General features: G+C 39.6%; 1 long non-coding RNA gene across 1 annotated transcript; it reads right to left on the bottom strand.

The window, feature by feature from the left end:
• Positions 1-27,498: 27,498 nt before the first annotated feature.
• Positions 27,499-44,622, bottom strand: LOC134288452 (uncharacterized). Its single transcript, XR_009997963.1, has 2 exons — positions 28,146-44,622; positions 27,499-28,068 (listed from the first exon to the last, which is right to left on the bottom strand). It is a non-coding gene; the product is annotated as an uncharacterized LOC134288452 (long non-coding RNA).
• Positions 44,623-72,089: the final 27,467 nt, after the last annotated feature.

Below are 72,089 nucleotides of genomic sequence, written 5' to 3'. Positions count from 1 at the left end.
AAAAGTTTTTCACTAACTAAATCACTATTAATCACTGATTAAATGAAGTAAAAGCGTTGTTACCGTCAATAATATCATTGTCGTACATTATTTCCAAACATAAGGAAGTTTCATGTTTAAGACAAATAATGGATCCGAACCCTAAGAGAGATAGAGCTCTTGGCGCGAACCATTTTGACATTTGTTTATTTACATTTTGTATGGCGCACAACCCGGCGCATGGGCTGTCGGCGCACAAGTTGTTGGCCAGTATGTGGATTTCAGAAAAGATTCGCAATAACAACTCATGAGAAAACTGTCAAGTTCGATTCAACTATAAGTTAGGATAAAAAGCGAAGACGAACTTATTTCAGAAGTCGTTTCAGTGTCCAGTCCAGTCCTTATGGTAAAAATGTCAAAGATAAATCGCATTTAGTTCGGTTGTTGTACAAGGCAATTTCACATGAGAGAAGAAGAGAAAGAATAGTGTTAAACTCATCCACTGATTTACGGTAATCTGGCCTGCGTCTTTCCGGGTTGACCTACATTCGTATTCCTCTCATCGCACTCTACATACCTAGCCCACCATATCTCTTGGATATGCAGTCCTTAGGACACCTGGTTTACCACTTTATTTAAACATTTTATTGACTTTAAATAGATGTTTCAACTTATTCACTTTTTTCTCTTTCATTTCCTTTGCAACAAAAATGTCACGGACATCAACAAAACAAAGCACGGAAAAATCATAAATTGAATAAAAAATTAAAAATGCACGGAAAAAGATTGTTTCGGAATAGTGAATGGTTCAAACGTGTGGAGTTTTGGAATTTCTCTGGGAAGGAATCACCCCTCACGTGCAGCACACACAACTTACCCAGGCTGACGTTGGTTCGCAAGTGGCAAAGTGAACGCGGTTGGGCGACGCCTGGAGTTGTTGCTGCGCAAGCGGGGATGCTAACATTGTCTGCTTGACAGTTCGCATCACATTCAAATGCGCTATATCGCCTGCTGTGATCATTCTCTTTATCACAGCTTTATTCAGTACATCTTATATCTCACATCCTTCTTCTACTCTGAAGAAGTTTTACACATTCTTAACATAAAATTGAATTTCCGTATCTCAATTGTGAGTATTTACTAACAACCATTCAACATAATTAACTGTTACATTACATCGTCACATACGTTGCAGCTGCCGCCATGGCTGCCAAATACAGTTTTCATTGTGAGGTACCATTCTGACTATGCTGCCGTTACTTTGTTTTCCAAAAAGATCGAACATTTTAGTACTTAATTGTAGGAATGGTGTTTTCTGACGAGCAATGGTAGCTTGCACAGTGACGTCATCATTATCTCTCTCTCTCTCTTTTCCTCTCGTTCGGGGTCGCTCGATACAGCCGTCCTTGCTCTCAAAATAGTTTTGAGGGCAATGCTTAAAAATCATATGTGATTTTGTTGAAGTTTTGTTTGTAATGCAAGGTTGTATACTTGTAATATTTAAGAAAATTACCGCTTTGGTACTGGGTGGTTCTGAAAAAAATCTTGCTCTTTGAGTCTTTATTCAATCTTATACCCGAATTTATCCCATTGCTCCGTCGTTTAAATTCGAGATATCTGATAAAATACATTATATATAATTTATAGATCTATCTATAGATAAAGAGAATGAAGCATTGTCATTCATTGAAACACTAGCCACAGAAAACAAACTGCATCAACATAATCCTTCTTTTGGCTAGCCGACATTGACGGCACCTTTTGATAATTATTCGATCCCACATTGGCACGAATCAAAACTACGGGATTTTCCTAATATATTTTTATTTTGCGTACATTGCTAAGATTTATCGACCACGACAAACAACACGATGTAAGCTTCAGATCCGACATTTGCACGAAAGAAAACAACTCGATCTTGCTAACCAAGCTTTTCGTCAGCGGACATTGCCGGGACTGTCCCTCCACGGCAAGCAACATGCTGTAAGCTTCCGATCCGACATTTGCGCGAAGCAAAACAACGGGATCTTTCTAATCTAGCTTTCCGTCAGCGGACATTGCCGGGATTCTTCCTCCACGACAAACAACATGCTGTAAGCTTCCGATCCTACATTTGCACGATGCAAAACAGGATCTTTCTAACCTAGCTTTTCGTCAGCGGACATTGTCGGGACTGTCCCTCTACGGCAATCAACATGCTGTAAGCTTCCGATCCGACATTTGCCCGATGCAAAACAACGGGATCTTTCTAACCTAGCTTTCCGTCAGCGGACATTGCCGGGATTCTTCCTCCACGACAAACAACATGCTGTAACCTTCCGATCCGACATTTGCACGATGCAAAACAACAGGATTTTTTTAACCTAGCTTTTCGTCAGCGGACATTGTCGGGATTCTCCCTCCACGGCAAACAACATGCTGTAAGCTTCCGATCCGACATTTGCACGATGCAATACAACGGGATCTTTCTAACCTAGCTTTTCGTCAGCGGACATTGCCGGGATTCTCCCTCCACGGCAAACAACATGCTGTAAGCTTCCGATCCGACATTTGCCCGATGCAAAACAACAGGATCTTTCTAACCTTGCTTTTCGGCAGCGGACATTGCCGGAGGTTTTTCCCCCACGGCAAACAACACGCTGTAAAGTGCCCCACACAATGCATACGTTTGCGTGTGCGTGACAGTAGTTTGACACATTTCCCATGGGAAAACTGTCAAAAAAACGCAAACCTCGACGGAACGGACGCTATGTGTTCCAGGCTTAAGCATTCGATCCGACATTTGCACGATGCAAAACAACAGGATCTTTCTAACCTTGCTTTTCGGCAGCGAACATTGCCGGAGGTTTTTCCCCCACGGCAAACAACACGCTGTAAGCATTCGATCCGACATTTGCACGATGCAAAACAACAGGATCTTTCTAACCAAGCTTTTCGGCAGCGGACATTGCCGGAGGTTTTTCCCCCACGGCAAACAACACGCTGTAAGCATTCGATCCGACATTTGCACGATGCAAAACAACAGGATCTTTTTAACCTTGCTTTTCGGCAGCGGACATTGCCGGAGGTTTCCCCCCACGGCAAACAACACGCTGTAAGCATTCGATCCGACATTTGCACGATGCAAAACAACAGGATCTTTCTAACCTTGCTTTTCGGCAGCGGACATTGCCGGAGGTTTTTTCCCCACGGCAAACAACACGCTGTAAGCATTCGATCCGACATTTGCACGATGTAAAACAACAGGATCTTTCTAACCAAGCTTTTCGGCAGCGGACATTGCCGGAGGGTTTCCCCCACGACAAACAACACGCTGTAAGCACAAAATAACAGAATCACTATAGCTTTTCCTTACCAGTTACTGCCGCTGGTTTATTTTTCTCGTGTTTTATTTCTTCCTCGATAATTGTCCAAGCACAAAAATCATCCGGAAGCATCCGGAGCCCACGATGAAGATCACACCACATTTTTCACTTTTTTGTGTTGTCGTAATTTGCTCACTTTCGCATGCAAATTGAAGAGTGATTCCTCCCAGCAAAACAATAAATTGGTTCGATTTTTTTTCGTAATTGAACGAAAAACTGGCAGGAATTCGCCAATGTGGAGTTTTTGGAATTTCTCTGGGAAGGAATCACCCCTCACGTGCAGCACACACAACTTACCCAGGCTGACGTTGGTTCGCAAGTGGCAAGAGTGAACGCGGTTGGGCGACGCCTGGAGTTGTTGCTGCGCAAGCGGGGATGCTAACATTGTCTGCTTGACAGTTCGCATCACATTCAAATGCGCTATATCGCCTGCTGTGATCATTCTCTTTATCACAGCTTTATTCAGTACATCTTATATCTCACAAAACGTAAGAAAAACAGTATAATATACTGTTACATAAAGATCGGATGTAAATGTATAATAGCTACCAATGTGCAAAGCTTTTAGTGAACCATTCCATTACAATACACTATATTCTAGCTGGTACACTGTATGGTACAGGAATGGTTTTCACCAAATACCCTATGGTTAGTTTTTATCCGGGATATTCAAGCCCACGTATCAGTATTTCTAACAATTCATTTACAATAAAATGTATGGTTTTGTAAAAATATATATATGGAGAAAAATATTTTTTTATATTGTTACGATACTTAACAACCCGTATAGTATATTGTAAAAATCTTATTTACAATTCACTGTATGGTGTCTACATTACATCTTATTGTTTTTATATTTTTTTATTTCTACAATGGTGTTTATTGTAACAATATGGTTCTAAATAGCACTGTTACAATACAACATTCGGTTTTTCTACTGTATTTTTTATTCGGGATGAGAGATGAAATGAGAGATGAGATGAGAGATGATATGAGAGATGAGATGAGAGATGTGATGAAAGAAGAGATGAAAGAAGAGATGAGAGATGAGTTTTTTTTTCAGATAAAATCAGGTTTAGGAAAAATTCCAGTTGAAAAGAAATGTTAAAACACAGAGAAACAGACGTCACACTCTCATTGCTTCCCATCGATCACCTTTTTAACGGTTAATTCAAATATTCAGTAGTAGGTCGATCTACCAGTCGCGGCGCTGGTATCGTTTTTGCTCCTGTTTGACATTTGCTCACTACCGCCATCTAGTGGCGGCCCGGCCAAACACACTACGTCTAGCATTGGGCGATTGCGTTTTTGTGACGATGTTTCTTAATGAAATTTGTTCTAAGTGTTACGTCTGTTTCTCTGTGGTTAAAATATATCTTCACTCACTTCCATAGTTGCGAGAATTTCATTTGGTCTTCGAATGGAAAGATAAGGGTAAAAACACTAGACTTCATCCCCCACCCCCAAATTCTACTCTAATCACTTCATACATAAAAAATGTAATTTGTACAAAGGGGACGAAGACTAGAGCAATGGCAAAGTCTGGTGCTTTGACCCTATCAATTGGGTTGTTTAGTGAATTAAATATTGCCATTTTGTTTAGCCTAATCGAAAGAGCTCATTTTTCTGAGTATAAGGTGATTTTATTGCGTTCCAATTATTTTGTTTTGATGGTTAAATAAACAAAACAGTTTTAATTTCCGTGGATAGAATGACAGTTCAATCGATAAAGTGACAGTTCGCCCCGAACAAAAAATTTTCCCCATACAAACTTTAAATGCATTTTAAAAATAGTTTCCGGGCACCAAAAATGATGAAATTTTGGATTTCGACTAATTTTTGGACGGAGATTCCGATTATGCAATAATCTGGATACCCCTACACTGAGAAAAAAATCTATATTAGGTTTATGTGTAAGCGATATAGATTTTTGCAATAAACCCTTCCTAATACTTTTTATGTGTAGACGTTATGAAAACGGTATAGGTGTTGCCCATATATTTTGAAAGTTGCTTTTGTTACATATCATTAAAACTGTTGATCGAAACAAAGAGAAGTTCATATAAGCAATAAAATAAATTACCAATATGTTTCAAGGAAGGTATTATTGCTTTTAATAAATTATGATGCATAAATATCAAAAAATGAGAATATGGCGCTGAATACTGTCGAATGCTTGTTTTTTGGCATGAAAAAGAGCAAAAGCATAAATCATGATTGAATATTCATATTGAACGTGAGCTATACTGCCTATGATCGCATAATTGTCCCATATGAATAGGAAACCCAGCAAAGATGGGACTGATATGCGATCATAGGTAGTATATGCATTCACATCAATATGAACATACAATCATGATTGGTGTCGTTGACCTTAGATACAAATATATACACAGCGGATTTCCTTTCATACATTTTTATTATTTTGAATGGGACAATAAAACAAAAATTTTCATAGAAGTAGCTCTTGCGTTTTATAAGTAAATGGATGAGAAATCAGTTTTCTTTCGAAACAGTTGTTTGTTGTTCACATTGTAGATCATAATTGGCGGACCGTCAACATCGTCTATACTAAACATCTTGAATGTATCTGTTACATCTTCCACTGTATACGATAAAAAATGTTCATCAAACTCTCCTACGATCCATTTTTTCCCTACAATAAACACTTCTTTCGTTGCTGTTACTAGCAAATCTACTACTTCATACAATTCAATTGACTCTAGATCCGATTTGGTTATAAACGTTTCAACTTTGAACTCACATCCTTTTATATTGACGCTATGAGCACTTTTGATTTCTTGGTTTGCTTCAATAGGTAACGGTAGTGGTAAATATTTAAAATAAAAATTCGATGGCAGATTACAACTTTGGAAATTTCCGTCCGTACATCCTTTTAAGAACGATTCATTATGTAGGTCATTAGCAAACTGCAACGCTGCTTTCACACACAACGTGAGGCAGACATTTCTTCTAGAAGACATTATATGTGCGTATTCCTTGAAACCTTTATGTTTCGCTTCGTTTCTAAAGTTCATCATGTTGACGACCGGTCCACTAGCTTTTATGACTGAGCCATAATGGCATACAAAGTGGTGCTTTGGTTTAAGGTTTCCTCCAAAAAGATCTTGATACATGGTGTGATGCTTTTTACACAATTCGTTCAGTTCATCTATATCTTCAGGGGAAAATGAGCGACGCAACATCTTTTCAGTAAGCTTCACTAAAATTTTACAATATTGCCAGACAACATCATCTTTTGGTACAAAAGGCCCCATTATTAACATGAAATAATGCAAAAAAGCTTTCATCTCACTAGACGTTGTCCTAATGACTACAGAACGTTCCTTTTTGCTTGCCAAGAAAGTGTCAGTAATGTCCGGCATTCGTTTCAACGATGAGTCTAGCGCTAATTTACTAAATACATTTTTGGCTACATTGAATGCTTTTAGAGACACAAACTGCTTTTTATAAATGCAGTAATTGAGAATTGCAGTTAGGCCAAAAGAGCAAACAGCGCTACTAAAAAAGTCGTGCATCGGATCTACACATAAATTTTCAACAGCATGAAAGCAAGGTAACAAATTGAAAACAGTTGCGTCTTTCAAACCCGTTTCAGATGGTCTTTTTGATTCAACATCTAAGTTGTAATCAGGGACGTTTCGAACATACTCGTGATATTCTACGGTATCATGTTGACACTGCTCGCGGCCTCTTTTACAAAAACGGCAATAGAAATTTGAATTGAAAAACGAAAACTGTAATAACTGGTGGATTCCGAGGTTGTCACCCTGTAACAGCACCGTAACAAACCTCACCTTCACACATCTTCCGCTAATGTTCATTATGATACCTCTCTCTTCTATATCCTTGAATACCTCAACTATGTACTTGAACAACATGTTGAACCCCTGTTCAGCCAGATCTACCTTTTTCACCATGGCTGCTACAAAAATGTTGCACAGCTTCGATTTAAACTCTTCAGGAAAAACCGGAACGGAATAGTAAACGCCACATACAACATGCTTTTTGTTGTGAGAGCTGAGGTTGTCATTTACTTCAAACTCGTCCGCGTACAAGGATATTGGAATTAGGATGTCATTTGAATATTTTTTCTGAATTTCTCTCCATTTACTACCGTTTACAACACTTGTAATAAAATCAGACTGTTGATGCTTTTCAATTTGTTCTAACGTAGTTTTAAGGACATTTGGACTACTAAACAATGTCTTAAGTTGAAATTCGATATTTAACATGACCAAATGGCTTTTCTCTTGAACGACAGTATCTGTCTCAGGGTGGGTGTTGACAGTATTATTTTCGACTGTGACAATTTGCGGAATGCGGAATATATTTTTTTCTTGTAAATAATTAAAAAACTTATACTCCGTATCAATCGAACTAAATGGATTTTTCAACTTTTCTAAATAACTTTCGAATTCGAACTTAACCTGGGGGTATTTGATATGATCTGAGGTAACATTTTGATTATCTCGTCAACAATTTTGGAATTGAGTTTGATAGCCTCTTTTTGGATGTATACAACGTCACTGCGCGAAATATTTGTTTCGCTATGTAACCGTAAAGTAAAATCCACAGCGGAGTTCTGGAATGTGTGGATATTTCGGTCGTAGGTGCCATCACACAACGAAAAATCCGGCGCAGTTGAAACGGAAGCACTCTGTTCATCAATATTGCTTTTTTCACTGAAAATTTTCCTTGCTTCGCTGAACAACATGACGTTTTCTTCCAGCGAAGGCTTACGCGATACAGAAAATCGCTGAATTTCACACTAACATTGCAGAAAATCTGTCAACAATAACTCAATACACATGCATTTCCAGCGAAAAGATCTATTTGCTTGACAACAATCCACTCCCATGACTACCGGGCGGCCGCCGTCAAATATCAGGATTGCCAACTGTCCGGCGACTGCTGTCAGTTTTCTTTGTCGCCGAATCTGGCGCTGGGTCTTCGGCGCGGAAACCCAAAGGTGGGAATAAAATTTTGGGGTTTGCGCGCAATATCATCCTGGTTTTTTTCGAATACGTCACTGGTTTTGTCTTGGTTTCTGTTATCTTGTTCATATCGCTTTGATTTAGATGATTGTTCTACGTGTCCTAATAGGTGTCGCTTAAAAACATACCAGCTCGACAGCTTTTGAGCACATTTGCTGAAAGTGCATTCATATCTATACACTCTAGGGATTCTGTGCACATGCGTTAGATGGTCCAAGTACAAATAAGCACATGAAAACGTAACCGAACATTCTGGAATCATGCAAGCAAACATTCTCAATCGGATGCCAGATACCGCTTCAGATCAATGATTGCCTCGTATTGCTCTGGGATTGAAATCTCGTACAGAACTGAGCAAATAAAGTTCCACACGAGACGAGAGATTCGCGAGAATTTAAGGCCAAACACGCTATTGTACTTGACAAGTAAGTCGATAGCATTCGCCGCAGAGTCTATCCGGTAAATTGTTCCGTCACAGTGCACCTCAAAACCACCGGTCAGTACACGCTAAGGTCAGTTTACCCAAATATGAGTAAAGTTTACTCATAATCGCCGAAAAGTGCACATTCGCATTTTATGGATAAAGTGGCTTTACTCATAAATAAGTAAGGCAACTTTACCCATAAATGGGTTGACAATTTTTACTCATATATGGGTAAATTTTCCCTGTTAATATTTTAAATAATTTCGAAAAGTTTTGATTAGCTCTGAAGAGTTAATAAAAATTATAATAAATGCCCAAACAATAATATTCATCCTAATTGAATTTTATTAAATTAATATATTTAACAATTTTCTTGTAGAAAAGCTAACTTTGTCGAAAAAAAATATCTCCGTATAGAGCACCCGGCGGTTCCAGATGTCCTCGGATGATCTGTTGACACACGACACTTCTTCTTAAGTTTCCAAAGTATCTGACTGTTGGAACTATCGCGAACGTTGGCGTACTTCTGCTTCTGTGCCATGATTCCACCCTCCCGGCCGGAAGAGTTGTTAGCGCAACTCACACTTGACAATCGAAAATTCGCCACACACGGGAAAACGCTGATTCCGGCCGTCGGGCTTTTATCCCGGAAAACTTTCCTAAGACGCTGGATCTCATCATCCGGATTACTTTCCTACGGATTCCTCGATGTAAATCCGCTTAAATTTAGGTGACGCGGCTGCTCACTGCGGTTAACTGGACAGGACGACTTCAATATTGTACTTGTTATGAAATGAAAATGCTAAAGATATTATTTTTCATCCAAATATGGGTAAGAGACAATTACCCATATTTGAGTAATGTCGCTTAGCTTTTATTATGAGTAATGTTTACCTATATTTATCGGTATAATTTACGCATATTATGAGTTTTGTATGCAAAACCCAAATATGGGTAGATCAACTACCTATTTATGGGTAAACTGACCTTAGCGTGTACTTCGATGTTTTCTCCTCTGGCCACGAGTCGTGCAATCGAAGAAATTCCGTAGCTTGCGCAAGTCGCATTCAACTCCCTTACTCTTTCAGCTGCTTGTTCGTCCGTTTGCGCAAATGAAATTATCTCCTCCTGTGCGAATAAGATCGATGGTTTGAAAGCTCTTGTCACTTTTGTTGGCCTTAGGCAGTTGTTCAGGAGTAGAAGCACAGCACAGATTTGTTGGCCTAAAATAATATATGTAGTAATTATAGTTTATTTCAAAATACTGAACATGCGACAACTTACATTCATTGACGTTCGGCCGTTTGAGAAGCTGTAACGCAGATTTGGAGGGCTCCTCTTTGTAGGGTTTATCGAGGTACTGGATAAGCTTCGGTAGTACACGCTAACCTGAAACTACCCATCGACTGGGTCGATTCGACCCGGATTTTTTTGTTGTTAGCAGTTGTCAAAATCCGGGTAACCCGAAAACCCAGATTCGCTGAATTTGGGTAAAGATCTGGGTAATTGGCACTTTGTCACTTTTCGGCTTGAGAATATGGCGGCGGTCAGGAGAACGCTGGAAGCTATGAATGTTTTCGCGAAAAATATGCCGATAAATGACGGGAAAACAGTGGAATTATTCCGGGGAACTGTTTTCCAGTGAATAGCACGTGGCAACTGAGAGCTTTTTAATAAAAATCTAATTTGGAAATAAATTAACAAAATCAAGGCCCCGGAGGAGCTGGGTATCGTTTACCCAGATTTTGCCACCAACATCGGTAACCCAGATTTGAGTAAAGGGGCCTTTACTCAGTTTAGAGTAACTGCAGTTTTGCTCAGTCTGGGTCGCTTTGACATCAATCTGGGTAACTGAGGGTTAGCATGTACCAAAGATTTTCAAGTAATTTAATATATTTGCATGTACGATCTTCCACTTTTTCCAACCGTTTTTGTTGCCAATTTTTAGTAGCTCGAAATCAATGCTTATCTGGAAATAATAAATATTAAGTATTATAGTTGGACACCTCCAATGGAAGGACTAAAACCGACTAGAAAACCGACCTACAAAATTACAACAGAATGAGAATAATATCAATATCAACACTGTTGTCGTTTCGTAAAATAGACTATATAAATATTGCGCATTTACTTTTCAAGTGAAGTTTGTTGAAAGTCCATAAATACAAAGAAGTGTGTCATTGTACATATCAAAATCATCCCGATGTCTTCGGACCACAGTGCAGTGCTGAGATTCATCAGTCTTCAGAAATCGAAGAAATAGAACGCTCAAGACACTAACTCGATTTCAGGAAATTCCGCACTTTCATTCACGTTTCCGCACTTTACTAACTGCGCAGTCCAGTAATGAACGCAATGCACAATAAGCCCATAGCGTTGTGCCGACGCGACGTCGCGACGCCTCGTGAATTTTGCTTTCAGTTCTTCCAAAACAAAAAAAAGTTGCGTCTGTCATTAGATGTTTAATCGAAACCAAAACTTGTTCCGAATTAATTAGTTTGTTGTAGGTGAATAATTTGATTGATTTATGGTAAAAGAGAAAGAAACAATATAATTAAATGTGTAGGTATGTCCATTTTTTGATCAGGATACTACAACCGATGCGAGCGTTGGAAAACGTTAAATTGAAGGACTGCTTAGGACACAACAATCTGCGTTTGGGGCTGTGCAGCTTCCATCGGCTCCGGGTATGGAATGGAGGTCGCCAAACATCAGCAGACGGCATCAGCAGAAGCTACGATGAATTGAGGATTACCAGGTAAACCGGAAGGGCCTCAGGCTGGTGCTGCAGGTGGGTTATTCGCGGTAACTCCATTAGCAACTTTTGCCGGTGGCAACACCATTTGGAGCACCAGCGAAGCATCCTCAGTGATTTATGGTTCGAACAGACTACCACGTCTCAGCCGAGCACAGGACTATTCGGGAACACCACAGAATGTCCACAGTCTACGGCGCCGTCGCTCGGATCGCAACATGCGACGGAATTCGGAACTGCAATGTTCAATTTGGTCTGACAACACCGGATTTTGCAGAAAAAGATTTCAGTTAACTGCCGAAGTGCAGAGAAGCAGGATTTTTCCCTGGGAAGACGTTTTGCCAAGAAGAAGACAAGAAGCCAAGCAAGAAGCTCAGATAGCCGAAGCCGTAATTACGCTGGTATTGAACAAGACCATGCTGATAGCAAGGTAGATAGTGACGGATTCGATTCTCGGTCGGCCCGCAGTTTTCAGAATTGAAAATTATTTTGACTTCCTTGGGCATACAGTGTCTTTGCCACACAATATTCACATGCAAATTGGTAATTGCAGAGGAAGCACTCAGAGGACACACATTTAAGCAGTCTTCGTTCCACGTGGGACGCTACAGCAAGAAAACGACGCCATTACATAGTGTTAATAAATGATTCAAAAATTAATTACGTTTTTTTTTAAATTAATTATTTCGAAATGGCTTTTTAAAAACAAATGGTAATAGATAGCGAACAAATCACTCTAATACCCCGCCCTAGAGCTCGCACTAGAGTATACAACATGGAGTTCAATTGAACCTAGATCAAATAGTTTGTTGATGAATAAATTCAAACGATTAATGGTTTGATAATTGATTTTTTTTTTAGATTTTGATTATTAAATTGAATTTGCACAGGATTAAGAGTAATGATTAAGTTATTGCGCCCGGATTGTTCCGCCGTTGATGCTACCGCAACCTCGATGGCCTCAAACAGGTTTGTTATGTTTATGGTGTCATTGCCGGGGTCATATATGACCCTATATGACCCCTCCGTCCTCAAAACGTTAAATGAAAATATATAGGTCGTTAATTTTATTATAAATCCCCGTATAAATCAGTGTTAGATAAATACGAACGAGTCAAAGTCCAGATGCATTCTGAATATGATTTTTGATTACATATTTCAATTATTAATAATGGATAAAAATATGATCAATTATCAACGATCTGTGTTCGTCACACTTTGCTATCCCCTCTCCGCTCCCCTTCGATAAAATTATGACTCATATGACTAATATGGATTTTACTCACTAGTTGAGGTCCACATTCATCGTTGTAGTGACGATATTCATTGAAGAGTCTAGGCCTGGCGTCCGGTTTCAAAAGAAAAGGTTTTCTTATCGGAAATGAAGTCCTCCACTTATCAAGTGTTGTTGACCACGGCCTGATATTTTGTTCGAGCCATGCTAATGCTTCTTCAGCCGCGTCGTCTTTAAGAGTGGTCGTCGGATTATCCTTATTGAGGCTCTTGTTAAGATGGTCTTCCTCCTTCCACTTGCGCTTTGCTGCTTTTTGCTTCGAATTGGCAATACGGTTATAGAGTTTGCCACCTGGATTTTTCTTCGAGCCTCCTCGAGGGATGAAATAAGTTTCCTGGCGGAAAAAATAAAGATGTGTGAATTAGCAAATGAGACATAAAAACATTAACGTACTAACGAAATACCTTACACTCCCCTTTGAAGAATGATGTAACAGAGTTTACGTATTCTCCAAGAATACTCTCGGTTGTCTCGGCTCCCCTGCTGCAGTGATAATCCGCCATTATCGCAACGAGATCTTTCTGGCTGTCTTTGGACAAAGGACCTTGAGCTGCTCTTTCAAGGATAAGTTTACCGGTGACAGTAGACTCAAGTAAACGTGAGAGCGTCGTTGGAGTGAAGTGTTTTGAACACGATGCGCAGTCCTCCGGGTTCTTTTTATACGCTATTTCTGCCTTTTCCGCTGTTGTTACGGGAACAGCTCTCGACGCAGCTACAGGTAAAGCGATGACGGAAGACGAGTCAGAAGTCTGCTGACCGGAAATTGTAGGAGCCAATCCGGAAACTTGTACGTCGTTCGTGCCGATAGCAGTTTTCGCTAAATCGTTAGTAGCAACTTTCACTATAAGGGCTGATGTGTTTGTCGTGTCGCTGGTAGGCTTTAACGAACCGGTCGATGGCCCGATCGCAGCAACTTCCGCTACAGGATTTACACTGTCTGATGCTGGATTAGTGCATGCTTGTGGATGTTGATTTTTCAGCTCGCTTTGTTCATTTTCTGGAATGTGTTCGATAGAGTTTTTTTGCCCCAGGTTTTGCTGTTCATCTATTTCATTCGGCTGGTTTTCTGTTGGTTGATCTGACTGGTCTGACGCGTTCGGTTCTGCTTCTCCCGGCGAAACAATCTGATCTTGTGAATCAAGCCAGACCTCATCCACTTCAACTTGCGCGAATTTGATAATGTTGTAGCCCTGCATAAAATTTTTGTTAATGCAATTAACAAACATGAATTATTCACATAACCTACGTGTTCCTGCCGCCAGAAAACTATTCGGCGAAATATTTCGTCGATATTCCATTCATGTCCTGACGAGCTCCGGGTCTCATGAAGTGCGTCAATCAATTCGTCTTTGGATATGTTTATCAAGTTAAACAAATCCAAGTTTCGATCTGTAAATATGAAACATATGTGGTAATGATATTTAAATAATGAATTTAGTAGATTTTTACCTTCAAAAATTACTAATAAATCTGCTGGAAGGTGTAATTCCTCCAGCACGATAGACTCAAAACTTCTTTCTGACGCCATATTGATTTTCAACTTACGCTCTTCACGCTGGTTCCTGGCGGCTCCGAGAATAGGGTTATTTTCCGCTCGAATCAAATATATGTGTGGCGTGTTATGGTTTTTTACCATAACGCCTGACACATACTTTTGAAAATGGAACTATGATACAATTGATTAGGGATGCTCTTTAAGATAATCTGAATAGTTATAAATTGAATGAAGCTCAAATGAAAGTTATAATTTGCTGGTTTGAACTGTTGTATGTGTGATTGAACATATAAAAAAATATTGGTTTTTTTGCAGTGTAAAGAACCCAATTCTTTAATTTCGAGATATTTGATCGTAAGAACTACTTCATTTTTTACCATATATTTTGTAACTCAGTACCCGCATAGAAATTTACCATTCTTCAAACTAGACAAACCATTTCACGAACGCATTGAAAATGGTAACCTATTAGGGAGCGTCCATAAATTACGTCACGCAAAAATTGTCCATTTTCAACCCCCCCCCCCCCCCCCCCCCCTTATGTCACACTTTTTGTATGAGACCTCTGGAATTTTTGTATGGGTTGTCACACTTCACTCAACCCCCCCTCCCCCCTAAAAGCGTGACGTAATTTATGGACGTTCCCTTACGACTATGGTTCCGAAATGTTCTTCAGATTACGGTAACACCATAGGTGGAAGCCAAGCATTGTTTTAATATTATCCACTATGGTTCATAAGAAGTATGATAATGTATCCGTTTTGAACACATCTGGGTCTACCATATCGGAATATATTTGTACTGCATCAGCTGTGGTACACCGTTTCGGCTGGAAATTACTGTCAGCCATCTTTGCACTCGCGTAAACAAAAAAGTTTTGTTGTATGTACTCCAAGTTTTCTTGTGTAAATATTATTCCAATAACTTTTGTTGCTGCAAAGTGTCCTCCAAAGTATATTGATGGTAAGTAATACAGAAGATTTTTGGAAAAACGTTATTTTATTGCATTTTTTCTGCTTCAGATGCAAATTGGATGAACATGAAGACGTGCTGCGGCGTTTTTGTCTTGCACTTCATTCAATCATGTCGTCAAATAACGACCAGTGGCACCAGTAGCAGGAACATGCAGCCGTCGTAGCGCTAATAATCGGAAAAGATACGAGATGCGGTCAGGAGCTCGGTCAGAGACGAATACTCCTGCAGTTACGCCAGGTATTCATAAATGCATCTGCATCGGTTCCCGTGATCGCGAAGAGGCTTCCGCCAATGGTGTTTAGTGAAAATCCTGGTGAAAATATACATGAGCTGTTGCAACTGTAATTGTTCTGTACTGTTTTGTAATAAATGGTTACAAAATTTATTGACAAACGCGTTTGAATTTACAAATATTTATTAAAAAAAAAAAGAATCTTTAACCATAGTACGTACTGTTTTTTGCCGTTGTCGATGTTATAGTAATATTTTTTCCCAACCATAGTATCAACTTTCCAGATGTAGATTGGTCAACTATATTGAGTACGTTATCGTTACGGTTCACGTCTGAAATTTGTATGCAGAAAATCTGATTTTGAAACGGTAAACATACTTAACGACCCGTTGTCCGTATGGTCGGGTCTTCAAAAACATCACCCATTACGGTCAGAACATTACCCAGCTATGGTCGGCTTACGGTCGAGTATACCATTTTGATTATGGTAGAGGATGGACCATAAACCATATCCGGTGCTGTTCAGGTATGGTTTGGATCTATGCGGGTAGTGCCTTGCATATCGAGTTGTGGGAGTTGAAACCAAGGTTGAAACAGAGATGTTCAATGTTCATGCTCAATGTGGTCCGACGAGTGTTAGTGCCCATTTCCTTGGTATAACGCTTTCATAGTTTTCAATCCTGTCGAATATCGATATCAGAAGTTCTGATTTGTTAGAGCACCTTTAACGGTGCGCTTCTATACCCCGTTTGGCAGCCCTCCATCATTGCAGCAAACTTTACCGGTCGCTGCTGGATGCGCTCGCAAAATAGTAGCGCTATGGGTGGGTGACCAAATATAGTAGCGGGACAGTTGCGCTGCTAAAAATTATATGGGAATATGACAGCCCTCCCGATACGAATCAAGGTGACTGATTTGATTGCTACCGGTGTGGAAAAGGGTGGTTAAGTCAAAATGGTAGCGCTGCGCGGGTTGCTCGAATAGTAGCCGCCGTTAATGTTGCTCTTAATTGCAGAAATATTACCGTATTACCAGCGGCGTCATGGTCGCGATTTTTTCCGCAGTCAAGTTCGCAGATTGTGAACAATCCTCGGTACCCAATTACATAATTAATTTTTTGCCCTTTATTGTCGGATCGGTGCAACACGCTAAATATATATCAAAGTCCGATCGCAGCTCACTTTGGAAGCTGCGAACTTTACCGATAAAGTACCCAAATGCAAGTGAAAGAATGTCGAAATGTTTTACACATTAAAAAATGAAATTTATGCGCATATACATCGTTGAGTTACCTTTTCTTTTAATTGGGTTTTTAAATTAAGAAAAATGTATCGATTTTTTGATTTTATACGAAAGAGCACCTTTTTCTGAGCCACTATGATTTTTTTCAGATTTTTAGAACTTTATTTTGGTAGGGTGACAATGGGTATTATCGGCAGGTTTGTTCTCTTCGTCATGGGGGGTTTTTGTCAGCCAAATTGCCTGAAACTTGGCCAAATAATTCAGCTTAGTTGGGAAGGATTTGAGACCAACTCTTAGTTCAATTGGTTTCAAAAAAACCCCTAAGACGAAGAGAACAAAACGGCCGATCACCTTTTGACAGCTGGGTAACTGTTTGACAGCTGGGTAACTGTTTGAAGGGTGATTCGACAAATCGCTCCCATACAAACTTCAAATTGATTATTAAATACAGTGTATCAAACAATTGTCCGTACAGCAAATTTTTGGTCAACATAATTTTTCATTCAAATGTTTATAACTTTTTTATACGTCAAAAAAAAAACGCTGAAATTTTGACCAATCATAAACCATATATTGCAGCTCCATTGGTAAAATTTTGAGCGAGATCGAATAAGTTTTCTGAAAATTATCGAACTTTTAGTAAAACTTTTAGGATTTTTGAACACATTTTTAAAACATTATATCTCAATATGTAGTCGATGAAACTTTTTCAATCTTTTTTGTGTTACAGCTTATACCTAAGGCTTTCATATGCAGCTTCGTTTGAGGTTTTATATTCACTACAAAAAATATGAATAATTTGCTTATGCAGTTGACGGTATTTAAAAAATCACCATATTTTTAACATATAATCTGCCAAACGTTTTCTACCAATAAAAGTGCATTAACTGAACGAAAAATGCATAGGACCTACTCTTCATATGTTGTTTAGTAGGTCCTGTATAAACATATTACATTAAGTGAGTTTAAAAAAGTTGAAAACACTTGGCACTTTTATTGATCAAAATATAATAAATTTCCAAATAATACTCTGAATATATACAGATTTTTCATATCTTTTGTAGTGAATATAAAACCTCAAACGAAGCTGCATATGAAAGCCTTAGGTATAAGCTGTAACACAAAAAAGATCGAAAAAGTTTCATCGACTACATATTGAGATATAATGTTTTAAAAATGTGTTCAAAAATCCTAAAAGTTTTACTAAAAGTTCTATAACATTCAGAAAACTTATTCGATCTCGCTCAAAATTTTACCAATGGAGCTGCAATATATGGTTTATGATTGGTCAAAATTTCAGCGTTTTTGATTGACGTATAAAAAAGTTAAAAACATTTGAATGAAAAATTATTTTGACCAAAAATTTGCTGTACGGACAATTGTTTGATACACTGTAGGTTCCCGGGCTCCAAAAATCATGAAAATTTGGATTTCGGCTCAGTTTCGCATGCAGATTCAGAATATCGAATTATCACAACACCGCTAAAGAAGCCAATTAATAACACTAATGTTCATAATAAACAAAAAATGAAACAGTAGAGTACAATTTGTGCAAATAAAATTTCTAATTTCCTTGCTGAACAATATTTCCGTGAAAATTGTCCTTTTTAGATTGGTGTGTAATGCGTCCAGTTATCCTGTTTGTTTACGATTTGAGGACGTAACTATTTGCCTTGACGGAGGCTCTCTGAGAGAATTGGGTTTTTAAATTATGAAAAATGTATTGATTTTTTGGTTTTATACAGAAGAGCACCTTTTTCTGAGTCACTGTGATTTTTTTCAGATTTTTAGAACTTTGTTTTGGTACCTTAAATCAATTCCAAAAAAAATTTTTGAAATCACCTTTTGACAGCTGGGCAACTGTTTGACAGCTCCGCCCAGTACAAACTGCGACGAGGGGTGATTCGACAAATCGCTCCCATACAAACTTCAAATTGATTTTTAAATAGGTTCCCGGACACGAAAATTCATGAAAACTTGGATTTCGGCTCAGTTTGACATGCAGATTCTGAATAGCGGATTATCTCAACACCGTTAAAGAAGCCAATTGCGCTGTGCGTGAAAACAATATTTTTTAGCATGGGAAAGGATAGGAGCTGCATTTTTATATGCTTCTAAAATATTTTAGTGACTTCAGATTGAAAAAAGTGTTAATGTTTTGAAATATACTTTCAATTAGCTACACTATAACTGGTTTTAGACAAAAAGTTTTTAAATCACAATGTTATGTCTATAATATAGCGTATCAAAATCTCATTCGATAACATTAAGAACGTTTTTTTCTTAAAAAAATTTCTATAAAGAATTATAAGCATTTGAAAATGCAGCTCCTATCCTTTCCTATGTTAAAAAAAAATGTTTTCACGCACAGCGCAATTCTCTCAGAGAGCCTCCGTCAAGGCGAATGACGACGCCACCGTCAGTCCATTGTTCTAGCTTTGACATTAGATTCTCATGAGATAACTTCGCAACTCTTAAGCAAGCCGCGACTTCGATTTGGTGGTGCGAAGATAATAAATTTTATTCATCATAATGTATGCCGCACTCATGCACCCGTATAACGCATTTATGATTCGAAATAATAAATTCATAAGCATATCTGGAAGCAAGAATGCTTAAAAAGTGAATGAAATCAGATGAAATCAACGAAACGCTTGACAACAAAAAAAATTATCGTTGTTGCCATGATCGCGCGGTGCCGTTCATCCGCGAAACATTCGAAATCTGATCATGATCACTACACACTCAATCTGGGATTGTCTGTTCGGTAATTTATTTTACGGTTTTTGGACCGTAAAATGCGAAAAATACTGACTTTTCAGCATTTTTATTCAATATCACTGATGTTCAGCAATATTATTTGACACTTTACTGAACACAGTAATTATTTGTACTGATATTACCGAAAAATTGAAGATTTACTCAACAGAATCAAAAGTCAGTAAAAAGGAAGTACCGACTTTTCAGTAATGGCTTACTTTTTACTGAGCTTTCGTTAAAACAATAAAAACATCATTCGCCCATGTGCCCAGCTGTCAAAAATAGAAAAAAAACGCAAATGAAACTCGGAACATCAGATCTCGAACCCGACGCCATCTTTCCAGAATGCAGAATGATTTTACAATTGAAATTCATTCACTCTTGCCGTAAGTATTCGAAACTCCTAGACAAAACTAGAAACGGTCTTCGACAAATTGTTTACTTATGTAGCAGCATAGCTGGACCGGACAACTCTGCTGGGGCATGGTTTGCGAAACGGATTCACTTAGCTCAAACACAGCACCAGCAGGATTTTCCAGTAAAGGGTCTTTCTAGGAGCCGAAAAGTCGATCTAGTTCTGCCGGATCTTTTGGGAACGGTACATAGCATTATGGGTTTTCATACCTTTCAAGAGCAAGGATGATTGAATTAGAATTTATCGAAAATGAGGAAATTATAGCTAAAAGAAACTTATTTTGGAAAAAAAAAAGATTACCGAAAAGTCAGTAAAAGTTGGATCAACTATTACTGACTAAATCAGTTTTTATTTGACAGCTCGAAAGCTTCGTAGTTTACCGAGTTTTCGGTACTTGCAAATTATTACTGACTTAACTCTGCTGTTCAAAAACTCAGTAAAATTTTACCGACTTCGGTAATCAAATCTGAGTGTGTATAGATTTCCATCCTTGAATGCTCTTCGTGATATCCTTTCCTACCTTTAGTCAAGCCTTTTGTCACCACCTTTTTCGACTTCCATGCCGGACCCCTTCGTTGAAAAAAGCCTTTTGTTGTTCTAATAAAATAACGACGACGCTGACGCGACGATCGACTTTTGTTTGCATCAGTCAACAAAAGCCTTTTTTCTGGTAGCGTCGCGTTCTCTCTCACACACCGGGAGAGACGCCACGAACCGACGACGACGACGACGACGACGACGCTGAAGACGCTAAAGAATGGTAACGCTTGATTTGCATCACACATGATTGTGATCATAGCTCTAGTTAAAATTTAAATAAAAATCATTTTTCAGGGAACATTCATGTTCACTCTCCGCCACCTATGCCAAACCTTTTTTGTATAAAAGCTCTGATATTTTTGTATGGGTCGTCCCACTTTGTTGGATCCCCCTCCCCCCTTAAAACTTGACGTAATATATGGACGGTATATATATATATATATATATATATATATATATTGTAGTATAGGTATAAATCCTTGTTAGTTGTTTGAGTTGTTTGAGCTACAAACGCAAAATATGATTCTTTTTTTTTAATTACCTATTATCGCACACAAATTACCTAAATTAACGCATGAAAAAGCTTGAGCGTGAGACGTTTTTGCGTCCACTCCACCGACGTCGTCGTCGTCGCGTCGTCAAAGTCATCATCAGGCTGCTTGTTCTTTCTTCCAGCCAGTCAGTTACCGTCCATCGTTCGGTGCGCGAGCAACGGGATTTGGTGTAATTTCGGTCGCGTCTCCTGAAGTAGTAGCTCTACTTTTATTTTGTTTTATTACCTCTCCTCCATTGACAGCGAATTCCAGAGTGTTTGTGTGATTTTTGTCTCATTAATTGCAACCGAAGAAAGGTGAATCCGAAGTCAAGTGAATGGTCTGCGGTTTACTAATAGGGTGAAGATTCCAACGAGTCGTTCGGTTTCAAAAAACGTTGGAAGTTTAGTTGAAAAGTCGCTGGAAGAAAAAAAAATTGCAAACGTGGTTGACACATTCAACAGCATCTTCATCCGCCCTCGTCGTCGTCCGTCGTCACCCCCGCTCATTCATTCAGTTCTGGATAGGTGATAGCTCGGAGAAGAAACGAATGGGGCAGTGATGATTAATTTCATTAGGCGGAAATAAGTGCGATTGAGGAGCGAAACACTGTCACTATTGACCGAGCAGAAGGATAGCAAATGCCACGGCCGCAATAATGTTCTTCCGCGGGGGCCTCAGCTTCCGGCGCAACCTCTACTCGAAGCTGGTCCTGTTGCTGATTTTGGGGTTGTTTGTGTTGTTCTACTTCAAAAATTTGAATGGCAGTGATGGTGGCAACGCGAATAGCATTCCCATTGCCAACGGGCTGGTGGGATCGTTGAATCGGGGAAATTTTCTGATCGTGGGTGGCACCGATGGGCAGGACAAGATCTACGAGCAACTGGTACTGGCTGACCTTCGGAAGCAGGAGAAAGGTCTCGGGGATAGCGGCAAGGGGGTGGATTTGAAGGGGGAAGCGAAGGAGATTGGCGAGAAGCAACTGGCCACGATTGCGCTGAATGAGGAACTCAGCGAGCACTTGAGCTATAATCGGACTCCGCCGGACGAACGACATCCGGCGTGCAAGAGGAAAACGTACGACCTCAACAATCTTCCCTCCACCAGCGTCATCATCATCTTCTACAACGAACCGTACTCGGTGCTGGTCCGGACGGTTCACAGCGTGCTGAATACGGCCGATGGACGGCTCTTGAAGGAGATCATCCTGGTGGATGACGGAAGCACCAACGAGGAGCTGAAGGGGAAGCTCGATTACTACGTCCGGACCCGGCTGCCTTCGAAGGTGAAGGTCTTACGCCAGCGAAACAGGTTAGTTCTCTTCTTTCATTTAATCTTCTTATTACCATATACGCGAGCTTGTCCTATAGATGTCGTGGGGGCGAACTGTTGGCATAATATTAAACATGGTTACGTTGTAAGCAGCTATTCAAAAGGCTCGGGAGATCGAAGCACGACAAACAAGAAAAGTAATGACTGGTTCAATTGTTCTCGGGCGTACTTACTCGGCATGACACGTCGCATACCGTCAACCTGGTTTAGCTTAGCTGGGCAAGTCGATGCGCGCACGACGGCAACGAAAAGGAGAAGAAATTCTTTCCCGTTGATCGGCGTGGCGCTGTAGTGGTTCCCAATTGATTGAAGGTGGTGAGCTTCTCTGTGCGGCGTCATACAGCAAGTATTACATACTGGAATTTGTATGAACCTTTCTGAGGTTTATTTTTAATTCTGCTGCTTCTCTGAAATTACTTGAGGATCTCGTACGAAGCTCCCACGAAAAGTCTTACAAGATTTTTTCCACTAACATTTCTTTAAAAATTCCTTCTGGGATTCCTCCTAAAACTTTTTCCGAGGATTGCTTCAAGTTTATGTAGGATTTCATCACGAATTTCTTCAAGAATTCTTCAAAGAGTTGCTTCTTCCAGCATTCTTTTAGGAAATTCCTCTGAAATTCGTCCCAAAGTCCTCAATTTCCTCCTGGGATTCCTGCAGGAGTTTCTTTTGAAGTTAATCAATAACATCGTACTTGGATTACTATAACGATGTTCTGATGGATTCAAGCTAACGTTACTTGTAGCTCGTCCAGGATTTCCAGCTGGATATCCTCCAAGAGTTCCTTCTGTGAATCCTTCATGGATTTGCATCTAGGAATTCTCTCGGAGTTCAGTCTTGGAAATTTCTGGGAATCCCCAGAAATTCTTTCCGAAAACCCTCAAGGAGTTCCTTTTAGGAATGTTCCAGAATTTCTTTACAGGAATTCTCCAGGAGCTGATTGTTGAAATCCCCCAGGAGTTTTTTTAGGCATTCCTGCAAGAGTTCCTTGTGAGAGTGTTTTCTTCTAGGAAAATTGAGTACCTTCTGGGAACCCTCCACGAGTTTCTACTATGAACATTGCAGGAATTTCTTCTGGAAATCCTTCATCACATTATAATTATTATTCTATAGTTCATTTTGAGTTCCTTCATGAATTTCTCCACGCTTTCTTTTCGGGATTTCGCCAGGACCTTCTGAAGGATTCCTTCAGGATTTCCTTGAGGCATCCGTGGAAGAATACTTGAACAAAATTTTCTTGGAGGAATTATGGCAGAAATTCCTAGAAGATTTTCTGGAGAAATCCCTCGAGGGATTCCTGGAGCAATCCCTGAATGAATTCGTGGAGGTATTTCTGGACCTAAAGACTTTTTTGGAGGAATTCCCTAAGTAATTTCTGAGGATTCCTGGAGGAAAGTCTGGAGCAACTCTTCGAGAAATTTCTGAAGGAATTTTTGAGGAATTTCTGGAGAAATTCACAAATGAATTCCTGGAGCGGAGGAATTCCTGGAGGAATCCCTAGAGGAAATCTTGAAGAAATTCTGGAAGAAATTCCTATACGATTTTCAGGAGGAATTCCTGAAGAAAGCCCTATATGAATTCCTAGATGAATCCTTGAAGGAATTCCTGGAAGTATCATAGGAGGAATTCCTAAAGAAAATTTTTGAATAATTTTTGAATGAATTTCTCGAGGAATTCCTGGAGGATTTTTTGTGTATTTTCTGAAAAAATTAAAGGATGAATCCCTGGAGGAATTCCTAAAGAAATTCCTGGAGGAATCCATTTCTAGAGGAAATCTGGCAGTGGATTTTCTAGCGGAATCCCTAAAGGAATTCCTGGAGGTATATCTGGAGGAACTCCTGAAGCAATATGTGGAGGAATTTTTGGATGAATTTTTGAGGTTTCCAATGTTTCCTGGAGAAATATCTGGAGGAACTCCTCGAAGAATTTCTGAAGGAACTCCTGGAGAAATTTCTGGAGGATGTTTTGAGGGATTCCTGAAGACATTCAGGGATGAATCCCTGGAGGCATTCCTGGAGAAATTCTTGGAGGTATCCATGGCGGAATCCCTGGAGGAATTTCTTGAGGTATTCCGGGAGAAATTCCTTTACAAATTTCTAAATTCTGGAAAAATCTCTAGAAGAATTCGTGGCTGAAATTCCTAGAGGATTTTCTGGAGAAATATCTGGAGAAATCCTGGAACAAATATCTGAAGGGGTTCCTGGCCTTTACATATTTCTTCCGGGATTTCTCCAAGAGTTCCTTCTGAAATTTCTACGGATGTTCACTCTGGAACTCTCTCAAATAGTTGTCATAGAAATTCTTTAGATTATCTTATTTGGTAATTCTTCATGAATTTTCAATGGAATTCATTATGGAATTACTCCCAGGAATTCCATATAACCTTCTTCCGTTAGTTCCGTATAAAATTTCTACAAAATTTTCATGATGAATTTCTCCAAAAAAAAAACTCGAGGAATTGGTCCAGCAGTTCCTCCAGTTGCTTCCTTTTTTCTTCTTTAATTCTTTCTAGGAATCCCAGAAAAAATTAAACACATTTGAACGGGGACTGGAGGAATCCCAGAATAAACTCCAATAGGAATTCCTGAAGGAGCTGAAAGTTCTGAAAGTGTTCATAGAATAAACTCGAAAAAATAATCCTGGATAATTCCCGAGAATCCTGCAGGATCCCCAGTAGGAGATCAGAAAAGAACTCCAGTAGGAACTCCTAGGGAATTCTTGTGTAGAATTGCTGGAGAAGTCCTGAAAGAATCCAAAAAGATACTCTGAGAGTTATCACGGATGCAATTTCTGTAATAATCACGGAAGTTTTCCTAGTTGAAATTCCCGGAGAGAAGTCAGAATGAACTCCAGGTGGAACCTCAGAAGAAAACCCGGGAGCAAACTTTGGAGGAATTCCTCTAAATGCCACAAATTCCTTTTCAAGATCATCATTAATCCCACTATGAGCCCAACCGGAACCATATACCAGATTTTGTCCTACAACTTCATTTAAAACCAGAACATGATCATTTGGGCCTTCTGGGTCTTGGTCTGCGCCGTCACATTCTTAAGCCTTCAGTACACGCTTTGCCAAGTATGCAAACTTTTTCGCACGCATCAACCAACAGCAAAGCATACGCTTGACATTTCCGATGTTTTGTCAATGTTGGGACTAGCACGTCCCAATTAGTAATGAATTGGATGATTCTGGATGCAACCATGATTACTGAGCTTAATGAAATCGCGGAAGTAACTCAGCTGATGATAGTTACAACCTCGTACAAACTTCTTTACTCGTGCACATTTTCTCGGACGAAACAGAAAATCGATCTAAACCGTCATATTCTACATCTAATATATTCAGCGCTAGAGCGCTACTACCACCTACTCATACTAAACGATCGAAAAATCCGATCGTTTAGTATGAGTAGGTGGTACTAACACTTTTACGATGTAAATATTAGAGTAAGAATATGGCGTCCTTGGTGATAATTGTGAGAAAAACATTAATCTACAACTTTGCCAAACACAACATTTCAATATTAGGTTTCTGAACTGAGTTATGGACAAATGAGTCAAACGATTGCCAGGTGATCGAAAACATCCTTGGATGAGATTCTTCCGGAGGTTTATTTAGAAATTCTTCAGAAGTTCCATCTGGGATTCTTCCAGGAGTTTATCCTCAGATTCCTAAAGAAGTTACGTCTGGAATTTCTTCAAGAGCTCTTGCCAGGACTTCTCCAGGAAGTACTCCCGAGATTTTCCCAGAGATTTTTTTCTGGGATCTCTTGAGAAATAACATCTACTAAACTCTCTAGAAATTAATTCCGAAATTCAAAACGTGATGGGAGCGCAACTGGACTACTGTCTTGTTCTGCAAGATCCTGCGTGGAATTGGATTTCTTAGGGAAGATACTGTACGTCACATGATATTCAGTGTACTTACCTGGAGGTCTGCGCTCCCTCTCGCTACGCCTAACCACATTTGATTGCGGGTCCTCAAATTGCGGAGGGAGCGCAAGTGATGTACCAGCCTCGGTTTCAGCTGGATCCACTCTACGTTCCACAACGGTCGTGTTGAATTCCTCAGTTACCGCTTCATTATCATCAACTTCACTTTCGCTGTCTTCACCTCAGGCTCCGGAATAGACTCATCAATATTTGTTGCTTCTTCAGTCACTATCTCAATTGTCGATGATGCTTCATTAACTTTCGGATATTCTTGCCGCTCAACAGTTTCACTGATGAAAATCACATCCCGGCTCACAAAAATCTTGCCTTTGTGTTGTATAGCCTGTAGCCGTTTCCGTTATTGCCATATCTGATGAAAATACACGCTTCTGATTTTGGGTCCCACTTCCTGCGCTTGACCTTAGATACGAATGAAATCGCTTCAGATCCAAATACTCTCAAGTGGGATAAATCCGGGCTTTTCCCATAGAATGCCTCCTCCGGTGTAATCCGTAATCCTTTTATTGGTGATCGATTAGTAATGTAAACTGCAGTTCCAACCGCCTCCGCCCAAAATCGCTTTCCCAGATTCGCATTGAATTCATGGTTGATTCCACACATTTTTAGGTACTTTTGAAATTCCACGCTTGTGAACTCTGTACCATTATCGCTTCTGAACCGCTTTATCTTCTTACCAGTCTGTGTTTCGACATTTGCTTTAAAATTCTTGAACGCCCACAGAACTTGATTCTTGGACCGTAAAAAATACATGAATGTTTTTCTGCTGCACGCAAAAAAATCCGTTCAGATATACGTGCACTCCCAGTCACGGCAACGGGAACAAACGAGAACTATGCATAGCAACGATAACAACAATAAGAAATGTACACCGTGAACTAGATTTCACGTTCTCTAGAACGCCCATATTGAAAGCTGGAACTAGTTCCAGTTCACGGTGTATATTTGCTTGTTCTCATATTTGCGTTTGTTTGTTCACGATTATCAGAACGGTTTTCTGAGCGTATGATGTCATCGATAAATGTTAAGGAATATTTGCTGCCACCGATAGAAGTTGTCTCCATTGGACCGCACAAATCAGAATGTATTAGCTCCAACACTTCCGTTTGTAACATCTCCCAAACCATGGGAGATCGAAGAGGTGGGGAATCATCACGGAGGATACGGGCAATAACAGAACACATCTGGTTAGGCCGATAGTCACGAAACAACTCAACAATATATTATTTATTCAGATCGTTCGCTGGCTTACTCTATACATATACATATGCAGTAGGTACTCAGTAGTATCTCATTCGGAGCACGTCCACCTGATACTACAACTCCTTCACCCATTAGAATTCGAATGCACCGTATAACATTTTTATTTCTGAAGCCTACTATTTGTAGGTAGTATTATATGAATTATAAAATACAACATGCAGATTATTCTCCTGAGTTATTATACAATTATACAATACATTGGAAAATATATTATAATTCACAGCGTCAATCTATTAAAGAGAAAAACTGTTGAGGGAACAACTTATTAAATAATCACTTATGCCACTATTATTATATGGTTCAACTTCGTTTATTTTTTTCCGGGCTATCACTGAAGCACTTCTTTCCTTGCGACCGACTGCTTTCTCCATCCTTCCCTTCTTTTGATGAAATTACTGCTTCATCCATGCCAAGCAAAGTTAGCTATTTTCCTCTCGAAAAAATCAACGAAATAGTCATCGGCAAGCTTCACAACAACTTAAAGTGCAATCGTATCTAAAAAACAGCATAGCACTAAAACAACAGATCCAAGCTTGACACAAACTCTTGCATCAAACAAAGCATATACATACAATGAATAAACATGTCTAGTATAGAGATGTGCTGGCCATTGTCTGTTTTTCAGCCATCTTGCACCATTGTCCTCCTGATTCGTGTAACCGTTGTCGCCAAATCATTTCAATAGTGACGGTAGCAAAAATTGCGCCTCGAAACATACGGTGATAAAACAGAGATTCATGAAAAAGTAGTCACATACAGGGGATAGACAAAATGATCGGGACAGGCAAAATTTTCACTTTTCAAAAAATGTTCAACTAGCTGTAACTTTTCGAAAAGTGCATCAAATATTCTCAATTTTTTACTGTAAGTTCTTCAACTAATTGTGTATCAGTGGACAGAATTTGGAAAAGATCGGACAATTTTTCACGAAGTTATTAAGATTTTTGAAAAAGGTAAAATTATCCGATAGCCAACTTTGAGCTGTTATATCTCCGGATCCAATGAACCGAATGCAATGAAATTTTGACCATTTATGTCTTATATAATGAGCTATGAAAAACCATTGACTTAACTTAATATTCTTAACACGGAAGAAAATTATAACGATTAGATTATTTTTCTAATAAAACACCAAATTATCCAAAACATCAACATCGTTTCAAAATTCAAGATGCAAATTATAGTTCATTTAGTTTCCCTCTAATTGACTTATATATAAATGCGTTTTGAAGGAAAGTAACAATATAGCCGCCAATAAGTTGAAAAAGTAATGGGATGCATGTTAAAAATAGACCAATTTACTAAAAAATCGCGAAAAAAATAAAATCACTATAACTTTTTCACTTGTTAAAAAATTCAAGTTAAGTCAAATGTTTTTCAGAGTTCATTATATAAGTCGTGAATTGCCAAAATTTCATTGCAATCGGTTCATTGAATCCGGAGATATAACAGCTCAAAGTTGGCTATCGGATAATTTTATCTTTTTCAAAAATCTTTATAACTTCGTGAAGAATTGTCCGATCTTTTCCAAATTTTGTCCACTGATACACAACTAGTTGAAGAACTTACAGTAAAAAATTGAGAATATTTGATGCACTTTTCCAAAAGTTACAGCTAGTTGAACATTTTTTGAATAGTGAAAATTTTGCCTGTCCCGATCATTTTGTCTATCCCCTGTATAAAAACTACCCACGCAAAAAGGATTTTATCCAAGGGCGCATTAAAACATGAAAATCTCTGAATGAAAGATGAATGCTACTCATCATCACCAAATAACAATTGGCTATTGTTTTGGTTATGAAAAATGTCACAAAGGACAAAAAAACATAAAAACACAAAACAAATCATAGCCAAATAAAGCAAAATGCCACATCGAGGTTCACAAATTTATCACACTACACGATTATGCACGCAAAACAAAACACTTTTCATACGAATCATAAAAATCTTCATCCTCGTACGCCACTGTAACATCTCCCAAACCATGGGAGATCGAAGAGGTGGGGAATCATCACGGAGGATACGGGCAATAACAGAACACATCTGGTTAGGCCGATAGTCACTAGAAATCCTCTACATAGAGATGAGCGGAAGTTACATACGTCGATTCGGCAACACTGTTTGTTTTGTTTACAACAGCTGCCAACACTTGCTACAAAGCTAGATGTTCAAACTTTGTGCGTGACTTCGTTGTGGTTCAAGTTGCTTTGTTTACATTTTCTAACTATGGTAGAATTTTTTTCCCAAAATTTTGTTGAAATAGCGGAGCAATCAAAGAAATCTGAAATTCATTGCAAAAGTGTTACGCTAATCATATCGGCAGAAGTGAAGCAAGAAGCAGCAATGGAAGTTTTTTCGACAAGTTCAGCAACAAAAGTGTCGTCATAAGCATGAGCTTTTGAAAGCAGAATTGCTAAATTTTTATCTTTTACTAAACATACATATGCCGCCAATTTCTCGATATTAAAAATAAATAATTTTTCTTTATTTAGTTCCGATTGCAATACCGTTCAAACGACGCATTCCTACGAACGATAAGCATGTTCATTTGGCTCACACTTTGACAGTTCTCTCTGCACGATTGGCTCACAATGGCCGCCTCCGCAGATCTCTATAATGTAGGATTACTAATAGTCACGAAACAACTCAACAATATATTATTTATTCAGATCGTTCGCTGGCTTACTCTATACATATACATATGCAGTAGGTACTCAGTAGTATCTCATTCGGAGCACGTCCACCTGATACTACACCGTTGACCTTGGTCCCTTGGATTTAAATGGTAACCTCTGGTGCTTACCTTCGATGCACGGCACACATGGTTTAGTCTTCGTCATTGCAAAATCAGCGCCCGTTGCCATGGTCCGCAACAACGCCATGCTTCTGTAGTTCATATGCCCCAATCGTCGATGCCATAATTCCGTCATATCCGGCAGCACATGCAGTTTGATTGCTGGTCAACTTCAGTTGATAGAGGCCATTTTTCTGGAATCCTACAGCAACCATCTATCCGGATTGAACATTGTAGACTTCACATGCATCGCTCGTAAAGATAACTCGATGGCCTTTCTTACAAATTTGACTTATGGACAGTAGATTTATGGAAAGCTCTGGAACACAGAGAGCATTAGACAACTGAGCAAGAAATACCTTCAACGTCAGCTTCTAGCTTCACATCTCCAACGGCAACTACTGGGACTTCGGCATCGTTTGCAACAGTTACGGTTTGTGATGTCTTCCTACGGTTCTCCAAAACAGGCAGGTCACGGTACATGTGAGTTGTCGCTCCAGAATCGAATATCCACTGCTCGCTGTTGGTTGATGACGTTGTAACACTGAATGCCGTATTCTTCGAGAACTTCAGCCGCGAAAACTTCTGTCGATTATTTTCCGATCCGCCAACCGTTTGCTGGCATTCTGACGCGAAATGTCCGAGCCGCTTACACTAGAAGCACTGCACGCTCGATTTGTGCTTCGATGACTTCTTCTGATGACTGATAAACGCTCCATCGGAACTAGATGTCTTCGGATCACTTGCAACTTTGACGTCTTGAAGTATTTTTGACTTCACTGTATCCGCCGTAATCTTCGTGCCACAAGCCTCCAGACCCATTATCATGGGCTCGTAATTCTCTGGAAGGCCCATAAGCAGCAGACTGGCCAGCCATGTATCATCCACTTTGAAGCCAACCTCCGCTAGCTTATGACTTGTGGACATTATTTCATTTACGTATTCTTCCACAGATCTGCACTCGACCAGACGAATACCTGTTAGCTTCCGCAGCAGACCCATGCGGCGGGTCATCCCGCTGTCCTGGAATGCATTCTTGAGGTTCATCCAGGCTTCCTGTGCTGTTTTAGCTTCTTGAACTAAGTTATAGTTGATTGGATCAATACTAAGTCATATTGTGACAAGGGCTCTCAACGAAACTTCTTGATTCACGGCTGCACCTTCGGCTACATCCACGGCACTCCAGCTCCCTTCTCTTATCAGCACCATCTTCATAGCGAACGACCAGGAACTATAATTCTCTCTTCCGTGAAGCCTCTCTCCAATCGGCAAAGATACGCTGCTCGAATTGATCCTTGGTCCGTTATTCGCCGGAACTCCTCTGGAACCATCTCCACCTTCACGACTCATGATTGGTAAATGTTCCGAGTTCACGAAACAAAATTTTCACTTATGTTGACTTTCCCGAGTAACGGTTGTTAAGGCTGGGCCAATAACCTCTTAGCACAGTGAAATGAACGTCTACTCAGTTACGGGTTTGAACAACTAATGACTTATTTATTAACAACATAATTCAAGGCTTTACTTCGTGCCAACAGATACACTGTACAGCAAGACCATGCTGACGATGACGGATTCGATTCCCGGTGGGTCCAGGAACTTTTCATTGCGGAAAGATCTTCGACTTTCTTAGATATAGAGTCTTTTCGTGCCTGTCTCACATACAAAATGGTCATTGGCTGAGCAAGCTCTGAGTGTTTATAACTGTGAGAGTGCCCATAGAACACTAAGCTGAGGAGCAGGCTTTGTTCCAGTGCAATGGGGACGTTACGCCAAGAAGAAGAAGAAGAAGAGCATTCAATTTTCGTAATTGATCAAAAGTTTCAATGCTTCTCCAATACACATAAGAACAGATCAACATGATCAGAACCGAATGACAACGTTCGGGAACCACTGCGCCGGAGCGACAAACTATCTTCACATCGGGCGCGAGAATATGTAGAACTACCACCACCCAACCAATCAAGCAAGCTCCACCGGCCGGGCGTCCCCCCTTATAAACAGCGCTACTTTCCTGCAACGTGTCCGATTTTTTTTTTTCAGTTTTGTTGTCATCTCTGTGTGGTGTTTGTAGGCTTTTTTGGTCTTCCCACAAGCTCACTCACCGGCCGCGGCGTTGTACCGGTCATCGTCATCGCTGTCGCACTTCTTTTTCTGGATGGATGCGTGTCGTTGTGCCGCCGCTGCGCTGGGCGCTGGACATTGTTCCGTCCGACCATTCCGTTCTCGCGGTCTTCGTCATTATCGTGGTTTTTGATATTTACACCTATCGTCGTACGATTCGCGTGTATGTTTATTATACCTAGGCCGACCGAAAATCAACCGGTGTAGACTGGTTGCCGGAAAGAATGGATAGGATTGTGTGCCGTAAAGACCAATGATAGTATCAATGACAGTTTAAATCTGAAGTGGCTTCCCGGTAGCTTATCGCTTATCTTCTTTGAGCTTGAATTGTCGTAATATATCTACGTAATAGCAGTATTATTATCCCTTTATCAGTCGCTTATCAGTACTTCAGCAGGTGACATTTATCATAAATTTTGTACTTGTCGATTCTTACGTGATTTTATATGCCTGGAAAATTTAAAGGTAGGGCTGGATGACGATTGTAGGGTTGCAAGAATTGCAACGTCACAGATTTCACGAAAATCGCGATTAGAAAACGAATGTCGTAGATTCCTTGGAAAACCCACTAAACATCAAATCTATATACACACACAGTCATTCCATAAAATATCGATATACAGGGGATAGACAAAATGATCGGGACAGGCAAAATGTTCACTTCTCAAAAAATGTTCAACTAGCTGTAACATTTTGAGAAGTGCATCAAATATTCACAGATAAAAATAATTGGATTTACACGTCATGTAAACTTCATTTTAGTCATGTAAACTTAATTTTATGATGGTTTACATGATATATCATGTAAATTTGTGTTATAGGGTATATGTACCATTCCTTGGCCTAATTTGCAAGCCGCCTTGGCAATTTTGACCATAACTCATGATTTAATAGCACTAGAAATACTATGTTGAGGTTGACCCTATTCCACACTCTAGGTAAATGCATATTTCACCAATTGGAAGTAAACTAAAGTAAATATTCAAGAATTCACTTAATTAAGTTGAAAAGATTCGATGCGATGGTATGCAACGTTGGTCTATGGTACAAAAATTGGCCTATTAGTGGATACAACGTTGGCCTATTGCTTTCCATGCACTAGAACCACTAATTATCTCATTTTTTTTTTCAATATTTCTGCTGAAGTTCTCTCTGTTCACCAATCTTACCCTTAAATTACATTTTCGGAGCCAAATTTTCAAAAAACTATAAATAAAGCACTTAAACTAAAGTTCTTTCTTAATTTAGTAATGAAAACAACGCAACCCTATTATTGTGTTATATTTTTTACAGTCACAGCTCACAAAATCTTTCTTACTGTTCGTTCTTTCTGGTTCTTACGCAAGAAATGTTGTTTACGTCTTTTTTATCGGTGTTTTTGACGTCACTTTACGGGTGGGCCAAGATTTGGGTATATAGTAAAAAAAATGTCCTCAATATTCGGCCCACATTCAATTTGTAAAATAGTTATTATTCGTTGAAAACAAATACACAAGTTCAAAATAGCGTCTTTGGCTGTCACATCAAATGTTCAGTTATTGAAAAGTCATTTCGAAATGTTCCAGAATCATGCCATTTATGATAATGTGTATAGACTGTCCACTAAGCCGAGGAATCATGGCGTCTGCAAAGGCTAAACAAAGTGACATTTTCATTTAATTTTAATGTTCCAACGTGCTAAAATTGAAACGAAATGTTACAGTTGTTTGGCGATATCCAGTTATGCGTGTTTGTTTGAGTTTTTGGTTTACGTTGAGATAGGCCGAACGAGGGGACTATGCCAACGAAGCATCCCGATACCCTATTACATGTAAAAACTCAGAGCCATGCTGAATTACACGACATGTAATGGAAGTTTACATGATATTTTATGACTTTTACATGATATGTCATGTAAACTTCTGTGATATCCCACGCTCCAATCATGTGCATTGTATGTCACCGAAATTAACACTCGTTTTTCGATCTGTGTTCTCAAATTTTAACTGTAAGTTGATCGACTAGTTGTGAATTAGTGGTCATAATTTGAAATCGTTCGGGCTATTCTGCCAGACAAGGATGGAAGAAAATCACTTCTAGTGACAAATGATACAGGATACGAACAATCCAAGATTGCCTTTGCTCTTGCAGTAGCATGATGCCGACACCTTCGCCCCGTGCTTGTATCATGGGATCACAGGCAATCCAAGCATCTGATGCACTCTTTATCATGGGATCACACGTTATCGGATTATGTTACAAGTCGCGATAAATTTTATTCATCATGATTTGAACTTGGATTTAAACCACTTATGAACCAATAAACAGAACTCATGATTAAAAACAATACATTCATTGGCATATCTTGATATTAGAGCAACAAGAATGCACAAAAAGTGAATAATTTTCGGTATTTATCATTTCTTCTGCATGATAACGATCGCATCATGGCCGCACATGCCTCGCGATTCAATTTTCGCGGAGCGTGATTTGTTATAATGCTTGACGACAAGGTTCTATCGTTGTTGCTATGATCGCGCGATGCGCTTCAACCGCGACACATTCGGGATCTTATCATGATCACTAGATTTCCATCCTTGCTGCCAGAAGTTATAAAGATTTTAGAAAAAGGTAGTTATTCGATAGCCAACTTTGAACTGTTATACCTCCGGATTCAATAAACCGAATGCAATGAAATTTTGAACATTTGAGGGGCCCAGAATCAAAGGGGTGTAAGTGACCATTTTGTCGATTTTGAGTTGAGCATATCATAAAATTCTACAGATTTCAAGCTTTCAGGAACTTTTTAAAGATTGTTTCTACGATGATTGGGAAAATTACAATAAATCAGAGAAAATTGGGTTCATTTTTAAGTTTCATACATTTTGTATGGAATGAAAAATTGGTCAAAAACATTAAACCTCATTTACTCGAAAGTGGGTTTTTGTCACTTACACCCCTTTGCTTCTAACCCCCTCATTTATGATTTATATAATGGGCTCTGAAAAACGTTTGACCTTCAAAGAAAGGGAAAATTCCCGGAGCAACTCTCGGAGGAACATATGAAAAAAAAAAAATCCGGAGAAATTATCGAAGGAACTTCTGGAAAATTCCCGGAGAAACTCTCGGAGGAATTTATGGATGATTCTACGCAGCAACTCCTAGAAGAATTGCTAAAGGAACCAAAGGAATTCCTGGAGTTATTTCCGAAAGAACTAACGGAGCAATTCCCAGAAGAACTCCTGAAGCAATTCACGGAGAACCTGTTGGAGCAATTCCCGGAGGAAATCCTAGAGCAATTTCTGGAGGAACTCCTAGTGATTCCTGCAACTAACGGAAGCACTCCTGGAACAAATCTCGCATGAACTCCTGGAGTTGTTCTCGTATAATCTCCTGTAGCAATTCCCAGAGGAACTTCTGGAGTAACCCACGGAGGAACTCCTAAAGATAATCCTGGAGGAATTCCTGAAAATACTCCTTAAAAAATTGTTGAGAAAGTTCTTGGAGGAATTTCTGGAGGAAAATATAGAAGAACTCCTTGACGAAAGCCAGAAGAACTCCCAGAGGAGCTCCTGGAAAAAGTTTCGGAAAAACACCTGAGGAAATTTCCGGTGAAACTCCAGAAGGAATTTTCGAAGTACCCCTTGAAAGAATTTCCGGTGCAACTCCTGGAGGAATTCTCGCAGGAATTCCTAGAAAAAATGCTGGGGGAATGCAAGGAGGAATTCCCAGAAGGGCTTCCGGAGGAATTCATAGAGAATAAGGAACTGCAGGAAGAATTTGCGGAGGAACTCCTGGAGTAATAGCCGGAGGACCTTCCGGTAGCATTGCCGGCGGAAATACTGGGGGAAATTTCCCGACAAAACTCTTGGCGCAGTTTTCGGAGAAACACCTGGAGTAATTCCCAGAGGAACTCCTGGATCTACTCACTGAGCAACTCCTGAAATAAATTCCGGAGCAATTCCTAAAGCGATTCCGGGAGGAACTCCTAGAGCAGTGATCCTGATTGTATTGCAACATCTGGACCGATTTGTGAAATATTCAACACGTTATTCTTGAGTATTTCGGGAGTAGAACCACTTCCGTAACAAATATTGTAAGGAATTCTACGGCAACATAGAGAACTAGACGTCACGTGCGGCCCGCGGGCCGCACTTTGGTGACCACGATCTTAGAGCAATTCCAGGACGAACTCCTGGAGCAATTTTCGGAAAAAACGGTGGAGTTCCTGGAGAAATTTGGAGGAATTGTTGAAGCACTCCTGAAATATTGCCGGGGGAATTCTTGCAGGAGTTCCTAGAAGAATTGCTGGAGGAATTCCTGCAGGAATTCCCAGAAGGGCTCCCGAAGGAACTCACAGAGAAACTCCTGAAGCAACTCTTGAAGCAATTTTCGGAAGAAGTCCTAAGGAAATTTCCGAAGGAAATGCTGAAAGAATTTTCGGAAGAAATACTGGAGGAATTTCCTAGAAACTCGTAGAGGAACTCCCAGAGAAACTTCTGAATGATTTTCCAACGAAACCTCTTGAAGGGATTCCTGAAAGAATCCCTGCAGGGATTCCCGGAGAAGCTACTTGAGCAATTTCCGGAGGAACTCACCAAGGATTTTACATAGGGACTATTGAAGAAATTTCCGAAGGAACTGATGGAGAAATTCTCAGAGGAACTCCTGGAGCAGCTCTCGGAGGCACTCCTGGAGCAACACTCCGAAGAACTCCAGGAGTCATTCCCGGAAAAACTCCTGGAGTAATTCCCGAAGGAACTCCTGTAGCAATTCCTGGAGGAACTCCTGGAGTAATTCCCAGAGGACCTGGAGTAATTCCCGGAAAAAACTCCTGGAGTAATTCCCAGAGGAACTCCTGGAGCAATTTCCGGACGAACTCCTGGAGGTATTTCCGAAGGAACTCCTGGAACAATTCCCAGATGAACTTCTGTTGCAGCTCACGGAGGAACTTCTGCAGCAATTCTCGGACGAACTCTTGGAGGGATTCCCGGAGGAACTCCTGGAGGATTTCTCCAGAGAATTCTTTAAGAAACTTCTGGGGAATTTCCGAAGGAACTTCCTTGACGGATCTCCTAGAAGAATTCTCAACAAACTTCTAGGATTGTGAATTTAACTAATCTCCGAGGACAAATACCGGTGGAACTGAACATAATTTGGTCTATTTTTGGGGTTCCAAATTTTTAGAACTGTTATAAATTTGGACCAAAAAATGGACCACCGCTGAAAACGACCTGATGGACTAGTTTATACTATTGGATAGTGTGGCATAGTGGCATAGTGTTTTTCATCAAATTTTAAAGTGTTGCATAATGGTGCACATTATGCAACAGAAAAGTGTTGTATAATGAAGCTTATTATGTAAAACTTTGTAATGTCCCAGAATGATACCAGATAGCAAGTAAGTGACGTTCTCCATTTGTCCCTAGTTGATTCTTTAGATGTTTCACTTATTTGATCTCATTCAAACTTTTTTTTTTTCATTCAGCAAGACCAGAATGTCTGGATCGATTTACGGTCATTCTCCTGCCTTTGCAGCATATTCTTCTTCCCAACTATGACTTGGCCTGCCTCGCTTCAACTTAGTGTTCTTTGAGCATTTCCACAGTTATTAATTGAAGGGCATTCTTTGCCTGCCATTGCATGAATTTGTATATTGTGAGGCAAGCACAATGATACACTATGCGCAGGAAGTCGAGAAAATTTTCCCGACTGGAACGGGAATCGAACCCTCTGTCTCCGGATTGACGATCCATAGCCTTAACCACTAGACTAACTGGAGACCCCACTATGGAAAATACCCATACCCACATGAAGTAATCCTCGCAGAAATCCCAAAAAAAATATCTGGAGAAATTCCTGAAAGAATCTCCTGAAGAATTCTTGAAAAAATCTCAAGAAGGATCTCTGAGTGAATCTTGGTGGAATCTCTGAAGGAACCTCAGGGAAAATTTAGGAAGGAATCCTGAAAGGGTTCCTGGAGATATCATCTCGGAAAGATTTCCCAAAAGAATTTCGAATGAAATCCGGAAGCAAGCCCGGAAGAAATCCCTGAAGGAATCCCGGGAGAAACCCAGGACAGAAATCCCTTAAAGAATGTAGGAGTAATCTATGCATGAATCACAAAAGAATCCCATTAAATTTCCTGGAGGAATCTCTGGAAGAATCACGAGAGAGATTTCTGAAACAATCCTAGAGGAATCCCTGAAGGAACCCCAGGAGAAATACCTGATAGGGTGCATTGCTAGAGTTTCTGGAGGATTCCCAATCGGAATTAGTGTTGGAATTCTTGGAATCCCTGGAGGAATCCCCGAAGGAATCTCAGAAGCAATACCCAACAAACAATTATGCTGTAGAAGAGTGGAAGAAATCACTCTTAAGCCAACTTTGGCTTAAGAAGCCATAAAGGGTTTTTCTCGGGAGAAATCAATGAACGAATCTCAGAAGCAATCCCACAAGGGCCGGAAACAATCCTGAAATGTATATCAGAAGGAATCTACAAAGAAATCTTAGGCAAAATCAATGAAGAAATCCCGGAAGGAATTCCTGAAGACAGTCCTGAAGAATCAAAATCCCGGAGTCCCAGAAAGAATCCTAGAGGAAGTGAACCCGGGAGGAATCATTGTAAAAATCCCGAAAGCAGTCCTTGGTGGGATCCGGAAAATATCCTTGAACGAATTTCGGAAGAATTTCCTGTAGAAATCCCCAAATAAATCCCGGGAGGAATTCCGGAAAGAATTTATGGAGGAATCCTTATAGAAAACTCGGGCAGGATTCATGAAGGAATCGCGGCGAGAATTCTGAGAGGATTCCCGGTGGTTCTCGCTAAATGAAATTCCGGAAAAATCCTTTTAAGAATTTCAGGAGAAATTAATAAAGAAATCGCGGGGGAATCTCTGGAGGAATCCAGGCAAGACTTCTTGATGGAATCTGTGAAGGAATCCTTGAGTAACACCCAGGAGAAATTTCTAAACCCCTAAGAAACCAATGCACAGTGGTCCACGAACCAGATTTACGAGGAAAGATGCATTCAACGCCATCAAATGAGTTTTTAGGCAAATAGGGGTTTCCACGAAGTTGTCCCTAATAATAAGGCACTCTTTAAAATATGCATGAAAATCAGGGTGGTCCATATTTTCAAAGAAGTTGGTAACCATACTTTTTTATTTGCAAGAATAACTGTATACATTCTTCGGGAAAGTTGTAGATCTATCAATTTTGAGCAAGTTTGCTGAAGACACATTTTATGTAGCTTTGAAATTTACCGATCTAGAGGTATTTTTCTGAATAAGCTTAGGGTGGTTCAAGAAAAACCGGTTTTCTGGCGTTAACTATTTCAGTTTCAATTTTTATCAAAATCGCCCAAGAAACACTTGTAGAGCATTTGAAGACGCGTCGTTTCGTGCACTGAGATGGTCGTTATCTCTTTTGGTTCAAAAGTTACAGGCGTTTTTCCTTAAAAGTCATAGTTTTCTAAAAAGGGTTTATGATGGGTTGGGGCAAACAAATAAAAATATCTTTTGCAAGCATTCAAAAGAACAAATGTTGTTATAAGACATATCAAAAAAATTAGAGGAGTGTTATATTTGTAACTCAAGTGAAAAATACTTGAAAAGTGCCTATTGTTTCTAGAAAATCATTGATATCTTTTGAACGGATTGACGTAGCAACATTCTTAGCGCACGAAAATGCGCGTTTTTGGAAGCTCTAAAAGTGGTTCTTAGGCGACTTTGACGAGAAATTTGAAACAAAAAAGATAAAGCAATAAAACGATTTGTTCTAGCGTCACCCTATGAAAACTATAGGAAAATGCTCCAAATTTGGTGAAGTTTAACCCTCGAGCGATCGCGCTGTTGTATTTTGTACAACACGTTGAAAAAATCTCGCTTTTTGTACTCAGCATTAGCGTGATGCTGACGCAGGTAGTCAACCGCGCGAGTTACGGAAGGTTAAGAATCATTTTTAGAGCTTTAAAAAACGCACATTTTCGTGCGCTGAGAATGTTGCTACGTCAATCCGTTCAAAAGATATCAATGATTTTCTAGAAACAATAGGCACTTTTCAAGTATTTTTCACTTGAGTTACAAATATAACACTCCTCAAATTTTTTGATATGTCTTATAACAACATTTGTTCTTTTGAATGCGGGCAAAAGATATTTTTTTGTTTGCCCAACCCGTCATAAAACGTTTTTAAAAAACTATGATTTTTCAAGAAAAATGCCTGTAACTTTTGAACCAAAAGAAATAACGACCATCTCAGCGCACGAAACGACGCGTCTTCAAATGGTGTGTTTCCTGGGCGACTTTGATGAAAAATCGAAACTGAAAAAGTTAACGCCAAAAAACCGGTTTTTCTTGAACCACCCTAGCCTATTCAGAAAAATACCTCTGGATCGGTCAATTTTAAAGGTACATAAAAAGTGTCTTCAGCCAACTTGCTCAAAACTGATAGATCTACAATATCCCGAAGAATTTTCATGTATATTGAAAAGAGGGCCTTAATTTCAGGAACAACTTTGTAGAAGACCATATTAATCTAGAAAATCATTTGAAGGCGCTGAATGCATCTTTCCTCGTAAATCTGTTTCGTGGACCACTGTGCAATGTAGGAATTCCTTTAAAAAGCCAAGAAGAATCCCCAAAAGGATCATTCAATGAATCTCCGTAGGAATACCTGTGTGAATGTAGGAATTAATACCGAGAAAATCCCTAAAGGAATCTCGGGATAAAACCCAGGAAGCATCCACGGAGAATTCCTGATGGAATCTCAAGAATAATCCGTAAAAATACCGTAAGGAATCTAGAAAGAATTTTCTAAAGGAATTAAATGAGAAATCACTGTAAAAATTCCGGGAGACATCATATATGGAATCCCGGGAAGAATTCCTGATGGATTTGCCGGAAAATATTTCTGAAGAAATCCTGAAAATATTCTCCCTAAAGGAAGGAAAAAAAGAAATCAATGGAAGAATTCTAAGAGAAATTCCTAACGGATTTCCAGAAAAAAAAACCGGAGGAATCCTTGTCAGAATTCCTGAAGGAATCCCGGGAGAAATTACCGGAAATAATCTCAAAAAGAATCCCCTGAAAATGTCGGTAAAGTGTGAAAGATTCTCAAGCAAAATCAATAAACAAATCCCTGAAGAAATCCTTGACGGAAACCTAGAAGACGTTGAAAATCATGAGAAATCAATGGAGCAATCCCGTGTGAATACTTAGAAGAGTACTTGAAGAAATCTCAGGAAGAATACTGAGAGGAATTCTATGACAACTCAAAAGCAGTTTTCTCGCCCAAAACTGAAAATTTTGCTATATGGGTTATCCACTCCACACCAATTTCCAAGCAGAAACTTTCAGAACCCCATAAGAAAGCGTTTAAGGTCACCCAATTTGAAACATGTACCGCACGAACTCTACCAAATTCCCAGAAAAAAAAATCCCTCCAATAAAAGCAACGTTTATATTCCCAATAGAGGTCCATCCATATACCTACCGACCACAACCGGGCGCAAAGTTCCACAGGCGGGCGTGAACCGAGAAAAACGGATCGCATTAGCTAATTTTGATGAATCATTAACCATATTTACACCACCTCATTACGCGGCGTAATCCATTGTAGTGCTGGCTGGCTGGCTGACTGGCCTGGGCTAGCCTTCCCTCACGAATTATTGTCCGTTCCGTTTGGGGCCGCTGCACACTGTTGCGGATGGCCCAAAAACGTGATCGAAATTGTTTTGATCATGAAAACATGATTTTTGATCTTTGGTGTCTTCGGCAAAGTTTTTCTATAAAATAAGCCCTAATTTATGGAAACATCAGTTTTGTGATCAATCCCCCTAAAAGTGAGAAACGATTTCTATCTTTTTTATTTGTAAACTAAAAAAATATGTTTGTTCAGAGAAGTTGTAGACAATTTTACTAGAAACAACTTTGCTGAACATACAAAATTTCTATCTTTTGATTTGTATGTACATTTGAGGCGTTTTTTATGAAGCACCCCTAAAAATCAGTTTTTTGCTTATAGCTTTTTCTACGCATTTTTCACAATTTCCAAATGTTCTAGCAAATGTTTTGCCTTATCAAAACGCGTAACTTTTGCGAAGAAAGTATATATCTATCTCTCATATTTATCATGTTATTGGAAATTTCACTTAAAAAAATGCTTATGTTTGACATACCCATTTGTTAACTTTCGCACGTTTTCGCAGGCCAGCATTTTCACATTTGAAAATATGGAACGAGTTTTATCCGTTGCAAATATAGCCAGTTTTAGCCTGATTTCGCCTGTATATTAAAATTCACATACTAGAAATGACTATTATTATAAAATGTATCATTGTAAAACGATCAACATATCAAAAAATGTACTCAGTGCTTTTCTTACACGATTTTCCCTCATGAACACGCAAAAACGTTTTCACAGAATCACTTGGAACAGCATCAGATGACTTTCCCACACAATTTAAGTTTTTTTTTCAGATAAACAGTGGCTCTCAAAAGAGTACGATAAGTCTCTTCCACATAATAAACGATATTGTGCTCTTGCCAATGCTCATAAAATGTTTCGTGTTCATGTACACTTTGCGAAAATGTTAAATTTCAGAAGGTTCAAATAACAGCAACTAATGTTTTGATTAAAATTGATTTTTAATTTGTTAACTTGAAAAATATAACTTATCTGTTAATATTAACACATATCTTTGATTACTGACATCATTAAATGTATTGTTCCAGTTACTGTATATAAGTTTTTTTTCTGCCCGAGGAAGCACAAAAGTCACGCAACAAAGACATCAGGAATTACAGAGAGGATAATACACGTAAGTTTACAAGAATCCAAACCAACACAGATCTTTTACATCGACTGCTTACAACAATATTGGACTATTTCCGAAAAAATAACTATAACATCATAAACGTAGGATGCGAAAAACCATTTGCTCTAAACATATGACGAGATAGTAAATGGAAGCAATGGAATTAGTGATGACGTTAATCAATGATATGTGTTAATAATAACAGATAAGTTATATTTTTCAAGTAAACAAATTGAAAACCAACTTTAAACGAATCATTAGATGTTGTTATTTGAACATTCTGAAAATTAGCATTTCTGCAAAGAGTACATGGACACGAAAAATTTTATGAGCATTAAACAATATCGTTTATTATGTGGAAGAGACTTATCGTGTTACTTTGAGAACCACTACTGTTTATCTGAAAAAAAAAAAACTTAAATTGTATGGGAAAGTCATCTGATGCAGTTCCAAGTGATTCTGTGAAAACGTTTTTGGGTGTTCATGTGGGAAAATCATGTAAGAAAAGCACTGAGTACATTTTTTGATATGTTGATCGTTTTACAATGACACATTTTATAATGATAGTCATTTCTAGTATGTGAATTTTAATATACAGGCGAAATCAGGCTAAAACTGGCTATATTTGCAACGGATAAAACTCGTTCCATATTTTCAAATGTGAAAATGCTGGCCTGCGAAAACGTGCGAAAGTTAACAAATGGGTATGTCAAACATAAGCATTTTTTTAAGTGAAATTTCCAATAACATGATAAATATGAGAGATAGATATATACTTTCTTCGCAAAAGTTACGCGTTTTGATAAGGCAAAACATTTGCTAGAACATTTAGAAATTGTGAAAAATGCGTAGAAAAAGTTATAAGCAAAAAACTGATTTTTAGGGGTGCTTCATAAAAAACGCCTCAAATGTACATACAAATCAAAAGATAGAAATTTTGTATGTTCAGCAAAGTTGTTTCTAGTAAAATTGTCTACAACTTCTCTGAACAAACATATTTTTTTAGTTTACAAATAAAAAAGATAGAAATCGTTTCTCACTTTTAGGGGGGTTGATCACAAAACTGATGTTTCCATAAATTAGGGCTTATTTTATAGAAAAACTTTGCCGAAGACACCAAAGATCAAAAATCATGTTTTCATGGTCAAAATAATTTCGATCACGTTTTTATGCCATCCGCAACAGTGTGCGCTGGTGCGGTGCTGCTCTGCAAATTATTCTTCGTTACACATTTCGGTTCCGTTTGTGCGCCTTTTTCCGTCGAACGGACGCACCGTACGTACCTATACGGTTTACGTTGTAAAATCGGGATTACTCTTTCATGTGGGCTTAAGTGGAGAGGGGACAAATTGATGCACGACAAAGTTGTTTCATGCTAAAATTTAGATCATTCTAACTTCAAACAAAATATTAGTTGAATTTAATACATTATATGGGTTGAATCAACCTAAAACTTTATTTTATGTATACGAGTTTAGAATCAACAATCTTACGCATAGTTGAAACAAACTACACTTTAGTTGCAATTTGGATGTTTATTTCAAACCTAATTTGGAAATTATCCATTATTGTTTTCAAATCAACCATTTTGTTAGTTAAAATGAACATTCTTATTGTTTCAAAGTCTACTGGTTTATCTCTTTAACTTTTACTTTGTATTATAACTTGTTTTACGTCTTCTTGAAAAAAGCAGTCGAGATTCATCTGAATCCAGGGTAAAGGTACCAACATTCAACTCCACAGCATCCGTCTTCTGAGCAGAGAAACCCCTGCTCGGAATCAGTGCACACACCCCACAAAAAAAATGTGTGCGAGTTTGGTTAAAATTTTCGCACGAGACCGCACCGGTCCATCCGTCCGAGTCCAAGATAAACAAAAATTTCGCTTTCGCAGATTGCAAACATTCCGGACCGGCATCATCGGAGGCACACTAACTGGCTACTGCTTGCTGCTGCTGCTGCTGCTGCGTTTGATTTGTTTCCCTCGTGCATTTTGGTTTTATGTGTTTTACCTGATGTGTGTGTAATGTTTGCCTAAAGGCAGATCGAGCTATTTGATTGGCGTTCCATGTTTACCGTTGCCGGCGCTATACAACACTGAGCTATATTCTTCAGAGATAAAAAAGTGAATTGGATGTTTTGCAGCCTTATGTCACTGTTGTGCGAAATAATGGAATCTATTTTCAGCACTTTCACTTAAGACGAGAAAACGGTCCAATCGTGGACCAATTACTTAGTGTTGGTCAAGTATGAAGCAATTGTTTAACGACGTAAAAGGCGTGAAATTATGTTTTCTATTATGAGAAAAATGTCCATAACATCACTAACATTGTACTGTTTTCGAACTGAGTAATTCTCGCTAAGATCGGCACACTATTAACACCTTGTCTTTAAAAATGCTTAAGGACAGACTTGTTAGAATCCCAATATGGCCGCCACAATGGCCGACTTTGGCACCTACTCACGATTTTGAGAGCACAAATCTCTTCGTAAACAAAACCAGCGCACCTGAGCTTCTTATTTTAAGCTTATTACAAGTGAGCAAGAACAAAATAATAAACTGCATTGTTATTTGAAGCTAGCTTCTTGAGATTTGTGCGTCTGAAGTTTTGATGCACTGTTGAACCGGGATTTCAAGACGTTTGTCCTTAAGGTAGCGATTTTCCGAAAGTTCTTGCCGAAAAATGTGAAGAAAATGCATTTGATTACTCAAATTGATGGACCCCTCGTTAGTTGAAGCCAAACATTTTTTGCACACCCCTCGATTTTTATCAACAGTGGCTTTACAGTTCAATTATAACTCGAAAGTTTCTTCGAAAACTCCCTCAAAATAAAACGTTGTTGAAAAGAGGAAAGTTAGAGCTACTAATTACAGTTACAAAAAGTTGGGTCGGCCATATTTATTTTGGCCGCCATCTTGGATTTTTATACCAAAACTTATTTTTAAACCATGTTGGCAACCACCGATTTTCAAAATTTTTGCATCAATTTAAAGCTGAGACATTTATTTATGTAAACGATCGGCACCTGGCCCAGTGCGCAAAAGTAGCATGATTTACAAAACGGCAGATAACTTCAGAAGGAAGAAAAAAATATCTCTATTTTTTTATATGTTGTGTATAAATGTGTAAACTTTAAATTGATGCAAAAATGTTGAAAATCTGTGGTTGGCCAACATGGTGAAAAAAAAATGTTTTGGTATAAAAATCCAAGATGGCGACCAAAATCAATATGGCCAACTCAACTTTTTAAAACTGTAAATAGTAGCTCTATCTTTCCTCTTTTCAACGACAATTCGTTTCGAGGTGGTTTTTGTAGGAACTTTCGAGTTAAAACGGTTTAAATAAGCCACCAATTGACCGAAATCGAGGGGTCTGCAAAAATTGTTGTGGCTCTAACTAACGGGTGGTCCATCAATTTGGCACGGTAAAGGCTGGGTATGCTCCGCAATTCAGATCCCATTGTGATCCACTAGCCTCTGCCCAGCAACTCCTATCCCTACCTCCTCGCGGTGCCGGCCGGAAACTATGAGCAACCTTAGGGAAGATCGGGTAACCAACCCCGGTGGGAACTTTGGTCGTAAGCTGACAGGGAAGGGGGGGTTTGCTTCGGCAAACCTGAGCGTCTTTTCTCCAGGAGGAGCGGCTCACAACAGCGTCTGATCCCCATGTTAGGGGTGGCTGATCTACGTCTTTTTTATTGTTGATTTATATCCACATACAATACTTTAAACAACGTTCTCCTAGTGTTAACAAATATTCATAAACCTTTCGAAATGTTTCTCAAATGATCTCTTATTTGCCCATCTTATTTCCCTAATACTTTTCTGGAAGCAGTACAAGCTTCCAGTTTGAGAAGAGTTTATCGACCAACCTATACTGTGCACCACAAGCCAAAGAGCAGATTTTTTCCTGGGATCATTTCCTATGCTTTCCCATGCTAAAATATCGTCAAACCGCTTGAAATGAATGTTTAATTTGTTATTTATTACTTCTTGTGTCCATTTGCGAATAGCCTCAGTTTTTATGCATTCTGTTAATCGATGCAGATTATTATCAGTTTTTCCACAATATTCACAAAGTGAGTCCTGTAGTCTGCCAATGCCGTATGCTACCAACTTTTCCTTAGTTGATATAACGTCATTGATCAACAAAAACAAATTGGACCTGTCCTCGGCGCACAGAAAACTGTTACTCAAATTTCTCCACAATGTTACCCTATCAACTTCTGGGTGATCTTGTTTAGCTTTCACAGTGATATTCAAGGAGTTTATGAAGTATCTATACATGCTTTTTGTTGATTCACAGTGCGGTGTTCCTGTGACGACATTTCCGGTTTGCAACCATTCTTTACCGTTTCGAGTGAATTGTCCACTATTTCCATATCTTAGCAAGTACTCTTCCTCACCATTGCCATCCTGTATTACATTCCTAACGAACAAAGCTTTGCATTTTGACTCTGGATCTATCAATTTGAGACCACCACTTTCGTAATCAAGGTATAGCTGCTCTCTGGAGACTCTAAAAATACTACCACGCCACAGAAAGTTCCCTACAAGGCTTTTGATTTTTGCCAGATGCTTGTTCCTAGGTGGAAAAACTTGGACCACGTACCACAGTTTTGAAAGCAAAAAGGTATTAAGAACCCATACTCTCTGCAATATCTGTAAATTCCTTGATTCATTTACTTTTAACCGATGTTGAATACTGCTGATTAGCTTTGAATAGTTAATATCTATTGTTTTGGACCAGTTACATGCGAAAGTTACTCCCAAAATAGTAAGTTCATCAACTTCCTTGACAACCTGCGGGCCAGAAGAGGCATTATTTAGTCTTATAAAGGATGACTTTTTGTAGTTAACCTTGATTCTCGCATATTGGGAGAAAGAAGCGAAGATTTGCATTATCAAATCAAATTCTTCCTGGCTGCTGACAAATATACTAATGTCATCAGCATATGCCATAACTTTCAAAAACTTCCCGAAAACCAGAATGCCACCTGTGCTTCCGTAAATCGTTCTTATCAGTGGTTCTAAATACAGAACGAAAAGAACCGTACTAAGCGGACATCCTTGCCGTACAGATGATGAGATATTGAGATCTGATGACAAAAATCCATTGTGCATTATCTTGGATGTTGCTTTATCGTAAAGGTTCTTCACACAGTTAATTAATTGAGCTGGAAAAGCAAATTTCTCTAAAACTTTCCACAAGAATTTATTAGAAACATTGTCAAAAGCTTTCTCCAAATCGACACTCAAGAGAAACCCTTTAAAACGTCTGGACTCCATTGAACGAGTAATGATACGGCGGACATCTTTCAGATTGTCAGTACAAGACTTACCATTTACAGAAGCACATTGACCGGGGCCAACTAAATCATCAAGAACTGAAATTATTCGATTAGCGATAATTTTTGTAAATAATTTATAATCTGTGTTAAGAAGACTGATCGGCCTGTGATTATCTATTCTAACAGTATGCCCTTTTTTAGGAATTAAAGTGATAATTCCTGATGAAAATTCATTTGGAGGAACGGATCGTCCTGACAAGTACGAGTTGAATAGTATTTCCATATCTTCTTTGAGGATGTCGAAGTGTTCTATGTAAAATTCATACGAAATACCATCAGGGCCTGGTGACTTCTTCTTGGAACAACTTAGAAGAGTTTTCTTGATTTCGTCTTCTGTTATGGGCTGGACTAGTGCGTTTGAGTCATCAATATTTAGCAAACCTGTAATATTATTCAGTGGATTATTACGATCATCGTCGTCTTCTACTGCTGATTCCTTGAACTGCTTTGAATAGTGTTGGTAAACGGTCGACAGAAATCTTTCACCATGTGTTCCGCTCTCTTCTCCTGAACCAATCTCCTGATATCGATGTAACTGATTAGAAACTTGAAAAACACTCATCTTTTCCCCCTCTATCAAAGATCACTCCTTCATTTTACTACGCAAGTTGTTCAGCCTAACATTTTCGAGCTCCATTAGCCTAGACTTCACAATACCGATTTCATCTGCCACATCTTCTCCATTTATTCTCCTGTCAGTCAATTCCTGAAGCTTACTGAAAAGGACACCTTTTGCTTGAATAACCTCTTGATTTGCACGCCACGATTCACCCTTGTAAAAGCTTTTGATTTTTGCTTTCACAGCAAAGTTCCACCAGGAACTATGGTCCATATACGAAAGACGATGTTTAACTTGTTCGTACTGAACTCTGAAACGTTGAGATACCTCTGTGTTTGTGATGAGTTTCGAATTTATCCTCCAATAACCACGACCTTTCGGGCGAATATCCTGTTTATCAACCCTGACTTTCAAAATCACCGCAGAATGGTCTGAGCACGCGACAGCTACCGTTTTGACTTCAATAACCTGATTTGCAAACTCCTTTGGACTGTAAAAACGATCTAGACGAGACGCACTTTCGCCTCTGAAAAAAGTAAACTTGTCTTGTTTTAAAAATTTCGCTACGTCAACCAACATACTTCAACAGGTTTACACAAGAACGAAGGCCAATCGAAACATTTTTATGAACGCTATTCGTATCGCTAGCATCGAGAAAGCAGTTGAAGTCCCCCAATAAGACAGAGTGCTTACAATTGCTCTTGCTGAGGTGCACAGTAAGATGCCTTTCAAAAAGTTCATCTCTCATCTTTTTTTTACCGGCTCCGGAGTGCGCATATACATTTACGAAATTTATGTCATTGATAATGATCGATAAAACTCTTCCTGATCGGTCAAAAATTTGTGAATGAAAATCAATTCCCTTCCTAACTAATACCCCTGTTCCCTTCTTATCGCTACTTATGTTAACTAATGCATTATGAGTTGTTACAAACCCAAAGTTCTCAAATACCACTTCTTGTAGAAATAGTACATCAACGTCATAATTTAGAACAAAATCCCTCAAAAGTGATCTGTTCACATCACTGCTGACACTGTTCAGATTAAGTGTGCCGATTGAAAATACAAAGTTCATTTCACAATATTACGAAACTGATTTAAGTTTTGGATTTCTTACTCTTCGATCGCGTTTGCCTCACCTGTTCTGCTAGCAGATTTGGCGACTCTGGAACTGCAAGTTCCTCACGTACCTCCGCCTCCGTTGCTGAAATTTCGGAATCGTCAGTGCTTTTTCCGGATGTCTTCTTTGCAAGTGTCCACTTTCTTGACTCCACCGTCTGGAATCCCTGATCATCTTCTTTCGGAGGATCCATATCCGAAGACGAAGTGTTATCGTCCGGTTGCTCCATACCCTTGTCCATAACCACTGGTTCCTTGGCAGCGATTGGCGACAGCTTCTGCATCCCACTCAAAGGTGGAAAGGCGCTGGATGTCGACGGAACTGGATTACTCTCTGCAGCTCCATTTTGAACGATCCTGGCGAAGGATGTCGGTTCGTTGCGCGTCTGCTTCAAACGATCGTTGACTGTTTGTCGCTTTGGACAGTTTTGCTTCACATGCTCAGGGCTGCCGCATGTGAAACATTTAGTTTGCATGCCTTCATAGAACACGCGTACTTGGAAATGTAGAACTCGCAACTTGTGACGGGACGGCCGTTGACATTTCCATGTGGGCACCTCGAACCCCGTTCAAAATGGGGTATCCGCTCTCTGCTCCATATCTCTCTCTCACTAGCTGATGAATTTTCCCGTACTTTGATAGCGCACTCGCCACGTGCTTATCGTCCACCTCGATGGGTAGACCATATAGCCGCACGTACCGAAAGTCTCCCTTGGCCGTTGAAAAGGTTACCGGTGCAGTGATTCCGTCGTCGTAAACGAAGTTCTCACTTGTTGAGAGTTTCGTCAGTTCCCTTCGCATAATTTCCTCCGATTGGAATTTCACGTATACACAGTATTCTCTGGGTTCACGGAACATGGCATACAGCATGTCCGGTTCCCATTTACGCTTCCGGAAGAAGCCGAAGATGTCCTTGTCTGATGGCATTCTTGACTCGGATCCAAATTGGATCCGGATGCTGTTGATGTGGACGTTGCGTAGTTCCATTTTCACTTTCCCTGTTTCAAGGCCAAAGACGACCGATACAATAGCACAAAGCTGGACTGACCAGCCGAAAACAACAATAGATGTCTGCACAATACCAAGCTTTTGATTTCGAATATCGATCTGGAGCTGACACGTCCGACACGTTTGACGTCTGAATACGAACTGCCTGGCACGGTAAAGGTTGGGTAATTCGCGCAATACAGATCACTAGCCTCTTCCCAGCAACTCCAACCTCTGCGTGGCACCGACCGGACTGTGAGCACCTTTAGGAAAGATCGGGTAACCAACCCCGGTGAGAATTTTGGTCGTGGGGATGCTGACAGGAAAAGGGGCGGGGGTTGCCTCTGCAAACCTGAGCGACTGTTCTCCAGGAGGAGCGGCTCACAACAGCGTCTGATCCTCATGTTAGGGATGGCTGATCAACGTCCGAGTGCCAGGGAAGGACTCTAAGCTCAACTGTGCACTATGGTCCTCCGGAAAGTAGAGGGTTGGTGTCAGGCCCTACGAGCCAGCCGTAAAAAAAATTGTAACGGAAAATCAGCAACAGAAAAATACGAACCGAGACCAACGGCAACGACCCCAGCGAACAAAAAGGACTTGTGATTGGAAACTCGGTACGTGGAACTGCCGATCTCTCAACTTCATTAGGAGCACCCGCATACTCGCCAATCTACTGAAGGACAGGGTTCGGCATCGTAGCGCTGCAGGAAGTGTGTTGGACAGGATCCATGGTGCGAATGTTTAAAGGTAATCATGCCATCTACCAGAGCTGGTGGCAACACACGCGAGCTGGGAACAGCTTTCATCGTGATGGGTGATATGCAGAGGCGCGTGATCGATTGGTGGCCGATCGACGAAAGAATGTGCAGGTTGAGGATCAAGGGCCAATTCTTCAACTTCAACATAATAAACGTGCACAGCCCACACTCCGGAAGTACTGATGATTACAAGGACGCATTTTGGGGCAGTATCATAATGTCCGAGGCCATAATGTCCCAGGACTAGGGTGGCCCATACTTATATGAAAAACAAAAATTTCGAAAAATACCAAGTCTTACCTCCTAAATCAGTTGTTTTGGACTCCCAGAAGCTACGTTCAAAATTTTAGCAAAATCGGTTGAGCTTAAGGGGGCGCTCAAAACGCTTGAAGTTTGTATGGGAAAACTTTGCCAAATATATGCAGAAATTTTAAGTTTTCGAATTTTGCCGCTAGGTGGCGCTGTAAGCGTTCAATAATCAAACCCTTTGGTATTATTGTAGGTGACTATATGCCAGAGAAATTTGTCGAAGACCGCGAAGTGATCCGACGGCTGTGAAAAAAGTTATACCCTAGGCAAAGTGAGGCAAAGTATTGAGATTTCATTATTGATATTATTCCTTTACATGTATTGGAAAAATAACAATAAAGTTTATCCTTACTTTTCCTAGGGTATGACTTTTTCCATAGACGTTGGATCACTTTGTGGTCTTCGACAAACTTGTTTGGCACCTACAATTATACCAAAGGGTTTGATTATTGAACGCTTACAGCGCCACCCAGCGCCAAAATTCGAAAACTTAAAATTTCTGCATACATTTGGCAAAGTTTTCCCATACAAACTTCAAGCGTTTTGAGCGCCCCCTTAGGCTCAACCGATTTTGCTCAAATTTTGAACGTAGCTTCTGGGAGTCCAAAACAACTGATTGAGGAGGTAAGACTTGGCATTTTTCGAAATTTTTGTTTTTCATATAAGTGTGGGCCACCTTACCCAGGACTTTATGGCGCATTTTTTCGGGGCATATCGTCCGAACATGCAGATACGCCACGAAGTCCAAGGAAAGAAGGCACATAGGATATTATGACGCATCCAATCTTTTGGACGTTATTTCGCAAAAAAAAAAAAACGCGACTTAACGACCGGGACAGTATGGCCTCGGACGTTGTGATCCGGCCAGGATCTCAGGTAGGCCAGGAGGAGGAATTCAGACCGATGATTGGTAAGTTCAGCGCCCACCAGCAAACGAAAGAAAACTCATTGATTTCGCCGCCTCCAAAAATATGGCCATTCGTAGCACCTTTTTCCAACACAGCCTCCCTTATCGTTACACCTGGAGATCACCACAGCAGACGAAATCTCAAATCGACCACGTTCTGATTGACGGACGGCACTTCTCCGACATTATCGACGTCAGGACCTATCGTGGCACCAACATCGACTCCGACCACTATCTGGTGATGGTCAAACTGCGTCCAAAGCTCTCCGTCATCAACAATGTACGGTACCGGCGACCGCCACGGTACAACCTAGAGCGGCTGAAATAACCGGATGTCGCCTCAGCATACGCGCAGAATCTCGAGGCCGCGTTGCCGGACGAGGGCGAACTCGATGAGGGCCCTCTAGAGGACTGCTGAAGTACAGTGAAAGCAGCCATCAACGACGCAGCCGAGAGCATCATCGGGTACATGGAACGGAATCGACGGAACGAATGGTTCGACGAAGAGTGCAGAACGGTTTTGGAGGAGAACAACGCCGGTAATGCTGCAGCACGGGACTCGACAGAACGTAGAACGTTATAAACAGAAGCGGAAACAGCTGATCCGCCTCTTTCGGGAGAAAAAGCGCCGTCTGGAAGAAGCGGAGTGTGAAGAAATGGAACTGCTGTGCCGTTCCCAAGAAACACGGAAGTTCTATCAGAAGCTCAACGCATCCCGCAACGGCTTCGTGCCGCGAGCCGAAATAGGCAGGGATAAAGACGGAGGCCTCTTGACTGACGGACGTGAGGTGATCGAAAGGTGGAAGCAGCACTTCGATCAGCACCTGAACGGCGTGGAGAACGTAGGCACGGGAGCCCACGGCGACGGAGGAAACGACGACACCAGTGCAGCGGAGGACGGAAATGAACTCCCACGCTGAGGGAAGTTAAGGATGCCATTCACCAGCTCAAAACTAACAAAGCAGCTGGCAAGGATAGTATCGCAGCTGAACTCATCAAGATGGGCCCAGAAAAGTTGGCCTGATAGTCAGAATCTGGGAAACCGAACAGCTACTGGAGGAGTGGAAGGAAGGGGTAATCTGCCCCATTCACATGAAAGGCGACCATTTGGAATGTGAGAACTTCAGGGCGATCACTTTTTTGAATGCTGCCTACAAAGTGCTATCCCAGCTCATCTTCCTTCGTCTGTCACCTAAAACGAATGAGTTCGTGGGAAGCCGGCTTTCATCGACGGCCGGTCGACAACGGACCAGATCTTTACGCTACGGCAAATCCTCCAGAAATGCCGTGAATACCAGGTCCCAACGCATCACCTGTTCATAGACTTCAAAGCGGCATACGACAGTTCGACTGCGCAGAGCTATGGAAAATCATGGATGAAAACGGCTTTCCTGGGAAGCTGACTAGCACTAGACTGATTAAAGCAACGATGGACGGTGTGCAAAACTGAGTAAGGGTTTCGGGTGAACTATCCAGTTCATTCGAATCTCGCCGGGGACTGCGACAAGGTGATGGACTCTCATGCCTACTCTCCAACATCGCTCTGGAAGGTGTGATGCGACGAGCCGAGCTCAACAGCCGGGGAACGATTTTCACAAAATCCGGTCAATTTGTGTGCTTTGCGGACGACATAGACATTATTGCCAGAACATTTGGAACGGTGGCAGAGCTGTACACCCGCCTGAAACGCGAAGCAGCAAAGGTCGGACTGGTGGTGAATGCCTCAAAAACAAAGTACATGCTGGTAGACGGAACCGAAAACGACCGGATCCGTCTGGGTAGTAATGTTACGATAGACGGGGATACTTTCGAGGTGGTGGAGGAATTCGTCTACCTCGGATCCTTACTGACGGCTGACAACAACGTGAGTCGTGAAATTCGGCCTACTACGGGCTCCAGAAGAAACTGCGGTCGAAAAAGATTCACCCACGCACCAAATGCACCATCTACAAAACGCTAATAAGACCGGTCCTCTACGGGCACGAGACATGCACCATGTTCGAGGAGGACCTGCAAGCACTCGGAGTTTTCGAGCGACGCGTGCTAAGGACGATCTTCGGCGGTGTGTGGCGGAGAAGGATGAACCACGAGCTCGCTGCACTTTACGGCGAACCCAGCATCCAGAAGGTGGCCAAAGCCGGAAGATACGGTGGGCAGGGCATGTTGCAAGAATGCCGGACAACAACCCTGCAAAGCTGGTGTTTGCAACTGATCCGGTTGGCACAAGAAGGCGTGGAGCGCAGAAAGCACGATGGGCGGATCAGGTGGAGCGTGACCTGGCGAGCATTGGGCGCGACCAAAGATGAAGAGCGGCAACCACAAACCGAGTATTGTGGCGTACTATTGTTGATTATGTCTTGTCTTAAATGTGATGTTGAACAAATAAATGTATGTATACACTCCCGTTCAAAAGTTTGGGGTCACCCCCTCAAAAACATGTCATTTTTGTAGGCCCATATCTCCGCCAATTTGCGTCCGATTTCAAAACCCTAGGTTTCATTCAAAAGATAATAAGTCAAAGAAACTTTGAACATGATTTAAAAGAAACTTTTTCAAAAAAATTTTGCAAACCACCGAACGTACTGCGAATCTCAGGAAAATGCATCTGTCAAAATTACCGGAACGTTCGGTACTTTTTACAAATTAACCGTAAAAATCGCAGATCGTTCGGTATGTTTGTTTACAAATGAATTCTCAATAGGGTATGTGTACCATTCCTTGGCCTAATTTGCAAGCCGCCTTGACAATTTTGACCATAACTCATGAATTAATAGCACTAGAAATAATATGTTGACCCTATTACACACTCTAGGCAATGCATGTTTTTCCAATTGGAAGTAAATTTACGTAAATATTCAAGAATTTACTTAATTAAGCTGAAAAAATTCGATGCGATGGTATGCAACGTTGGTCTATGGTACAAACATTGGCCTATCAGTGGATACAACGTTGGCCTATTACTTTCCATGCACTAGAACCACTTATTATCTTATTTTTGCAATATTTCTGCTGAAGTATTATCTCTGTTTGTTCACCAACCTTATTTTTAAATTACATTTTCGGAGCCAAATTTTCAAAAAACTATAATCACTTTAACTAAAGTTCTTTCTTAATCTAGTAACGAAAACAACGCAACCCTATTATTGTGTTATATTTTTACAGTTACCGTACACAAAATCTTTCTTCCTGTTCGTTCTTTCTGGTTCTTACGCAAGAAATGTTGTTGACGCCTTTTTATCGTTGTTTTGACGTCACTTTACTGATGGGCCAAGATTTGGGTACATAGTGAAAAAAATGTCCTCAATATTCGGCCCACATTCAATTTGTAAAATAGTTATTATTCGTTGAAAACAAATACACAAGTTCAAAATAGCGTCTTTTACCGTCGCATCAAATGTTCAGTTATTGAAAAGTCGATTCGAATTGTCCCAGAGTCATGCCATTTATGATCATGTGTATAGACTACCCACTAAGCCGAAGAATCATGGCGTCTACAAAAGTTAAACAAAGTGACATTTTCATTCAATTTTAATGCTCCAAAGTGCTAAAATTGAAACGAAATGTTACAGTTGTTTGGTGCATAGCTTTTTCCGATATCCAGTTATGCGTGTTTGTTTGAGTTTTTGGTTTACATTGAGATAGGCCGAACGAGGGGGCTATGCCAACGAAGCATCCCGATACCCTATCACTGAACTTACGGTAAAATTTACGGCGATTTTATGCGAGCACAAAAAAACAATATTTTCATAAAAAACGTCGATGATGGGATTGAATACATGACCTTCTGATCAGGAACCACACTTGCTGCCACTGTACAAGGGAGCCATGCTTGGACATGATGCGCAAATTCTAATAGAACTGATGCTCGAAGCTGCCGACGTGGCTGTCAAACGCATTTTACAGTAGTACGGTAAAATAGTCCCATCACCGATCTGTTCGGTAAAATATTCACAGGTCTCCTGTAAATTTGTCTGATTTCACCGGTTCTTCGGCGATTTCTTAGATTTCACCGATTTCCTCCTGCAATTTCATCGATTTCGCCGTAATACTGTAGTTTTCTTGTTTACAGACCAGTTTCGGTGATTTTTTTCACCGAATACTGTAATTTATTCTAAGTGTGTAGGTCGACCAAATTTTAAGATGAGAGCGGTAATATGACCCATTTTCTATTAGCTTTCAACTGCTTTTTACAGAACTTAGCTAAAAAATCTTGAAAAAAAGTTATTAAGTAAATTAATCCTTGATGTCATCGACCAAAAGTTTGGGGTCACTCCTCAAAATGCTGTATCGGCCAAAAGTTTGGGGTCACTATCGTAAAACATGGAAAAGTGATTTGTTGATATCTTTGTCATCTATAGTGTAATTTTAATTATTTAGAAAATCGCCACCTTAAACATTTTTAAAGACAAGGTGTAAATAGTGGGCAGGTCTCAGCGAGAATTACCCATAGGTCGAACGGAAAAAAGGTTGACTGGACAAAAGGACAAATAAATAATCGGTAAAATAAACAAAAGGTCGTATGGACAAAAGGTTCATACTAGACATAAGCTTGAATTGATAAAACAGTCGATAGGACAGTAGCTCGAAAAGGGTAAAAGGTCGAATCAGTGAAAGTTCGAATGGACAAGTGGTCGAATACGAAATACCATTGGAACCATTTCGGCAGGGGTCCTATTTTGGGCACTTTTCTGCTATAACTCAGCCAATTCTGAACCAATTGACACAATTTTTGGAACGCGATGAGATACGTATAGTATTTAGACGTGTACAAAATTTCAAGTGAATTGGTTTGGAATTGACTGAGTTATAGCGAAGAGTACCCAAAATACCGGCCGCTGCCCAAGTGGTTCGCTACCATAGACAAAACATTGAATGAAAATTAGGTCAAACGGACAAAAGGTCGAATTAACTAAAGCTTTAATGGACAAACGTCTTGAAATCCCCACAGTGCATCAGAATTTCAGACGCACAAATCTCAAAAAACAGGCTTCGAGCAACAGTGCATTGCATTACTCTATTCTTGCTCACTTGTAATAAGCTTAAAATAAGAAGATCAGTGCGTTCGAAATCTTGAGTAGGTGCCAAAGTCGGCCATTGTGGCGGCCATTTTGGGATTCTACTAAGTCTGTCCTTAATGGACAACATGTCGAGCAAGCTACCAGCTGATTTCGTTCTAGCGCGACCGTTCCTATGGTGCTTCTCATTTGTCATCAAAATAACAGAGGCATTGTTTGTTTTGCGTATTGTTCTATGTATTTTACTTTTTTATTATAGTTAGACGAAACTCCTCCAGTCTTTTTGACTTTAAAATTGTTTTGGTGTTTATTCCTCCAGAAAACTTTTTCTAACAATTCCGCTGGCAGTTTCAACAATGATCAATACTTTCTTCTGACATTAAATAGTTGCCTTTATTATAATTTGGTCTCCTTTAGAAAATTGTAATTATAAGATATGAAGTGAATTGTTTCTGACTGAGTCTTAATTAGGTGTTTTTCTCTATTTTTATTTTCAGGTAAGATACGCATGAGATGTACTAAGAACACAGTTGCAAGAGGTATTTTATGAAAGAAGAAACTAATGTTGTTTTCGTTTTTGCGGTGCTGCTACACCGGTGTAGCACTTTTGCACCGAAAGTGTTCGTTTTTTATTTTCGTGCTGCACCGGTGTAGCACTTTTTCTGCACCGCTCAAGGTAGTGCAGCACTCAAAAAATCGAGAGTGTAGCGAGTGTACACCGTGTCCACCAATCAACGTTTGCAAAGTTGTAAATATTTTGGTTTTTATTCACGCACACCAATGCAACTGCACCGAAAATGTTCGTTTTTCCAGTGAAAAGTGTAGCACGAAGCGGTGTAGCACCGTCGCAAAAACGAAAACGACATAAGCACGATGGGTGCCTCATGAGGGTGCCAATCCGAAGACGGCGGGTTCGATTACATGATAGATTGACACTGCTTCGGAAAAGGAAACGAAACGACTCTAAAATAAAAGTACTCATTTTTATGAAACATCCATGCCGCACAGAGAATGTGTAACACTTGCACATTTTTAAATTGCTCGTACGCCAAAATTTTTTTCCAATGATTCGTTTAGGAATTCCTCTAGGAATACCTTCAGAAATTCCTTATTGGATCCATTCCTATTGTGATTCTGCTGGAATTTCTCAAGCATTGCTTTTGGAAGTCCTCCAAGAATCCCTATTCGGACCTTTGGCATTTCATAAAACTATTATATAACTTCTGCTATAAACATCTTTAGTTAAAGACTAGCAAGTAGTCATGGATTGGTTTTATCACTTATTACATACCATTTCAATAAAACTTGCATTTGCGGTTGTTGTCGGAGAGATTTTTTTTTGTAAACAAATACACAAAACTGTGAGTCAATGCATAAAACCAACAAAAGATTTCGTGGTCTTAACATAGACCAAAAAATGCTGTGATAAAACCGCTAGTTCTGTCATGAGCTCAGATATGACCACCTCAGGAGGGTTAGTCCTATTGAAGGTATCATCAGGAACACAGAGTTTTATCAGATAAATATGTCGCCTAGCCGGGATAATTTATGTAAATACAGAAAAATCATTGCTAAATATTATTATTTTACGTACAGCTTGAAACCAAACTTAACGATTCAACACGTTTCCGTCATGCTTATTACATAATGTCTTTGAAACTCCGCTATGTTGAAAAACCCTTTTAAGCACCCAATTTCATCGAGTAAATTAAATGCATTTAACTTCCAATTAATACACAGTTTGTGTGGCGCACTTATTTTTTGTCATTATCACAGTCACATTCACCACAAATTTCCCATGGCATGTCTCCTAACACGTATTAAATAGGAAAACAAATCTCAATTCCAGATCGACATCTTTCCAATTCATGGCTGGATAAACAACCAATCATAATTTATTCTGACGATCGAACATTGATAGTGAAAAATAATCAAAACAATAATATTTGACATGTCAGAATATGGTTTTATTTAGAAGGTTGATAAAACTATGATACAACCTGAAATCCTAAGCCGGTTTGCATACGAAAGTCCTGTAGATCGTAATAAGACTGGGCCAACTAGCCAGAACGTGGGCTTATGTAAGCATATTAGAACTCGAGATGACTTTAAAGTCGGCATCAATGGTTTTATGTTTAGGGCTTTTGAATCGCTAAAAAACTTCGATAAAATCAAAATTGTTACTTGGGAGGGATTCCTGGAAGAATCCGCAGAGGAATTCCTGAAATAATCCCTGAAAAAAAAACCTCTTGAGGAGTCCTATGGAGGTATCCCAGTAAAACATTTTAGACGTATTTTAAGAGGAATCCTTAGAGAAATCTCTGGAGGCATCATAGTAGGATTTTTTAGGAATCTCAACAGGCACACCAAGAGGAATCGAAGCAATTTCAGTATGAATTGTTAAAAGAATATCAAAATAATTTGCTAAAGGAATACTAAGACGAATTACTGGAGGTATCCTCAGAGGAACTCTTGAAGAAATACCTGAAAAAAAAACTGATAAAACTTCTGGACAGAAGGAATTGCTGAAGTATCCTATCGAGAATACATGGAGCAATTTCATTAGGAGTGCCTGGATTGATCCTTAGAAAAGAATTGAAGGAACTCCAAGAGGAGTGTAGTATATTAGACTACCTACTTTTATCGCTATAATTATGGCATAGCAAATCAAGCAATAGATGCCAGGAGAAGTAGCTTTCTATCTTGATTGTAAATAACTATATTGCATATTGTCAGGCTACATATGGATTTCCAGATTGTATAGATATAATTACACTAGTTTACAGCATTTTTGAACTCGGTAAGCTGATGATCATTTTAAGTGTAGAATCATGCCCTGAGTTCGAAAACGCGAAAGAAAAAAATTACAGTAGAGCGGAAATTTTTTCGACTTTCCATACAAGGTTGATGATTTGAAATCGATTTTTGTTCTATTTTTAAGCAAAGTCGCTCACTTCAAACATCTCATTCTCCGTAATCAATGCACCGATTGAGCTGAAATTTTTACTGTAACTCGCCTACATATGATATGTCAAATAAACGTCGAGAATGAATTTTTATATTGTTTTTTTCTTATTGAAAAAATACATTTCTTCAAAAAAAATTGGGAATTTCGCTAAAATTTAAGGAGATCGTCCCTAAAACTCGCCAATATCTTGAATTTCATCAATCTGACGCAAAACCTGTATTCAGATGATCGAATGGTATTGTATTCAGCTTTTAATTTATGGAAAAAGATTTAAAATTGGTTGAGCAAAACGCAGTATATTTGAATTTAAGTAAATTGCATATTTCGGCACCAACATTTCAAAAGGGCGTAACTGCTTTTGCAACCAATGCCTTCTCACAGAGCTGTGGGTCGTACTTCATTCATCTCACGCAATTCACATCCATTAATCGAAAGATGAGGATTTTATCCTTCTATTTGTGCTAGTGGATTGCTCGAGAAGGATGGGATACGCTCCACAGCTTTGTGAGAAGGCATTGGTTGTAAATGCAGTTACGCCCTTTTGAAATGTTGGTGCCGATTTTGAAAAATTGTAAAGCTCGATATTGAGCTAAAACTCAAAAACTGTTCTACTTAAAATTTTTTGAAGGTCGGTTTCGAAATCAGCACTAAATTGTGCTTCAAAAATTTTGGTCGTTCACAAAAGTTCACGACTTTTGTTTTATTTTGTAAACTTGTGTTACTTGCATTACATAGAATAAGCCTCTTTTGTATTTCAACCGTTTAATAAACTACATCGGTAAGTTAGTAGTGCGGTCTCGTCTCTCATTCCCTCCGTCATACAGATCAAGGAATTCAATGAGGAATCATTGAAAAAACCTTTGGAGGAAACCCAAGAGAAACCTCTAGAGGAATCCCTAAATAAATGACAGAAGGAATCTCTGAAGAAATCACAACATGCATTCCTGGGGGTATTTCAAGAGACATTGTAGGAGGAATCCATGAAGAAATACCCTTTAGGACCCCCCAACGTTCACAAAAAATGACACATAACTCCATCTAGAATTTCTTCAGGAATAAAGAGGTTTCCTCAGAATTTTTCCATGGATTTATTTCTTCAGAATTTTCAGAATTTAAAAAAAAATCAGCGATTCTTCCGGAGATTTCCAAGAATCCATTGGAAAATTTCGTCAGGGGTCACACTTCTAGGGTAATTGATCCGATCATGGAGGAGTTAAGCAATGGGTTCATGTACAAACCACAATCGTATCGCCCCAAGCAAACTTTTTACATGGATTGAATTGAAAATAATAAAATCTATCCTTTATCTACGGGAAAATCACAAAATATTGCCACTTTGAGGTTCTTATGAGCATTTTATTCGTTTTTATTTGAAAGAACATTGTGTTCCTAATGTTGCGGTATTTGTTCCTAATGTTGTGGTATTTGTTCCTATTGTTGTTCCCATTGAAATCATATGGGATACCGCAACATTAAGAACACTACCTCAACAATAGGAACATATTAAAGAAAATATATTTTTTAAATAGGTTTTTAGGCAAATCTTAAGCTAACAAATGGTGCAATCTCATAATTTAAGCACAATACATCTATTAAATACATGTATACCTTTTGGTAATATTTCGGTAAAAAAAAGAGCTCAATTGCCATTACCGCAGCATTAGGTATTACCACAACGAAGGGAACAATTACCCTACAAGCATAGGCGCCAACTTTTTTAAAAAGACGCGGACACCGTCTTCAGCCAGACGCTGTACAGACTGAATGAAACTAAACATTAGACAAGGGACACACGGAGCATGCACCAGTGGATACGGAGAAGAAGCTAGCTCTTGGTGACCCTAACCGCACGGCTACGAGGCTCCACTTAGGGGGGGGGGGCAAACATATGTTTGCCCTTCCCCCCCAATAATTGAGGATTTTTTAGTTTTCCCATACAAAAAATCAGAAAAACCAGGCTTTGCCCCCCCCCCCATATTTTGCCCAAGTTGGCGCGTTTGCCTACAAGGTTTTTTTTGTGGAATTTCTTCAGCAGTCCCTTCGGATTTATTTCCTCCTAAGATTACTTCAGAGCTTCCTCTAGAAATTCTTTCAAATATTCCTTCACAGATTTCTACGATAGTAATTTATGAAATTACATAAAAAATACTGCAGCTACTCTTCAAGGGTATGTAGATTTTTTGAACATTTCTTGAAGAGATTCTTGAACAAAATTTTCTGAAGTATTCGTTGAAGAGATTCCTGGAGGAATCCCTACAAGAATTTCATGAGAAATTTTTGGAGGAATTGAACGAAAACTTCCTGGAGGAGCTTCTTGGAAAATCCCTGAAGGGATTTCCAAAGAACATTTTTGAGGAATTTCATAATTGAATATCAGATAAATTTCTGAAGAATTCATTGAAAAACATCTGCGGGAATGCGTGCAGAAATTGTAGACAAAGATACTGGAGCAATGAATCCCTAAATAAATTTCTGAAGGGGTTTTTAAAGGATGTTTTGAAGCAAACCCTAAAAAACTGCTGGAGATATTTTTGGAGAATTCATGGAAAAAGTTCTTGCAAAATATCTGATAAGATATGTCTGGGGAATGCTTTACAATAATTCCAAGCAGAATTTCTTGAGATATTTCTGGGGAAACACCAAAAAAATATATGCTGAAGTGTTTTCTGAAGGCACCCTGAAAGAATATCTAAAGGGATTCCTGAAAGGACTCCGGAAACATTTCTGAAAGAAACCCTGATGAAAGGTCTCAATAAATCCCAAGATAATATTATGATGCAAAACCTGGAGGAATATCTGAGCATCTTCTGGGAAACCCCTTGGAGGCACTTCTAGAAGAATTTTCTTGATAATTTTCTAGAGGATTTTCTAAAGAAATTCCTGAGAAAATCCTGAAGGAATCTTTCGAGTATCTCCATCAAAAATTTCTGAAAGTATTCCTGCAAAAAAACCTAAATTTCTGAAAGAATCTATGGAGGAATTTCAGGATATCAGGGGCATTTTGAAAATTTCCCGCAAGAATCTCTTAAGGAATTACTGAAAAATAACTTTGAGGAATTGTTGGAGAAATGTCAGACGGATTAATCTAGTTACCAAAATTTTGTTCTAACATGTGAACACGCACGTAAGAGAAATAAGGGAACATTTTTGGCACGCTCACTGAACATGAGCGTTCAAAATGCATCTCTGGATGAAAAGCGACGGAAGATGACAGGCGGCATTTAGAATTTTGATCGCTCGGAAGTTCTCAAACTCGATTCTTTCTCCCAGCCGGTGCTGGCTGGTGGCCAGCTTTTCTGGGCCCATCTTGAAGAGTTAAGCTCCGATACAATCCGCTCGCTGTTGCTCTCTGCTGTACTGACGTAGTCATTTCCTTCGCTGTCTTGGTCCTCCATGTCTGTGCTTTCCGCACCATTATCATTAGGTCGGTTCCAAAGAGGCACGTTCTCCTCCATTTCGGAAATTTGTGCCATAAAAGGCACCATTAAGGTGTTTGTCGTAGTGCTGCTTCCACCTTTCAATAACATCACGTCCTCCCGTCAAATTGCTCCCGTCCTCATCCCTGCACATTTCGGCTAGCGGCACAAAGCCTTTGTGAGATGCGTTTAACTTCTGGGACCGTGTTTCTTGAAAGGCACAGTAGTTCCATTTGTTCGCACTCAGCTTCTTTCAGACGGTGCTTTTTCTTTCTGAAGAAGCGGGTCTGCTGTTTCTACGTTCTTTTATATCGTTCCACGTTCTGCCGAGTCCCGTGCTGCAGCCTGACCGTCCTCGATGCGTTCGATGCTTCAAGATCAAGATTCTGCGCGTATGCTTCAGTTGCTCCTCCTTGGTACCAAGGTAGCTGTCGGTATTGTTCGTTGTTAATCTCGAAGAGTTTTGGCGCGTTTAAACTATTACCAGGTAGTGGTCAGAGTCAGTTATAATTTAAAAAAAAATGTACCAGTGAACTTACTGAACTATTATGCATTCCCTTATCGGGTGTCAATGTTTTTACCGTTTTTTTTTTACTAAAGAGCAGTCAACAACTTTGATAATGATTAATTCTCTAGCGTACTACTTTCTATGCAACGGTTTTCTATCAAAATAATAAACCATATCTACCACTCGAGAGACCGAATTACGTGACATGACTCCCACGGAACGTGACATCTGCTCAAACAAGCAGAAACTCCCCTTACAACAGGCCATCAAACTGTGTCTGCAACAACAGACAGATATAAACCATTCGACTCTTAAACAATCGTCGTAAGCTGATGCCCTTCTCTCACCCTTACGCGATTGTTGATTTCGGAATCGCAGCATTGTGCGCGTTCGAGGTGACAACATTGCAAACCGCAAAAAGTATAAGAAGCCCTGCTTAGAAGAAAGAAAAAAGGGCAACCAGAGCCACAAGAAACGCCGAGTTTGGCGACGTGCCATCATTAGAGAATCACAAGCCAAGCTCATCATCAACAACGTGAGAAAAGCCATCACAACCAACACTCGACAGCGTAGACTACCTACTACTATGTAATCAGGCGAAATGGAAACCCGGTTGCCCGGAATGTATGGTTTTGGGACAATGTGATAATGTGCGGTGGCCCCGCTCGGCGGAGTAGGATGGCCATCTGTTTGTTGCCATCATCAGCATCATCGGAGCCGAGACGATGAATTGAATTTGCATAGTGGTCTAACTGTTACTGGATACAGTGGACGTTCGATAACTTCAACACCTTTACCGAGCAAATATCAATAGTTGTAATGACTGACAGATGTCAAATTAAGATTTGTCACTTAGCCTGAAAATGATCAAAAGTTCTGCTTGACAGCAATTCCAGTTAAAGTGCATTTCAGTTAAACATTTGCAGTTATCGAACGTTTACTGTACTACCCAACTAGCAGAACTGAATTTCGATTTGTTCGGTGCGGTAGCGAAGCAATGACAAGATGTCACCACACATAGCGCTAGAGTCCACCGGACCAAAGAAGGAGAAGGCACACACAATGTATGAGAACCAGATGCATAATTTACTGAACTAAGCTTGAAGTCACGACCACAGGATGGATGGTCCGTCAAAAGGAAACCGTATCAACGGGGATTGATCTGGAATCTAAATCGGGTTGAACTAGTGATACCCTCCTTTTGGCGTTTGTATTTCTGAGAAACAAATTTATGTAAAATTAAAGCTTAAGCTTCGTTTTATGCTTTACGTTCACACTGGAACTTCGTCTGTTTCTTCCATATAGTGTTCCTCTGTGCATTTTTACAGTCTTGGTTTGAAGGGCTTTTTCAGTCATATTGTTACATAGCCTTGTATATTATCCCTAGCAAAGTCTGACAGCAAATTGAAAACTAGAGGCTCTGTTCAACTTTCTCTTATAAGCAATTTTAAGTGAAGTGAACTCGCAGGAAGCGAAGGACCAAGGGGTGACATTAACTTTCTTAGTATCGTCTCCCCCATCGATTTTCACGTATTTCACTTTCTAAAAAGCTGAGCAATTGGTACGAGATGTCCCCACTCAATGGGTATATTGTAAAACCAATAACGCTGTACAGTAGGTCTGGCCGCTTTAATGCTTGTAATGCATCTCCGATGTACTGCAAGCATTAATAGTGACAAGAGAAATGATAGCATTAGTCGATTCTATCATTTTCCAGGATTCTTTGAATGAATGGCTGTGTATGTGTAGACTAGACTAAGCATTTTTTTTTAAGTTCTTTATATAATGAGTGCTCAAAATTTCATTGCATCCGGCTCATTGAATCCGGACATATAACAGCTCAAAAATGGCTATCGGATAACTACGCCTTTTACTTGAATCTTTCTAATTTCTTGTAGAATAGTCCGATCTTTCTCAAATTTAGACCATTGACCAACTTACAGTAATAATTTGAGATCTTTTGATGCACTTTTCGAAACATTACAGCCAGTTGACCATTTTTTGAAAAGTGAAAAATTTGCCTGTCCCGATCATTTTGTCTATCCCCTGCATTTAGCTAGATCACATACTTTCCTTTCTGACTTCATTTTTTTTTATGAATATCTTCCACTTTGTCGATAATCACGATGAGCGGAGTATACCTATGTGGCAATTCTCTGGCGATATTTTTTACATATCCCTTAGCAATGACAACATTTTTTGGCGGATGCATGCAAACTACCCATTCGTCAGACCTCTCCTCAAAGCTTTTTAACAAAGTTATTTCAAGATTTCTGATGACTTTCTCACCGAGAATTGTAATATATTCCTGATATTTTTTGTAGATGACTTATACTATTTTGGCGTGTACTCAGCTGATTGAATTTCAAAATTTGTAGCAAATTCCAATTCAGCAAAAATTCCTGGAGAAATTACCGAAGGAATTCCTGGAGGAATGATCGGAGGAATTCCTGATGGGAGTCCTAGAGGAATTCCCAGTGGAATTCGAGGAGAAATTTTGGAAGGATTTCCTGAAGAAATTCTTAGCAGAATTTCTGGAGAAATTTTCAAAGGAATTCCCAGAGACATTCCCGGATGAATTCCTGGAGAAATCAATGGAGGCATTCATAAAGAAATTTTCGAAGGGATTCCTGGATAAATTCCCGGAAGAATTCCTGGAGGAAGTCTAAGAGGAATTCCCAAAGGATTTTCAGAAAAAAACGGAAGTTTTCCCAAAAAAAAATCCCGGAGGAATCGCTGGAGAAATTCCCGGAGGAATTCCTGGATAAATTCCCGGTGGAATTTCTGGAGGAATCCCTGGAGGAGTTCCTGGAGGATTTCTCGGAGGAGTTTCTGGAGGATGTCATAGAGGAATTTCCCGGAGGATTTCCTGAAGCAATTCCTGGAGCAAGTCCTTGAGGAATTCCCAGAGGAATTTATGAAGAAATTTCCGTTGGAATTATGGAAGGATTTCCTGCAAAAATTCCCGAAAGAAGTCCTGTAGAAATTTCCGAAGGGAAAACAGAGCAAAAGAAGCATATTGTGGTGTGACAAAATTTGTCTGGTCAAAGACGGTGGAAAATTATTGCCACCGTACTCGATCGCCTACTATCCTGCCAAATAGCTCTTAGCTTTCTGAACATCTATGTTGAAAACGGAACACTTCTTGTTCATTAGGGTATTCATACAAGTATTTTTTTTTATACTAGATGGAACCTATCGAATTATATCAGAACCAAGAACCAATTATATCCCAACCAACCACGTTCTTGGGAGATAAGATCCATATGTCAGCAGGCCCTAAAAAGGGCTTGCTGACAAACTTTGAACCTACGTTGGGTGAGTGCACTGCAATAGCAGAGGATGTGTTCTGATGTTTCTCTCTCCTCGTCACAGAAGCAGCAATTTGAGGTTTGGATTGCTCCGATCTTTTGTAGATAGTATCTGCAGGGGCAGTGTCCAGTTATTAGACCGGGACTTTACCTTCAGATAGTTCTAAGCATGCTGAAGAACTTTGCCGAAGACAGCATCATTCTTTCTTATCGGGATTCTGAAATATGAGGGTTTAAACATTTTTGACACTGGCGCCGTCTAGCGGCCGAATCGCGAGCCAAAGTCGCCGTTGCCAGTTAGTTCTTGACCTGATGAACAAATTTGCCGAAGATACTATTCTTCTACCTCATCGGGATCTTGAGGTATACGCTGTGCAAAGTATGTGGCCAATTTTGGTACCCCAAGACAATCCGGAATAACTCCGGAACCATGCGAACCAGGCACCCATGTCCCCGGAATCATAAACTAGAAAAGTTTTTCAAGAACTTATGAAAATTTCATCAAAATCTATCGAAAAACAAAAAAAGTTTTGACCATTTTTGTGCTTTTCCGAAGGTGAAAAATGTACGTTGGCTGGATGAAGGTTAAAGAAATCCCTGCTGTAGTAGTTCTAGGAATATTGAAGAAGTATCGGTTAAGGATAATCTCCGTGGCTTTTATCGGTGAATTGGAATAAAACTCTTGGCTGCTCGGTCTAGATCAGCATGTTGCGTCTGATGATGGCTGAAGCGTAGTAAGCCGAAACGCGTTACGCACAAGAAATACATGCGAGTATTTATAAAAATCCTATTTTTTTTAACTGGAATTTCTGATGAAATCTTTGTGTGAATTTCTGCAATAAAATATGCAATGATGACATCCAGCCTTTCTGTAAGAATCCTTAAAAGATTCTCTGAAAGAATCCGTGAAAAGAAGTTCTGAATATCTTATTCTTAATGTATCCATGAAACATTTTCTAAAAATTAGTCCAAGCAGTATTTTTGAGAAAGTTCATGAAAGGTTTTCTAGATGAATGCTTTGAAAAATTTCTGGAGGAATATCTATGAAAAAAAAAATCTGAAGAAATTCGTAGATGAATTGTTGAAACAATCTATGCAAGATTTATTGAAAGGACTTCTTGAAGTATTTTCTAAAGAAATCCATGCAACATTTTTGAAAGCCGTGCAACACTTTCTTAAGGAGTACCTGGAGGACATTCTAAAGTCTAAAGCATGGTTTCCCAAACTGTGGGTTGCGACCCCCAGGGAAGTTGCCGACCTTTATTCAGGCTCAACAAATGTGAGAATTTCTATAGTGGGTCGCGAAAAGTACGTCTGCAGGCAAAAGAAGATCGGGCACCTGAAAAAAAAGAAAAAAAAAGTTTGGAAACCTATGGTCTAATGAATCTCTAGAAGATTTTGTGAAAGAATTTCTGACTGAATTTCTTTAGGATTTCCTGGATGATTTTTCAAAGAAATCTACAATCAGTTTCCAAAAGAATCCCTGAAAAAAATTCTCCATGAATCCCTAGGAGATTTTTCGGGAACTCGTGAAAGATTTTTTAAATGAATCTTAGGATGGATATCAGCAAGGGTCCATGAAAGAACTATCAAAAATCTGTGGAGGTTTTTTTTAATAATCCTTAAAAAATTTTAAAAAATCTCTGGAGGATCTGGCAATATTTCTAAAAAAATGATTAGTCAAATTTATACAAAAGCCATGGTAGATTTTCTGAAAGAATCCCTCAGGGATTCCTATAGAAACTCCCCTAGGGCAGTTTCTATAGGAATCGCTGCAGAAAAATTCCGAATGGATCTAACAAATATTTTTTTAAAAGAATCCCTGGAGCAATTTCTAAAGCAAACCCCGGAGATTGTTTTGGAATAAATGCTTGGAAGATCGTTCGAGAGAATGCTTAAGGAATTTCCAAAAGATTTTTCGAGAAAAAATTTAGAAAAAATCCCAAAAAATAGGCTAAATCTCTGAAAGGTTTTCTGAAAAAAATTCTACAGAAACTCAAATACAACAGACTAACATTTGAAAAGGGCGTAACAACCATTGTGAATTTCTGATTCTGCCGTTCATCCTGAGCGCAGTTCCCATTATTCATGTATTGTCGTCGCGGTTGAAACCCGAAGTTTCCCCACACCCGACAATCGAATTTTCTCAAAATCCGTACGTGAAAGCTAACGTCGGACGTAGTGCGCTGCACAGCGGACCTGGCCCTCTATCCAGCGCCCGACGTACGTCCGACACACGGTTTAGGAGAAACATCGATTTTCGCGTGTCGAAAATTCCGATTTTCAACTGCACGAACAATAATCTCTGACCAGTAATAGATAGAGCAGACTCCCCTCTTTCTGATAACGGGATAAGATTACATAAATAAATTGAAATACGCATAGGAGGAACGGAAGAAGCTGAGGCGTGCAATGGTTGTTCCGCCTTTTTCACATGTTGGTTAAGCTTTCTTACACTACTTTTTGTGAAACTTCTGGAGGAATTCCTAGTGGAATTTCTGGAGAAGTTGGAGGTTGCTGTAGTAATTTCTAGTGAAATCCTTGGAAGAATTTCCAAAGTAACCCCAGTACTAATTTTTGAAAGAACTTATGTAACATTTTCTGAAGAACTCTGAAAAAGGTTTCTGAAAAGCATCGCCAAAAGTTTTATTAACCCAGGAGCGGTCGCGTCGTGTACTAAAGCCTGTATCCGCAATAAACGGGACACAAAAGTATGGCTGTAGCTCTGCAATGAATTAGTGAAATTGGCCAAATAATTGACTGAGAACTCTTTGGTGTATGTTTATTATTTGTGCCAAATTTCATCAAAATCGATGCATTACTTTTAAATGTGGATGAAAAACAAACAGACGTGGTTTTAAGCATTTTGTACAATCATGACCAATTTTCATCCGCATAATAGATGGTTCTTTTAAGCTACCGTTTAAAGTTCTATGATGATAATTATGAAATTTCGTCAGCAGGAATGATACTTATAGATACACTTTCTTGAAAAATTTCATCAACTTTGATCAATTGGTTTGAAAGCTACTGCTGTTGATAGGTGTTAGTGTTAGGGAAAATTTTTCGTGTTTTTCATGTGCGATGTTTGCCTATTCATAACTTTTGAATTTCTCTGCTAATTTTCATGAAATTTTGACAGAAGGTACTTCATTATGTGTATATTTTGCTCGCAAAATTTTAAAATTATTGGTATAGTACTTTCAATAGTACAATCAAAACAATGAGGGGTGCTAACTAATTGATTTCGGAGGGGCTAAAATCACATTCAGTCCCAATAAATGTTTCGACTATAAAATTGTTGATAGTGCATCGATTTTTTTGAAATTTTGCCTATGCAACAAATGTAGATTGAGAGGTTTGTGTTCAAAATTTCAGCCATTTCCATTGCAAATTTCAAAAGTTACAGCGCTAACAAGCAAAACTAGGGTCTGTACAAAATTCATTGGCGCACATTCTACTCTCTCATTGCTACAACAAAAAGTACTACTCCGATCCACATGAAATTTTGTAGGTGAAATGAACACATCTTAAGATGTTATTAGGCCAAATTTGAGCAATTTTAATGTATATGTTGCAGAGTTATAGCTGT

This window comes from Aedes albopictus, chromosome 2 (assembly GCF_035046485.1).
Source record: "Aedes albopictus strain Foshan chromosome 2, AalbF5, whole genome shotgun sequence".
In the NCBI taxonomy this organism is placed as follows: Eukaryota; Metazoa; Arthropoda; class Insecta; order Diptera; family Culicidae; genus Aedes; species Aedes albopictus.
The sequence above is the reverse complement of the archived record's forward strand: the minus strand, read 5'-3'. Positions and strand labels throughout refer to the sequence as shown.